The following is a 62,605-nucleotide window of genomic DNA, read 5'->3' as shown; positions in this document are numbered from 1 at the left end:
CTTTGTATCGACCTGTTGTGAGGACTCATTATGTTGAAGTGGGCTCAGGTCCAGCAGTTCTGCTGTGTCACAGCTTCCCTAAGAGCTGGTAATCCTAGAGGTACCAAGTAACGTCTCCATGGTTCATCTGCCCTGACAAAGAATACCACATAATTACATGAGTCAATATAGAGATACTCCTGGTTCAAATCTACTCAAATACAAGTTCAGTTCAGTTCAAGGAAGCAATTGGTAGGTAAAGTTGCGAGTAGTCTATGCGAAGCACTGATCTGTCCTTGAAGCAACAAGTATTGAAGTAAAAAGCACTAATTATAAAGAAAGGACTAGTTTAGTAGAATGAAATCCAGAGTCGGCAGTCAGAGGGAACCGTGTCCTAACAAGAAACCCAGCAATATGAGTACTTATGAAGCAAAAATCAGGTGTACCCAAAGCAACAAGTACTTGTTGCAAAGTAGTAATTCAGAAGAAGAAAAGCCTGTGGGGTTACTGTATCCTAACAGGAAACCCAGGACATGGTGGTTTCTCAAAGTAAAAGCCAGACAAAATAACTTCATCTTCTGCAAGCAACAATTACTCCAAGTAACGAGTTGTCGCTGCATATCTATTGTACTTTAGTTTACGACTAGTTTAGTAGAATAAAATCCTGACAGTTAATTGTCTGAACAAGAAACCCAGTAATACGAGTATTTGTTGCAAAGATTAGCTGTACGGGAAGCAGCAAGTATTCATTGTGAAGCAATGAGTAGTTTCACTGAATACACGCGGAGGTAATGGTCTTAACAGGAAAGCTAGTAGTAGAAGTACTATGATCAGTTGTACTTGAAGCAGACAGTACCTGTTGCTAAGCAGTGAGTAGTTTAATCAGATTTAATTCTTATGTATATGTATATATATGTGTGTGTGTATATATATATGTATATATGTGTATATGTATGTATATATGTGTGTGTATATATATGTATATATATATATGTTTGCATGTTCTCCCCGTGTCCTCCCTCTGGTCGGTCGGCGCCTGATGGGGGGAGAGGAACCGGTGGGAATAAAGTCATCCTCCCACGCGCTACGTCCCACCGGGGAATCTCCCCCTGTCAGGTGTCAAGAAGCGGCCTGCTAACTCCACATGTATCGGAGGAAGCATGTGGCAGTTCAGGGCTCTCCCGACAGGGACGAGGTAGCGCCCAGGATCATGAAATAGGACAAACTGGGTGGTAAATAAACTTTATCACCCAAATAAACCTTCAGACACTGTATGAGGATTAAAGGGATAGTTTGTGCATTATTATACAAAACTTGGTACAATTATTGTCAATGCCCTCCTGAGGATAACCCTTTAAGGTTTCATTGATCGGCCCCTAGGTGGCAGTATGCCCCGACACGCGTGTACTGTGAGGACCCGTTCAGTACTGCTTGCAGTCCTAGTTATATTAGTTTGTCTGAAGAAAAACTTTGCACACACTAAACAAAGGAATGCTCCAGTGTTCCCACCATATATCTTCAGAAAGAGCTTTTCACTTTTACATTAGTAATACATTTACAAAGACTGTAATATAGCACAATAATTTACAGCCTGAAATTATGACATTTAATAAGCAGAAAAGCATTTTCATCAGCATTCATTTTGATCTAGGATCAATTCAACATGATAATGCTCGAGCCAGTATTAGGACACCAAATTTTATACAAAATAGATACTTTTAAATGGTTAAAAAACATATAGTCTTTTAAATGTATAAAATATGTAAAATATCTCTTTAAATGTGTGAAACATGTTACGTCGTTTATGGGTTTTTTAATGTATGTTAAATGTAAAAAGTTTTTAAAGATGTATAAAATATACAATGTCTGCATTTTTTTTATTTTAAAAAATGGGAAAAAAACACCTTTTTAAATTTGTTTTTAAAAAAAGTGTGAAGAAATCTTTAGAAAGAAATGTGCATAAATGTGCTGGTTAATGTATTTATATTATTTAAATATTTCTGGGCAGCTTGAAGGCCTTATGGACTGTATTATATAATTTATTTTACTGATTACATTCTGTATTCTTAATCTTAATCAGATAAATGAAGTGAAGAAATACTTGTGGAGTAGAAGTATAAAGCAGACACATTCAAGTAAAGTACAAGTGGCTAACATGTGTACTAAAGTAGTATTTAGTAAATGTACTGAGTTACTTTCCCCCTCTTGATATGCAGAGGCTTCCTGAAGGTAGAACGAATGTCTGATGAGACTCTGATATCATTCCCAGTTACAGGATACAAAGCAGCACACATTGTACTGTTTAAACCTGCAGGGCCAACATCAGTTCAGCTCCTACACATGTAATCATATACACATAATATTTACTGTTAACATTACTAGTCCAAACCACACACAGAGCCGTGAGTAGAAATGGTCAGACTGGTTGTTGTTACTGGGAGGTTAACTGGGAAAAGATGGGTCTATTTAGTGCTGACTTGCATAAAAATGATGGCTGCAGTCTGGAGAGTTTTGATGGCAGCAACAGTGAACCTGGACTTGTACACGGTGTCCTCTGATCCACCACCACGCCTTCAGCTGCACCTTCCCTGAGCCTCTTCTCTGTGTTTATGCTCTGCTTTGGGTTACAGTGTGGTTCCTGTGTAGAGAAACACTGGAGACAAAAGACAGCAGCCGTTTCACAAGAACATCTGTTCTCACACACAGAAAATGACTGATGAGTCACTGTAAATGTCTCCATGATTCTGTATATATACTGAAATATGGACTGCTGTTTTTCACTTTACTGACATATAACTTCATTGTTTTTTTTGTACTACACAACTGTTTCCCAAGTTAAAAGTTAATCATTAATATCAACTTTCTAACATTTCATGTTATTACAGTGTTCCAAATATAAACCAGTAGGTTTCTGTTGTAAAACTGTAATTCAGACAAACTTCTAAAAATAATGCATTAAGTAAATAACTTTGACTCCAGGAGTCTTTTATGTCATTTGTTTATTGAATATATTTACAGCTGTAGATTTCACAACATTTTAGAATAGCTGAGTCTTAGAACGAGGTCTGTTTGTGACACAAAGTCACTCAGCTGGTAACTGGTTGACTCAGATTTTATTCTGTGAAACCAAAAGTCAAGAAAACGCTGATTACTGCAGTTTGCAGGAAAAGAGGTATTTTAATGAGGAAAGGAGAACGGAAAGAGGAAATGAACATTTTTTCCATTTAAAAAGTCAACTAAAAAATATACTCATATTTACACTTTTAAGATTATTCTTTTAAGATAATTTACTATAATCTCTGCTTTTTTTGCCTTGTTAATTTGAGCTAAACATTCATCCCAGAAAATCGTTATCACAATATTAAAAAACACAGTTGTCACTGAGGTAACAGTGTTGGCTTCTATTTGTTTTGCCTGAATAAAAAAATCAAAGTACTACAGGTAATACTTTCTTCCAAAGATCATTAGACTTGAAACAGTTAATAGCATCCCACTGATGACTGGTTCACCAGATTTCAAACCGCTTGTCTTTCTGAAAGGAGGTTCTGTCCACAATGTTGTTTCTGAAGAGTCTAAAAACAAAGCAGAGAGAGCAGGCGTCACTCAGGCAGACAGTGTTCATTGAACTGATGGAAGAGAATGAATGACTATGAGTAGAAATGTCTTAATAAATGAATGGAGCACTAATTAATGTCTGCTCACTGCACAGTTTGAATGGCGGGGTTGATGGAGACCAGTTGGAGTAACGTGTCAGTCGAAGCATCAGTGATGTTGTTGTGACTCAGACTGCGACAAACACAAACAGTTATTAGTGCACATTATTATATCAGCCCAAAGGTGCTGTTGAAGCAGACAGGATAATCACTGTAACATTATGTTTTGCTTTTTTTCTTCAGTCAATCAAACACCTCTGGTCATCAGCAGGCGTGTGCACCGAAGCAGCAGATACCCAGCTGGATATCTTCATTAATAACTGAAGCTTTCTGACACTGCACTATAACTAAACACAGAGATTTAAAGGTTACACAGCGAGATCATTTGCAGTCAAGTCATCCTGAAGATTCATCATGAACTCCACCAGAGATCTCACAACTATTTTACTTTAAACAAATCAGCAAAACTCCATTTTCTCTCGAAAGTTAGGAGAAAGGTCTCTTGTGTCAACAGCAGTGGTGGAAAAAGTATTTCAATCCTTTACTTCAGTAAAAGTACGAATACCACAATGTGAAGTTACTCCACTACAAGTAAAAGTCCTGCACTCAAAACTTACTGCAGTAAAAGTACAAAAGTATCAGCATGAAAATGTACTTAAAGTATCAAAAGACAAAGTAATCGTTATGCAGAATGGACACACTCAGAATATATTCTAAATATATTATTAGATTATCTATATTGATGCATTTATGTAAGCAGTGTTTTGGGTTCATTAGGGCTCATTTTAAAGACTAAATATACAGTTATGAGGTTTAATTAAAAAATCACTTTGAAGTATAAAGTTACATCAAATGGAAATCCTCAAGTAAAGTACATGTACCTTAAAGTTGTACTTTAGTACAGTACTTGAGTAAATGTACTTAGTTACATTCCAGCACTGGTCAACAGGATTAATATGAGTTTTCTCTTCTCAGCTTCAGTCAGACTACAGAGATGCACACTTGTGCACATTTATATTCTTTATTGACATGCTATTTAATCTGCATTGTATTAAGTAATTTCTATAAATTAATCTGCCCCTCTGGTTTTCTTAGTACCTCTACTTTGTTCAATGATTTTAAAGTTATTCTAATGACTAAATGAAAACTACTACACTTTAGATTAAGACAGTTCAATAGACGTAAAGCATGTTTATGGTCCTGCAGCTTTCTGTAGAAATAGCCCTGACTATACAGATATAATTGTCTTCTAAAGTAAGTTTGTCTGCATCATATAGACACTAACATGAACTCAAGTCTCTCATGAAATATAATCCAACCTCATCTGCATAGAAATCAACTCAATAATAATGTTAAGGGTGCAGCCCCCCGATAATAAGGGCCACGGTGCAATTGCACCGAGCACTGGCCCCTACTGCTATGCAATAGCTGTAGGGGCCAGGGTGTGGGTGTGTATTGCATGGAATGTTCATGTCAGAGTGTGTGACATCATTGCCAGAGTGTAGAGGGAGAAAAAAAATTGTCAAAAAATAAATTTGAAAACTGCGCTCCAGGCTGCAAATTCCACTCTACAGAAATAATTTATACATCGAAATGTAGGAAAATTTGTCTTCTCACTCACAATCCTCTGGTAAAGCTGTCAGAGTTATAGTTTGGGCGTAGGACGCACAGATGCGCCACCAACACGCACCAACAGCCTCACTGACTCCCATAATGAAAACGCGATGGAAGATTCCACAGCTGTTAATTTCCGTTGATTGCTCTGCTCTGATTGGCCGACCCCAAAGCCTTTCATCCTTTCATCCATCTCTCACAGAAAGAGAGAACCAGACACACACACATACACGCACGCACGCAGGCAGGCAGGCAGACAGACAGACAGACACATACACACACAGGTAACTTTATGTGATTACAGTTATAGATATACACACACACACACACACACACACACACACACACACACGCATGCGTATGCGCGAACACTCCTCCACACACACATTTTGAGGTTAAAGGGCATAGGTTGCTTATATAAATACATACTTGAAAAGGAATGCTTGTTGTAGGTGTGCTCCTTGTATATAATATAGTATCATAACATTACTAGTATTAATTGTTTGAAATCTCTGAAGAATCTCATCATAGTGTACACATACCGGTAGTAGCCCCCGTGGCCCTTTCAGAATTTCCCCAGAGGAAATTTTCTAGTTGGGATTTACTGTTTATCTTTTAAAGAACATTTTCTCTCGTCTCAGCTCATCAAACTGTGAACAGCTGACATTACCAGCTGCTTCTGATCCTCACACAGTCTACCTGCTGTAATCTTTCTTTTATAAATGGTTACCTCCACCTGGGCTCTAGCCCACACTGCCTTATAAACATTGTAGCCACATGAAGACATTTCCAGTGCACACTCACTCCAGGACTTGTACTTTGTGCAGCTGTGAGCAGAGTGAGAGCAGCTGCTGGTCTGTGAGCTGACAGTGACTGAAGTCCAGCATCAGGGCCAAGGCTTCACAGGTCCTCTGATCCAGGGAGCTGTGACTGAGGTCCAGCTCTGCATTCAGAGCTCTACAGAGGGACTCTGCCCGTCTCACCGAGTCCCTCTCACTGTTCACAGGGACCAGGGACACCAGCTGGAGGAGGACAGCTTTACTGGCTCTAAACAGGAGAAACAGAGTGTTATGATTCATAAACACGGAAGAAACAAAGCTTCTTATCTCCTTTCACTCAGTTTGTGTTTTTCCCACCTGAGGCAGACTCTGTCTAGGACAGAAAACAACAGGTCCAGTCCACTGTCCTCCACCTCACAGTCCTGCAGGATGAGCTGTGTGTCCCGGCTGCTGCTGTGTCTCAGGATGGTGGAGACGGCCCTGCAGTCATCAGCAGTCAGACTGACAGTGTCACTCTGATCCTGTTCTAACAGCTCCACACAGGAGGAGCAGGACAGATCCAGTGTGTGCTGCAGAGACCTGAGCAGGACGACCGCTGCCTCCTGCTGGACGTCAGAGGAAACACAACAGTGGACCAACCTCAGCAGCAGCTTCCTGTCAACACTGGCAGTCACATGTTTTCCAAAAGAAACACATACCATTAATTAAAATGATTGTCTTTTATCATAATTCTGACTGATATTGTGTCTCAGTATTTATAACATAGAGCCCTTCAGGTTAATAGCTAAACTACTGGAGCATGCAGCCATCACTTAGAAGCATTCTGACGGCTCAAGAAACAGAAGCAGTCACACCATCAGAAAGGTTCAAACAAACCTTCACATTACACAAACTAATTCAGAGGAGAAACGATGAAATGATGACCCAAACTAAAAGAAGTTTCAGTTTCAGTTTAAAGACCCACTTCCTGTTTCAACTTTGTCCCACTCCTTACTGAAATATATAGTTTTCCTGTGCAGTGAGAGATTATTACAGACATTAAAAGGTTCACTTTCAGTCTGACCTCAACAACAAGTGGAAAAACAGTTGTCTGCTGGTGTTTCCACACCCATCACACGTCTTTTCAGCCCCATGCTCACAACTCTCAGCTGTTAACTTGGTGAGAACAATGTGATTATTACTGACAGAATTAATTTGTCATATTTATACAAATTTTTCAGCTACAGGTGAATTATATCTTGTGTTGGAGAGTACTGATGCAGGTACAGCTTTGGGAAATGAGCAGTAATGTCTGACCTCAGTTGAGAAACTTTGTCCAGCATCAAGATGATGGACTTTACTTCCCCTGCTGGTATGGACGTCCACATGAGGTTCAGTTTAACTTTGTCACTGTGTCTGAGGGTGAAGATCAGTGCAGCACAGTCCACAGAGTCCATCTCTCTGCAGGTCAGGCTGATCACATGCATGATTCAGTGACCTCAGTAAACTGGGTATACTGGGAATGGCACCAGCATGATAGATCTCACTGATGGCAGTCAACACAAAGCTGGGACTGGGCCTGGAAGCACAAAGTTTATCACCAGTTTGTTTCGGGAAAACAAGCCACAATAACAAATATAGAATGTTTTCAACACAACCCTGTCCAGGAAGGGAAGCAGACGTGTGATGCTCTCCTCTAAGAAGCTGTTCTTCTTCAGGTTCACAGTGATGGTCTGAGCTGACGACTGCTGCAGCAGAAAGTGAAGAAGCTCCCAGTTCAGACAGCAGGAGCTCAGGTCTCCACCAACCTTGATCAAGAAGGACCGAGTCAAGTCCCCGTCCTGGTTTTCATGGAGGAGGAAGAGGAACTGCTGGACAGTGTCCTCACTCAGTCTGAGGATCGAAATATGTCAATATATGTTAGACTAGGAAATTATTTATACATTTTGCATTTTTGCTAATTGGTGTGTTTCTGAGGCTGAGAAAAGACGTGAACCTGATTGTTAGAGGGCCATCATGAAGCAGCAGTGGAATGAGACTCAGAGCAGGACCACAGGACTCAGTCAGGTTTAACCAGCTGATTTTCCAGTAGCTCAGCAGCGACGCCAAACCACTGACAACCTTCAACGACACTTTCTCAGATGGACGGGCTGTCAGAGGGGAGAGAGAAAGCTCTTCAATAGTCACTGAACAGGCCACTCTCCCTTTTCCTACCCATTCACACAGTAGCAAGGCGTTGTCATGGGAAAGCCTGAAGATCAAAGAGTGACAGACAGTCAGAACATAAATTATGGTCACCTCTGGTAAGACATTTAAACTGGAGAAGACGGTGCTATACGAACAAAAAACAGTAAAGATATAAACATTTACGTCAGACTGTGCAGTTGTATTGTAGAACTAAAGAGGAGGGAGGCTTCTCCGACAAACATCTGTCCTGGTTTGAGGATGAGATCCACATCAGAGCCACAGAGTCCCAGAACTGTCCCCACCGACTGGCAGTATCTGGTGCTTAACCCTCCTGTTAACAGCAGGGTGAACCCCAGCAGCTGCAGCAGAGAGACCAGCTGCTTAGCCTCTTCTCTGGATCTGACAGAGATGCATGAGCAGACATCCTGGAAGAACTTTGGGTCACAGCTGAAACACAATATGGAGGAAATGTAAAACAGCAAAGCTACAACATATTCTGCATTGAAAACCATCTCATGTAAAATATTTTTTATTAAGGATGAAAGTGAGAGAATGAATGCAGCAGGATGAAAGACTGTTTTATTAGCGGACATGATAAACTATAGATGTATTTCATATGTTTATTTGTAAACGACAGCAAACTTATTTAAAAAGAGTGGAGAATATGAGATTAAACTTTGAACAAATATACGGTATTAATCTGATTTACCTGAGCTGTGAGATATAAGGCAGACACTGTAGGAAACTCCTCACTTCGCTCTCTTCATCTGAGAAGTCTATCAGCTCCACTTGTTTCTTCTCTGGTGTTACGGCTGCTGCCGTCATTTCATTTGCACTGCAGGTGCATGTGTGTTTTTTTCTTCTATGCAGAGTGAGTGCTCCTGTCCTGATCCAAAGATCGTGTGGCTCCCGCGTCTCATTGGCTCTGCATCCCTGGCGTGGCAGCGAGTGATTGGCATTATCGAAGGCGGGGACTACAAAAGCCGGTGACTCCAGAGGACGGGTGGAACTGCTGTCACTTAGGCGCTACTTCGTTTGAGATTGTAAAGTTATTCTGTGAAAGATTGGTGTTAACATTGTTAGAGTGTGTTTGTTGGCCTGCGTGCTAGAGTGTTTGTGAGAGTGCTTGTGCTCTGGGTAACCAGAGCAAGAGTGCCTGTGTTTAAGGAAGCAGTAGGGGTGAGCTGCCTTTTTCTTTAATACTGTTTTCTCCTGTTTTGACTTAGGTTAGGGAGTTAGGATCAGTACTTGTATTTTTGTTTCTTTTCTTTTCAGTAGGGATTAGAAAGTTTCGGACCCTTGAGTTTAGATCGGTGTTTTGTTTGTTATTTTAGGCCTGGGCTCAACCTGAAGCCACGCTTCATCACTTGTAGATACCGCACCAATTCACTGTATATAATTGCACATTTTGGTTGTTGTTAAATAGAACTGTATTATTTTCTGAACTTATACCTTGTTTGGGTGTGGGTTATTTATGTTAGGTTCTGCTCCCTAGACGGAGTGTAACATCTGGTTGGAGTTTCAGCACTTCCAGGAGGATGGAGGTCTTTCTCTCTGAGAGGTCTATGGTCCAGACTGCAGGAGCTGACTGGAAAACTGACTGTAATGATGGAAGGACACTCAGGCCTGTTTTAGTCTCATAGTCCTTCAGGTGGGAGAACAGATCCAGCAGGAAATCACTCTGATAATACTCATAATCCAGGTGATGAAAAGGGAATGTTTCATATCTGCACAGTGATGACAACAGCTCCAGTATCTTCTCTCCTGTCTGCTGTTCTCTCTCTGCTGCTGCACACAACAGATTCCCAAATAGCTTTGCTTCACCTGAGCATATCAAGGACCAAGATAAACTGGAAGGAGAATTGAACATTTTGTTATTTTATGATGTCAACAGCTAAAAAAGAGCCATAGATCACTGATATGGATCCATCTGCTAACAGTCTACAAATACCCACTAATGAGCCAAATACAAACCTAAATCAAACCTAATCTCAAGCAGCAATGCCTTTAACATGGCTTTAAGTGGATTCTGGAAGACTTTTACTGAAGGAAATGATTCACAAAATGTTGAAGGAACCATCAAAGTCAGGTACAAAGTTGTATTGTCACCTCTGTATTAAAGATTGTATGTTAGACTGCAGTACCACTCCTGAGCCAACAGGAGGTTGATACAAGAAGGTTCCTACTGAACAGAGCTAGCTTTGGTTAGGTTTAGCCATGAGGACTGAAATTGGTTAAGGTCAAGGTTAAAATATCAATATCATGTTTTAAGACTCTATAAACTAGTGACAGTACTAGAGTAACATTATCATGAGTTCTAGAGGTGAACCTATCACATCCTAATGACATGAAGCTTCTTTTTAATATAGCTAATAAACCAAATTAAGTCAAATCCTCTCATTATCTCCCCTTAATTATTCATAATTCAAACATCTTGCTCACTAAAAGGCAATGTCCTGGCTGAAAATCTTTCTTTTCCACTTCATTTATGAATCAATGAGCTCCAAAGCCTAAAATCATAGACCTAAACTTAGTCCCTGCATAATTCTGTAAAAGTCTAAAACCTTAATAAAGTAGTAGTGAAGCATCATTAGGATCTTCAGAGGTAAACTAATACTTCAACATTATTTCAATGGTTCAAAAAAAGACACTTGTGAATAATCCTCTCATTCACTCCTTTGTGTAATTCACTGGTCAAACATCCTGCTCAGTCACCGCTCCTCATAATATCTTATATAGCAAAGAAATGCATCTTGCTGAACTGGAACCAGCAAAGACCCCCAACATTCAATCTGTTCAAACTAATTCTGAATGAAACATTACAGCTGTTACAGAGCTCTTATTTATATTTTAAAACAATGTGGGACAAAGAGCTAAAAACACGGCACCATTGGAAATGTGATCATCTGCCCGGCCAGATGTGCTTTGATTTTCTGCAGAAGAAATATATAAACTGTGACCGTAGCAGAATCTGTTTGTTTTTCTTCATTCATTAATTCATTCATTCATTCATATTCAATTTGTATTTTATTTTAACTGAGATGTTAATATTATTATCTCATCTGACTCTTGTTAATTCTGTACTCTGTTCACTAAATAGGTTTATTAGGTGATGAAAATCAATGAAGAAAATACACACATACACACATGCACACACATGCACACAAATACACACAGATGTACTTAGAGGGGAATCATTGTGTGCAGCTATTTTCAAGTGCAGGAAACTTCATGTTACTGTAAATCAGTAAGAAAGAACATCACTAGTCCTGAAAAGGAGAACTAAACTCCTCATCATTAACACACTGCTGATGGTCTCTGTTGTTACATTGCTGGAGCTTGTTGGATCACATCATTATACTGTAGCTAAGTCTGCTTTGACTTTTTACTGAGTCCATAGATGACTGATGAAATGTATGTATTTAGGAATGGAGAGTAATTAAGACAAAATATATTGGGTGCATGGAAAAAACAGCATGCCATCTATAGAAATATACACAGTGATTTAATATTTATGCTGACTGAACAACTGAACATTTCCCTATAACCTTAAAACAGTCAGCTGCTGTCCATGTACAAACACAACTCTACACACTGGCCACTTGCTCAGTCATTCTCTCCTTTTCTCTAAACACAACAAAAGTACAATCCATTTACCTGAGCTGTGAGATATAAGGCAGACACTGTAGGAAACTCCTCACTTCACTCTCTTCATCTGAGAAGCCTCTCAGCTCCACTTGTTTCTTCTCTGATTGGAGTTTCAGCACTTCCAGAAGGATGGAGGTCTTTCTCTCTGAGAGGTTTATGGTCCAGACTGCAGGAGCTGACTGGAACAGTTTCTTAGTTTTGGAATGACATCTGGAAAATCTTCCTTCTTGACATGTTGATAAAAATCAAGAAGGATGTTATGTAGCTCAGTGTTAACAGAAAACAATGAGAGGAGGATATTCACGACATCATGAATGTTTTCTTCTTTGTAAAGTGCTACTTTCAGGCAAAAATCTAGTAACAGCTGCCTTTCTTCCCTCTGCAGTGTTCCAAGGCATTGCTGCTGGTCCTGTAGTCCTGAACCTCTGCAGGGCATCCTGAAGCTGTTTGACAACAAACAAATGACTCAAAGTGCATGTTCTGTAGAACAATTCCAGAATCAAATAATATGTATAGGTGCTATTAGGTGCAACTGTTAGATTTATTTTTCCACACCTTTAGCAGACTTTCTGATAGTGTGCAATAGAGAAAGGGGTAAAGCATCTTGGTTGAAATGCAAATTCAGATCTATCTAACACAATGAGCTTACCTGAGGTCTGTCTCATTATGGCAAGTCTAATTATCAACGTCATTAGTAGTTTACCATTTCTGACTCTGTACTGTACCTGATCACTGAATAGCCATGCTGTTTTAACTGAGAACTAATATGAGATCTGAAATCTAAAGTCTGACATGATAACAAGAAGGCATGAAAATAAATTTAACTCTGAGATTGGTACTTTATTTTATTCATGCAGCTTTTTTTACACTATCTCAGCCGTCTGGTTTCTGGTGTCTGTTGGAAGGTGTGACATCACTTGCAGTACTTTCACGAAACCATACTTCATGTGAATGTGCTAGAGGTTAAAGAGTGGGTTGTGAGCGGTGACACCCTGAACAACTCCCAATCGAACACATACTTTCAAGTCAAGTCAATTTTAGGGAAAAACTCGTCAAAAAACCCTTTTAACAGGGGAAAAAGAAGAAGAAACCTCAGGGAGAGCGACAGAGGAGGGATCCATCTCCCAGGACGGACAGTCGGCAATAGATGTCGTTGTACAGATCAACAGAGTAGAATAGAGTAGATAGAGGTTGAAGGGGGAGAGGGAGGGAGGATAGAGAGACGGTTGAGAGGGAGAGAGACAGGGAGGAGCAGGAGTTCTGGGAGGGGCACAGCAGTGTGTCTTTAGATATACACACAAGGCACGACAGCGGGTCTCAGTTGATTATTTAAATCTCCAGTCATATTTGCGATTGGACAGGAACTAATATTATTTCATGTTCTGTGTTGTCTACACATCCAGAAGATAACACACAAACAGTCCAATTTCACACAGTGAGTGTATGTGAAGGCATCAACTGTGGACATCATGAGAGTCAGACTTATTCCTTAATATATTCTCATGTATTTTCAAAAATGACACGTAGGGGAGCTGAGAGGAGAGTCCTGCCACCGAATCCCAAAATAATAATAACTTAATTTACCGTCTCTGATGACACTAATAATTTCACTCTGTGTGTGGTATTAGCGATGGTGTCTGTGAATTGGATAGAAAGGAGACGATTTTGCACCAAATGTATACCCATTACGATGCAGTTTGCAAAACTTTTTTTTCCCACTGTGCAAAGTAGGAATGCACCATTATAAAATGTTCTTGCTCTTGGTGTCAGCTGATACCGAGTACTGATCTGATACCAGTGTTTCATTAATAAGCTTTATGCCTCACTGTGTGGAAATGACTAAGACAATTCTTTTTTGTGTAAAGCAACATCGGATTTGACTTTAACATTACTTCCCTTACTTTGTAAAACAAAATGTAAAACAAGGACATAGAAATTTACTGATTTGTTATTTATTAAAATAATAAATCCAGCAACATGGTGAAGAAAAATCCTCAAATTGAAAAGGAATTTAATTTTATTGTTTACCTTTTAACTGCAGCAACAAAACTTGTTCAAAACTTGGAATTCAAATTACAAAATATTAAACAAAATCAACGAAATAAAATTAAAACAAATGCAACTGTAAACGCTCAAATAGGGATTTAAACTACTATAAAGTATGGCAGTTTACAATTAGAAATTCACAAGTGACAGAGGTAATTACGACAGCCTCTTGGAATTAGTGTTTTACCCTTTTACATATTAAAAGAGAATCGCTAATCTGATTATTTTTGACTTTTTAATAAAACCAAACAAAGAGGTCAGCTTCAAATTGACTCTCTGACTCCAACGGCTGCCGTCTGGCTAAACTCGTCAAATTCTTCAATATGATTCTTCTGGAGGTGTTTGATTCAATTTGTTTTGCTATATTTTATGGAACAAGAGCTTTACAAGCATTACACTTAGTCGTAGAACTTGTTGCTGTTGCAAGAGTGAAATGCCTCAAACATGTTGCTGTTAGCTTCCTTTGCTAATGCTGTCGACGGGCTTGCTACTGAAGCGGCACACTGTTGATGTGATATGCACGTGCGTGACAATCAGCTGATTTTAATATTGGAACATACGCTCAAATTCACCACTAAGCAGACAGTTTAATTATGTTTTCTTTTTAATTTTAATAATTATTTGTAACATAAAGTATTAAAGGCAGTGATAACGGCATTAAGTTTCTTTCTGTCTCTGTCTGTAATCTCAACAACAACAGTTTTATAAAAGGATAAAATTGAAAGTATGTGGAGTCAGCATCACAGAAAAGCAACAGCTACATACCTGAGTGAGCGGATGTGTGGCAAAGCCTCAAAGAAGAACCTGCACAGACTCTGGCAGACTGGAGTTTTCCTTTCCCAGTGGAGGCAGACATTAACCTTTGTCGTTCTCTTCTGCATGAATGTTGCTGCTCTTTCAAACAGATGTCTTTTACCCTCAACTGGAAGGTGCAACTCATTTTCATCAAGGCCAGGTAAGCTGAGGTAGTCCATCTGGCCTTCATTGAGAAGGAAGATCTCCCACAGCTGCCGGGGCAGAGGGCCACTCCTGTAATTTAAAAAGTATTGTCATATCCTTATCATAGTAAATAAATTAGTAAAGTGTGATTTAAAAAGGCTGCTGGGGCAAAAGAAGCAGGGCTTGAAATTGCGTTCATTTCGGCCACATATGCACCTGAAATTTGCGACGACCTTTTGGTTTAATTTCTTTGCTAATTATAAGTGTGTCTGCCAGTAATAGCCTAGACTGTGGCAGGCTTCCACAGTCTAACTTGTCCCGCTAACATTACATTTTTACAAGGTGCTGAAAGTATTTTTTACACTATTCATAATATAATCATATCTAGCATTGTGTTGCAATTTCCCTGGCTCCCCATCTCTTCATCCTCCTCCATGACTTGAATCTACCAAGCTGCATCTACACCAAACACAACAAGGGATAGTCATCCATCCCTCTATGCCCAAGTCAAAAACAAAACAAAACAACTAACGCTATAAAGTTTCAAGTTCAAGTTTCGATCCAAAAGCTTTATTCGCTGTGTTTCCATTAAAGTTGAACCGATTCTTCAATCGACAGTTTTTGAATGTCACATAGACGAAAATGTGGATTAGGGATTTTTCCATCAACTGGTATAGAGAATCTATTGCTGCAAGCTAATTTGTCAGTAAACAGTAGCACAAATAGAGATTACACAAAAAAGAGAAAAGAACAACAAGAATGAGGTCACTAATTAAAACACTTTGGCCACCCAATTTGATTCAATTGGACAACTAATAATAGGTCTTTCATGTCAGCTCGGACGAGCGGAAACAGCTGATCGGTCATTTGAGTTAAATGTTTATGGAAGAATTATCCTATCTTTATTCAAGAGCGTAGATTTTCAGTTTGAGAGCATAATTTGTCTTTCTGGTGCTCAGATTTGTTCTCCTCATGCTCACATTTTGCGCTCGCACTCAGATTTCTGCTGCTTTCTTTCAAAATGTGTGCGTGCACTTAAAAATCACATGCTTGTGCTCACATTTCTTCTTCTTGGACACAAACATTTCGCTCGCACTCAAATATGTCCTGTGCGCGCTCAAATCTAAAGTCTACGCGCTCAGATCTCAACTCGCACCCAGAACACGCACGTCCTCTCAGGTTGAGGTGTCTGCTCAGACTGAACGATGTCCCGCCCTGCGCTTAAAATAGTGTGTTTCACCAGCCAATAGGGAGACAGCTAGATTGTGGCCCCGTCTTTGGTGCGTTCCCTCGCCTTTTTGAGCGCTTCGTAGGGGCGGGTATATGGTCTGTTTGTAGAACTGCTATAAATATATAGCGGGCCTTCATTGTAACATGTACAACGAAAGTACAATAATTGGCAACGTATGATCGTACCAGCGGCAGGTAGGCACACATAATGATGCGCGAGCTGAGGGGAATCCCCGCTGACGTCACTTCATTCATAATAAGTTGCTGTCCCTAGTGCCGACAAAGGCCCGCTATATATGTTGATAAGTACGAGTGTCAAAATGATTACTGTACTGTTATTGAAACTACTGTATATGATCGATGTGTTTTGAGTTGTAGCAACATTTAGCAATGAACTCACTTGAGGTCTTTGGCCATCCATCTCGTCTGCCATTCATTCGCTGCCGCGCTTCGAATCCTGCTCAAAGTCCTCTTCTTGTGAAAGCATTACCAACATTAGCCTAATTATGCGCCCCCTGGCTTTGACCGCGTAAATAGGACGGTGATACACTGCATTACACGCACCAATGTTATTCTCAAATAATTATCATCATCATAGCGTATTTTTCATTATACCTTTTTAATCACGTAGCCAAGTCTATTTACCCATCATCTCTTGTTAAACGTTTCAATAAGAGAATCAGCTGGTTACACGGATTGTATTACTGTTACATTAATTTATCAATTAAAATTTTAAATCATAATAAGACATGCAGCAAGAGTGCGGCGGACAGGATGCGAACCGGCGTCCCGTGGTTTAAAATGCAACAGATAGTAGTGTACTTCACCACTGGACTATCGTGACAACACTGGACTGATTAAAAATAAAAATATATAAAAATAATAACAATAATAATTAAAAAAAAAAAAAAAAATATATATATATATATATATATATATATATATATATATATATATATATATATATATATATAAAATCTAATATAACTCTTTTTAGGACTACTTAAGATTAATTCTACATTAATATGCTGCGTCTTAAATAGGTGACGATTCAAATAGCTGGCTAATATGGTAAATTGGTGTATTTTAAGAGAGAAGCAGTTTTACAAACAGACCATATACCCGCCCCTACGGAGCGCTCAAAAAGGCGAGGGAACGCACCAAAGACGGGGCCACAATCTAGCTGTCTCCCTATTGGCTGGTGAAACACACTATTTTAAGCGCAGGGCGGGACATCGTTCAGTCTGATCAGACACCTCAACCTGAGAGGACGTGCGTGTTCTGAGTGCGAGCACAAAAGTTTTGAGAGCGCAGAGTTGAGATCTGAGCGCGTAGACTTTAGATTGGAGCGCGCACAGGACATATTTGAGCACAAGCATGTGATTTTTAAGTGCACGCACACATTTTGAAAGAAAGCAGCAGAAATCTGAGTGCGAGAAAGACAAAATATGCTCTCAAACTGAAAATCTACGCTCTTGAATAAAGATAGGATAATTCTTCCATAAATGTTTGCTACGTAAGAACTTATTTGAAAAAAGCGTTTCCATCTCCTGTTTAGCGCATTAATTATTTTTCAGAAAAATGGCAAAAACATCAGTGATACCGATTGAATAAGCTGATTTCGAGCCTTGAAGAAGCCACAGCAAAAGCACCATTCGTTATTTTCTTCTAATATTTTTCATATATTTCTACACCCACTTAATCTTTTCAGGGTCACATGGGTCATTCTACTTTGTCACCCTTATTATGTCTTGGATTAAACTTTAAAAAATAAATAGCTGCACATAAAAAGGACCAATCTGTCCTACATGATTGAATATTTTGTTACCTTAGCAGTAATTTGACACTTTAAAAACATGCTCACCCGTACCATTGGGCATTTTTAAGGCATCCAAATAGTCGTCTCATTCCTTGTTCTGATACCATTACGTCCTCAAGGTTCAGATGTATTTTCCTCTCCTTTAACTGAATGACCACATAAGCCACAGCACAGCAAGGGTAAGGGTCGAGACTCTCTCCACTGAGATCCAGATGGTAGTCCAGTTTGTGCAGAAGGTCGAGGCATGCTTCAGGACACTGGGACTCATACAAGCACTGGCATAGAATGTCCACATCAAGCTCACTGTCCTCAGGATCAGCGTCATCTTTCTTACACAGATGAGGGGAAAGTGTGCTTATCATCTCCTCAAAGAACCAGTTGGAAGTATTCTTGAGCTCCTCGGCTGGAATCAGACACTTCATCAAACTAGGGCTCTTCTCATTCAACAGTCAACACATGAAAGGGATCAGATGTTTCATGTGTTTCTTCTCCTCAGTGAGGCACTGCTGAAAAACATCCTTGATCTTTTCTGGATTCTTCACAAGCCACAGTGCTGCAAAAAACTCCTGCACAGTGTAGTGGAGGAACACGTATGTGGTTATCGTCTCAGTCGGTCCAACTTTGATAAAAAGTGGTTTCAGGAAGGAAAGGAAACAGCTTTTTTCACAGGGACATTCTGTCAGGTTCACACTTTTACCTTCAGTTGCATGAAAAGCAACCTCAGCCAAAGACAGTAATTCCTTTCTCTTGCTGTTGATGAAGGAATTGAGATCTTTGTTGTTGTTTTTGTTGCTGTTCATTTGGAGGCAATGACGAACAATATTGATGTAGATCTCAGTCATGGTACATGGCTGTGGAGAGTCTTCTGGTGTCTCGTATGAAAAGCAGGCAGCCACCATCAGTGCATACATTGGGACATGACAAAGAGTTAACAACTCCACGTTCCTCAAAACCTTCTCCTGTTCTTCTCCGAGCATTGCAGAGAGGTATGTTTTTATGGTCTGCTCACTGAAGCCTTTTACTTCCACTCTGAGAAAGTCCTCAGAAGAGAACTCGTCTTCATCATCTGGTCTACATGTCACGATGATCTTGGCATCAGGTAGCAGGTTGTTCTCAACAAGTCTCTTCACCTCTGATGAAGACTGATCTGTGATTCCATCAAAAATGAGTGTAACATTGTCAGAGTTACTCTTTATGTCCTGTAAGACTTCTTCTTTGCTTTCGACCGGTTCATTGAACACACTGAAGAGAAGATCCTCCAAGCTCAAGTCATCTCTGATGTGGGCTGTTTCTCCCATGTCGAAGTAAAACATGTAATCAAGCTCCTTGTTCTCTCTTTCTGCCCAGAGTTTTAACATTTCATGAGCAAGTGCTGTTTTTCCGATTCCAGGCTTACCAACCAAGAGTATGTTTCCATTTCTTTTCAGCAGGTCACTGGGGGAAATTTCTGCTTTGACCTCTGGGATGTATTTCTTTAGCTTTTTGCGGCGACTCAGCTTGCTTTTCTTGCACTTTAATTTCTTGGTTTTAGATGGAGAAACACTTCCTTGTGTGTCTAATACAAGTGTCAGAATGTGATTATTATTCATTTGGCAAATAAACTGAATCCACCTTTTTATACCCACATTTGAGCCAGCTCACTGGGCTTCTCTGAGAAGTCAGAAATTATTCATTCAACCACTAAAACTAATTTTTCTGTTCAGGAATACAAGTAAAAAACCTAAAATTTGACACCTTAATCAAGAAATTACAATGTGCTTTACTATTTTTACAGTTCTTTTGTAAAACAGTAGGCTCCACCTGAAAATTCATGGATAACAATAGTTATTATTTTAGCATTAAAATATAATTTTGGTTAAAGAAATTCTACATACCGCTGTGTTAACCATTACAGAAACATAAAAAAAATATTTTAGTAATTACTAATGCTGGAAAGCTAGCTTATGAAACAGAAAAGCTAACAATTATAGCCGAATCAACTTTCAACACCTTGTACAAACCAAATATGTAAGAAATAAACAGTTAATGACACCAGACAGACAGAATAATAGACCGTGGCAGTATTTTATTTAAAAACAAATCTATGTTCCAGTCAATTAATGATAGCTGGCCTAATTAATCTATTGTTTCGTTCCTCAAAACGCATTTATACTAACATTCGAGTAATATAATATAGGGGTAATATAGGCTATAACAACAAAAATGTAAAGACGTTTTCACAACCCACGTCCGTTTGGTTTGTCCAAATCAGAGTGAAATGGATACGTTTGGTTCGTTTTGTATTTATTCTGGTTTCCTTTTACACTGCAGAAAAGTAAACGGACCACGAAATTAACCCAAAATAAATAATAGAGGACTAGAAATATACTCTCAGAATCACTCCTTATAGTTGGAAAGTCGGCGGTGGAACTTGTAAACACAGAAATAAACAAAGCAACATGGAGCAGAAAGCAGCTTGAGTACCTTTGGTTGTACAGTCTATGGTTATAACGGCGGTAATCCTGCTCTGGTGTTCCTACCTCACTACTTTAGGGAGAAATGCTGAGAACAAGAGAGCGCCTGTTGACGCTCCGGGTCGTCAATATTATAATGTGTTGGTCCATTATTTCCCAAGTGCTGCGGTTAGACACTCGTGAGGTCAGAGAAGGCGCCTCGATGCGCTTCCACCACGAAGATAAGTTGCACCTGTTGCTCTGTGTATGTCTCTTAAAATGCCCACAATCCTCTTGGGTTTGACTCATCTTCTGTTAATGATTCGGAAAACCAAACAACCGCACGAGGTATTTGGAAAAGGACACACATCTTTCATAAAACAATTATGTTGATCATTTTAAAGTTTTGAATGTGGGCTAATGATTTGCCATGCTGTCTGAACTATGAACTGTAATAAGAGAGAGAGAGAGAGAGAGAGAGAGAAAGAGAGAGAGAGAGAGAGAGAGGTGACTGACCTACAGCTAGAATTTACTCTGCTAAGGTTAAATGTATTTAATTTAAAACAAATCTTAAATACAGTGGAATCACTAAAGTAATGCTACACTGGAGTCACATTTATAATTTTAACATTTTTTACAAGCCTGAGTGTTTGAGCAAAGTGGAAACAAAGAGATAAGTCTGTATTGTTTCTACTTCTCTTCTTTATCCATTATAAAATGCTGTTCTGTTCTTCTTCTTGACACTTACCTGTTTGGCACAGTGATCATTTCTTATATCTCTGTGATGAGGTCTGAGTTTTTAGAAATCCAACTGAACAGCCCTGTGCAAAATGTCTTAATACTTCCCGTGTCTCTACCTTTACTATTACTGTTTTAGGACACACCTAGTATGATGAGGAAGTCTCAACTCTGGCCGTGTCCCCCAACATCCACAAGATGTCACTATTAGACCAGAAAACACAAACTGGGAGATGAAATCCAGACTCACAAAATGACTCCAAACTACAACATGCCCTCCCACAGTAAGGCTGTAAATGGGTGGCAAGTGAAAATATACTCAGCTGACACACCCAAAATGTATTGATATGAGCAGTCTGTGTGTAGAAACCATGAGTGTTGGAAAATTCAACTTTTCAAAACATATATTGCAAACATTAAAGAAAAAACTTGACCAAATCCTGACTTCCCTCCAAAAGTTGAACAATGAGGGCGCCACAAAGCATGATATGGGCCCAGAGACAGCAATTACAGCATTGAGAAACACTGTTAAGACACGGAGTGGCAGGTTTGTTTTGTGTGTGAGTCAATTTGTGGAATTTTCAACACTCACTTTATGTTTTTAACAAACATTTGATAACAGATCAGAAGTGTAATTAACTAATATAACTGAACGCACCTCTGTAGGCATAGTAGTGTGAATGCTAGAAGAGCTGAAAAATCGTATGTAGGTTTAGCACTTTTAATTCAAAGGGTAAGCTTTAACACTTTTGGCCGTCTTATACCTGGTGCATAGTGGCACACAGGGCAGTATGGCTGCTTGCTTGTTCAGAGTGACACAGCTGTTATTTTCACACACAGCACTCAAGCTGCTTAAGTAGCAAATATACTTGAGCTCATATGGACGTTGGTTGTTGTTCTTAACGAGGTGTGCCAGAAAAAATATTGCATACTAAAATATTTTGAAAATATAAAATATTTTAGTTAACACCATGCCATGGCTTTGTCTGAAACCATTCCAATGCACCCTGTCGACTATGCAGTGTTGTGTCGTGTCATTCATCCTTGAGTCCGAGTCAGTCTCCAGTTCCCAGTGTTTGAGTCCAAGTCACCAAAGAGCCAGAGTTGAGTCCGAGTCATCAATACCTGAGTCTAAGTCCAAGTCCTTAGTCCCCAGTGTTCAAGTCTGGGTCTGGGTCACCAAGAAGAGTCCAAGGGGGCTCATCATCACCTGAGTTTGAGTCTGAGTCACAAGTTTGAGTCATCAAGGTTGAGTAGAGTTCTCCATTATGGCACCTTCAAAGACCTGTTTCAGCAATGTGCAAGTCCGAGTCAAGACACAAGTCCCAAAAATCAGACTTCAGTTCGAGTCATCAGAGTATGAGCCTGCGTTGAGTCACAGATCATGAATATCAGGCTTTGAGTCTGAGTCGAGTCACAAGTCCCAAAAATTGGGTTACGTTGGGACTCGAGCACTCCATCATTGCCACTATGTAGCGTTTCTGATGACTAAATAGTGTTGTGAAATATGTATAAATATAATAATGAGTGATTTCGACAGGCCCAATGCTTTACCAAAGAGCACATATATTTAAGGATGGAAGAAGAAATCATACTCCTTTATTTAACTTCTTGTATTTTTTTGCTTTCCAGTGAGTTTTACCTCACCATACATTAAAGAGGACAACACTGAAGATGGTGATTTGGACCTGACACAGCAGGGATGTTGCAGTGCGACAGTGCTAACGTGTAAACAGACTATGACAGGTAGTGGTGCACGCTATAAAAACAAAATGCAGTTTGTACATTTGGAGGCAGCACCTGTCATCACTGATGATGAGGTTTCCATATCACCTTAATGAAACTATAATTCAGCTCAGCAGTGGAGGTTGTTACCAGATGGGAAAACTGTTGTGAGGGGTGTTTTTACTCCTCGTATCACAGTTTGTCCACCAACAGGAAGACATTGTATTCATTTAAAATTAAAATGTGTGTGTTTCACAGTTTGCTGAAGAGACATCACTTGAGTTGCGGAAGCTACATCTGAAAACAAACTACTGTAAATACAGTATGTTTTTCTTTTTTCTTTTTTTACAGATGGTGATGCAAAGTAATGCATTGAGAAATATATTTGCCTCGAGCTATAGATTCCACTGGAGGAATATTAAGTCAAGACTTGTCATTTTCCCCTGATATATCTGTGAGGGGATCAAAAGCACAAGGTTGGGAGCAGTGTGTGTGTGTGTGTGTGTGTTAAGGTTGGTGGTGATGGTGGAAAGAGGATGAAGAAAGAACTCTTTACAACCGTATTGGGGAAATACAGTATATACACATGTACATTTAGGAAAATATCTTCTTGCATAAGTCTGCCTCAGCCACAGCCTTTTCACAGCATTTTTTTTATATACAATATATTACACATAATGATTCTTCATACTATTCATGGGTTTTTATAAGAGAGAATCCTCTCCATCAGTCTGTCCACATTTCAGTAATACAATAGTCCTTCATTAGAGTTCACACAGTCTGCATATAATTAACCTTTTAAGCATTAAAAAGGTCATGTATAAAACCATGATGTCTGAACACAAATCCAGTCTTCAAAGCGTAGTTAACCTGTTTTCATTCCACCTCATGTCACATAGATATTTAGCCTGTAAGCCGGAGACATAATGAGTTCAGACACTGTTGTCTGAAGTTGTTCTCCTCCAGTTCGTCTATTATTAGGTGCAGAATTCTCTGCTGTGTGGAGGGTTTTTCTCACAGTACCACACCGTGCCGTGGGTGGAGCAGAGGTGCTAAATGTGGAACTTCAGGTGGAGGGGGAGGGAGAAGAGGGGGGGCAGGGTGCCGGGCTGGGGCTGGGAGAAGGACTTGATTTGGGTGATGGACTTGGATGACAGTTTCTAAGCTCTGTCTCATCCTCTTCTGTGCCTCCTCCTCTGCCTTTTCCTCCTCCTGCTCCTCCTTTGCCTCCCCCGGCTCCATGCCCCTCCAGTCCCTCTGAGTTTTCCAGCATTTCCTGGATGAGAGGGGGCATGGAGCCAGGTATCTCCATCTTCAGTGTGATCACTCGCTCTGCTCCTAAGATAAAGACATGGGTGGAGAGAGAGAGAGAAAAAGTTGAAGATAAAAAAACAAGTCATTATGTAGGAACCTGGTGTGGTAAGTATAACTGGACTTTAATTGTAGTGATGCTATTATTTTATTAAAAAAAGAAGACGTAGGGCTTTTCCATCACAGGAACTTGTACCCATATCCTGAACCTGCAAGAAGTTTTTGTAGTGGTTAATGGTAAATGTTGGATGTGGATTAAAAGCAAACGGCATTAAGAACAAATAAAACTGGAACCGATGACATAAAAGGGATGCTTCTTCAAGCGATAGTTTTGGACATTAAGTTGTGTGAAATTTGTGCATAGTAATATAACTACTCGCTGTCATTGTATTGACTGGTTCATTCATTCATTCATTCATTATTCTTAACCACTTATCCGCACTCGGGTCGCAGGGCTGGACAGGTTGCCAGATTATCACAGGTCTGACACATCGAGACAGACAACCACGCTCTTATTCACACCTTCGGGCAATTTAGAGTCACCAATTAAACCTAAGTGCATGTTTTAGTGAACAGTTTTGTGGAGTTAAACCTTGTAGTAGTAAAACTATCGATCTATCACTACTGGCAAGTGTTTCATACAACTTAACTATCCCTTTGACAAAATATGTTGAAAGAAAAAGGTGTGCTTTTGTTTTGCAAACTGTCTCTCTTTTTTGAGATACATTCTGCCTTTGTTAGATAGGACAGCTGAAGACAGAACAGGGAGGAGAGAGTGGACAAGATAGGTCGGAAATTACTTAAATTTTTTTTTCTTATCTGAATTGAAACATTTGGAAAACATAGATGAACTATAGATGAACCAGCAGTACTGGGTTGAATATAATCAACATAAATAATGAGGTTTAAGTTATGACATGTTGGATTCAGCGTGAATAATATTATTCATGTCCGAACACTGCAAAGTTATGAGAGAATCTCCACAGATTGTTATCACGTAATTTTGACCTGATCGGTTCTTCTCAATGACACTGATAAGAATATTATTGCATATCTGACGATATTAAGATAATGATTAAATATCATATCCAAATTTAAAAAAACAAAACAATGAAAAATATGTTTATCCTTAAAGCTACTATCGAACAGAAACCATTCCAAATTTGATCATGTTATATCTCTTTTTTGGACAGTATGTACAACATAAACTTGGACATAATATAATTTAATAGTTTTTTTAGTGTGTGCCTGTTAGCTCTGATAAACTGCCACACACGTGCAGTATTGATGGTCACTCTGGCTGTTTAAATGAAGTCACACAGTAGGCATGGTGAGGTTTCTGGGACTATCTCTTCAGTGGCTCAACTGTGGTTCTCAACTGGTCTGGCTTTGGGACCCACCATCACCCCTTAATGACAAATTGGGGAAATTTTTCCACTTCTTAAATGTATTTAATGAAAAGATGGTGCATTTTAAACCTGAGATGGTACAGAATATCACAGTATGCCAACACATAAAAACCAAGTTGAATGAAACCGAAGAGACAAGCATGTTTCGCCATGCTCAATTAAACAAACTTGGCGGGTGCTATTAGTATTAAAGGGCATTATTGCCACCTACTGTTGAGGAGTGTGAATTAGACAGTACTCCGCTGCTTAAAAAATCCCCTTCAAAATAAAACCACAGGATTCTTTTGCCCAGGCAAAGGCCAGCGACCCACTGAAAACTAGGCCTGTCACGATAACAATTTTTTTAGGACGATATATTTTCCCAGAAACTATCACGATAAACGACAGTATCATTGAGTACATCCTTTTCCACAGCAATTCATTTTTAAATCTCAAGAATATTAAACATTGGAACTGAAATGTGGAAAAGAAATATTAAAACATCCTAAATAAATAATATACGCATGTAAACAACAATTATCAAGTCCAGAAAAAATTATCGTGTCAATTTTATATATCGAACGATAAGTCAATATAGTAATTATCGTGACAGGCCTACTGACAACGGGTCCGCCCACCAGTTCAGAATCACCAACATTGCTCGTGTGTAAGCAGAAGGCCTCCGTGCTTGTGGCCCCACCCAAGTAAATTATCTCCAGCCGCCTCTTGAGTGTGTGTGTCTCACCCTTCACACTGATGCTCCTCAGGTCAGTAATCTTCATCAGTATCTTGGGGAACATACAAGGTTTATCAGGCCTCCTCCTCCTCACATAGAGCTATGTACATACAAAAACATGGGGAAAAGTATTACATTATATTTTTTTATTATTATAACAATGTTTTACCAATGATACATTTGTCTTCCTGCTTTGTATACCTTTGTACTTGTTTGGTACATTTCTATGTTTTTCTTTGGACAAGTTACAACAACATATTTTTTCTGCATACTGGAGTTCCTAAACAGTCTGAATTGCATGAATTAGGTATCACTGTGAGGCTGAGCCCATTTGTATTAATGTGAGAGCATTTATTGAAAGCTGACCTCATTGTATGACATGTGACCTCTAGGATAATCACAGCCTCATGGATGTATAAACTAGAGATGGTTGCAATTATTAAGTTTTTGATATTAAATCACAGCATGGATTTTTTTCTATAGTTTACTTTAAGGTTTTTTTTACTTTTTAAGGATTTTTACTATTTCTCAATTAAAAAAAGGGCAAAGATTAGCAAGCCTAATACACTAAAATAATTAAGTAATTCATATTAATTACAGATTTAAGACTAGAAAAACTTGGCACACAGTGCTGCAAAATATATGCAGAGTTACATTCAGTCATACTGCAATTTACGTGCAAAGACAATAATATTTCTCTAGAGCTGATAACCAAAACCAAATTAGCAGAGGTTTTTGGCACAGTTTTGTTTTGTCAACCATCGACCATCCTGTTTGTAGTCTTCATCATATGCCAGAGGATACTATACAACATTTTCAGAGACCATGTGTTTTTGCTGTTTTATGATTAAATGAAAGTTCATTCGGGTTTGTATGCTCTGGTTTTGAGTCTTGGCAGTCCAAAAACTATTAAAATATCCTAAATAATGAAACAAAAATAATAAAATCCCAAGACCTAAACAATAAATGGAATGGACTCTTGGGCTCTGCACTGTAAAAATAGCATTTGGAACAGAGGTATAGAGTCATTCATTCCTTAACACGCCACATACTGCCAATCTACTGTCATTACACAATGGTTATAACCTTTGTTGACCTCAGCATGCATTTTTTCTGTTTATTTGTCTTAGGTGCTGTGAAAAAATGTTTAGGTGCTGCAACAAGGCATTTCTTGGCTGGGAAGACCTGTTGTTTATTCTGACATCATGCTGGCTAAATGTTGGTTGCTTTCTTTTGTAAACTCAAATGTAAACAAGGCCATATCTTACGATACATGGAGAGGACCTCGATAAGTTTAGCTAAACTCGATAAGTCAATATTTTGCTGCAAGTAACAGTACAGAACTATAGTTACAACTGGATGTCAAACCTTCAAGGCTTCAAGCATCGGCTCCTGAAGAACATCCACTTTCTCTGACTCCTCCAGATCCTGACGGTCTGCGCGCACACGCACATACACACACACACACACACGCACACACACACACACACACACACACACACACACACACACACACAAAACAAATTGAACTACAACTAACTCTGCACTTTTGATTTCATGACTTTGATTCATGATTTTATTGATCATTTCAAGTGCAGTACCTCCACAGAGCAGGCAGATGGCGCTGAGTAATCCCGTCTCTGCATCATCCATCTCCAGTGGGAGCAGCTGGTTGGCGAAGGAGAACACCAGGTCTGTGAGAGGCCCGAACCCAGCATTATGCATCTGGGTGCGGTTCAGAGTCAAGCCGTCGGAGAAGGTCATGGTATCCTGGTCTGGAGTGTACCGAGTGCAGATCCTTAGAATCTTAAAAATAGGGAATGAAGTGGCCCAAAGCAGAAGGAGACAACGTGAGGTGAAATATTTAAAGCATTTACAAGGAGACTTTAACTGTTTATGAAACAATCTGAATTTAATACTAATGCCTCTATATGACCTAAATAAGCAAACAAGACCATCAGTGAGGAGTTTGGTTATTTCCATATAGGTATTATTAATGTGTGCTGTGACCAGCTCCAATTCCCTGTGAAATCAGACAATTTATGGCACGCAGACCGGAAGGGCCTAAATTGAGATTTTTCTTCAGAGAATAATATTTTTAGCATTACATTTTGTGCTTATGGTTGCACTGATAGAGCATGGGTGAAAACAAATATCTCTGGTTGTCATATGCCCTTCATGAAATACATTGTGAGAAATGGTTTTGCATTAATATTTAAATTAACGTTGATGGCTCAAACAAAGTTTACTTTGTTGTTTTAGAGATATTAATCAAATGAAAAAAATAAAATAAAGTAGTGTTTATTTAACTCCCTTTTACAAATAATTCACACCCAGTCAAACCAACAAGAGGTGGTGCTCATGGAAACACTACTGCTAAAATCAACAATTTAAAATTCTTGCAGTTGCTTTTAACGAGATATTTAATCACAACTTTCAGCTGTACTACAACTGTACTTCTCCCCATGTAGTGGATTTGTCTTTCTCTGACAGTTTGTTTACGTGTGAAAAATGTGATAAACTCACCAGTATGTCGAGGCAGGCAGCTTTGAGCAGGGTGATCTGATCAGCAATGGTTAACGTTGTGAAACCAGGGAGCTGCTTGGCGAACTCCACTGTTTTAATGATGCATTTTGTAGACAATTCACTGAACTTGTCCCAAAGACTGACATCCAGAGCGACGCGGTGCTCTGCGCTGTTGCTCTGCATGTTGGGGGTAAGGAATAGAAGCAGATAGACAAAGAAAACACCTTAAGATCTTTGGCTATGTCTGTATGTACGATTCGTTTAAGGCCATGAGCTGTTAATGATATTAATGAAATATGCTTATTGCTGTGTGTTTGTGTACCGTGGTGTATTTTCCAAGCTGGCAGAGGGAGGGAAATGTGCCCTGGTGGGCTCGGCGGACTCGCTCAATCATCTGCTCTGTGTCTGCTGACAGGACGTAGATCTCTGTCTCCCCCTGCCTCCTCTCCTCCTTCTTCTTCTTCATTCTGTCATTTCGGACCACTGATGGCAGAGTGAAGATTGTAAGATTTAGTTCAGAAGTTAAGTCATCTTATATCAAGAACAAGAAGCTTCTCTTTCAAAGTTGGTCAAAGTGCTTCTGTCACAGTGATTATGAAATCTTGTGAAGATTTACACTTGCCACAGACCTAGGTCAGACCTGAAAGACTCTGGAATCTACCAGGCATTCAGGGTCTAATGCAGGGGTAGGTAACCTGTGGCTCCAGAGCCACATGTGGCTCTTCAGGCCATCTGCAGTAGCTCCCTGTGGCTGTGACCAAAACATTTATATGAAATCAAATCTTTATAAAAATATTTGCTTAAATGTAAATTTTTATTTAACATTGGTGTAGACCCAAAGCAATTTGCATTCTTCGATTGTAAAAATGTGCAGCTTATATACGACATTACATTTTATTTTATTTTTTATTTTGGTCAACTTAAATGTTCATCATAGCTTACGAAAGTCTACGGCAAGGCGCCTTAATCTCTAAATTTTGCCATCTTCAAGTCTAGATTTAAGATTCACTAGGTAGGCTAATTTTCGATTTCAAATCTCCTGAGATATTTGTCAAGTGTCAAACCTCTCATTTGCACTTAGGTTCTCACTGCTTTCTGACAAACTCATATTGATAAATGCTCATTATGACCTATTATTAAAGCTAGGTTAGACTCAGTAGGCTGTTTTATCGTCATTGTAAGGCTTAAAATAAGGTTTGCGGCTCCATTCCTTTTTTCCGCCAACAATGGCTCTTTTGCCCATAAAGGTTGCTGACCCCAGGTCTAATGGAAAGAAGTGACTCCAACAAAGAATGCAGCCTTTTTAGAGCTGCACCAGGGACAGAAATTAAGACTGACGATGAAGATATATTAGTGCATTAATAAGTGTATGGAACTAAAACTCCCTAAGTATAGGAAAACATCCACTCGCTGGCCACTTTATTAGGCTTTATATCACATGGCCGCAACTCAATGGCTGTGAGTCTGATTATTTTCACAAACTGCTGATCTACTGGGATTTTCACACACAACCATCTCTAGGGTTTAGAGAGAATGGTCGAAAAAAGAGAAAATATCCAGTGAGCCTTTATGTCTTGTTGATGCCAGAGGTCAGAGAATGGTCCGACTGGTTCCAGATGATAGAAAGGCAACAATAACTCAAATAACCACTTGTTACAACCAAGGTTTACAGAAGAGCCTCTCTGAACGCACAACATGTCCAACCTTGAAGCAGATGGGCTGCAGCAGCAGAAGAACACACAGATACTTTATTAGGTACACACTTCACCTAATACAGTGGCCAGTGAGTGTTTACATTTCTGTACTTTAAGTTTTAAAAAGGAGATGATGTGGTGATGCCAGATGCTGGTTATTGTAAGATTACAATGGTTGGACATGTATCAACTGAAGGAGGCCACCAGAGGGAGACAAATACCAAGGATAAAACACTGTGCTGCCTGCGAAGACACCTGAGCTGTATTTCATCTCCTGATTGAAGCATTGAAGTCACTTAGTTCTGGTCCTATTATCACGGGAATACAAACCAATTTAAAACATTGACATGTCCTTTCCCACACTTTCCTCCACACACAGAATGGTGCAACATCTCTACCCTGTACTCACATTCCTTGGACATGCCAACTTCGAGGCATTTCTGTAGTCGACAGAACTGACACCGGTTCCTCGTCACCTTGTTTATGACACAGACTTTGTCTCTGTGACACGTGTACACCATGTTCTTCTGGATGCTCCTCCTGAAGAAACCCTGACACAGAATGAAAATGACAGAATAAGAAAATTACATAAAAACAGCAGTAGGGCAACAGAATACCACCGCATTGAAGCATTTGGAGGTGTTTTTTGAGTTAAAAAAAAAAAACCTCCAATAAAAAATATGATCCAACATGTGAGGAGCATACAATTTTGTTTATGTATTTATGTTAATGCGCAGCTGGTAGCAGGTCAGTGCCACAAGCACACAACAACCCACACACACACATATCAAACTAGATAGTAATTGCATGCACAGATTTGTGTGTTTGTGTGTGTAGGATTAGATGAAGCAAAGAGGCTTACAGATCCTAAGGGAGGTGCAAAGGTCGCGACCTCTCTGCTTACACATTATGCAAATACTCTCATGTAACTGCTTTTCATTCAGGTTTTTTTTAGCTCAGGCCTGTATCTGTTTACATACATGACCCAGTTACCCAGAATGAGTGGACTTCAGAGTAAGTTAGTGTCAGGGTAAGTTTAGCTTACTCATATGTTTAGCTGCCTACCTTGCAACCCTCACAGGCACTGACTCCATAGTGGTATCCTGAAGATTTGTCCTGACATACAAAGCACGGCTTGTAGATGCGGGGTGGAGGTGGTGGAGAGGGGGGGCTGGGGACAAGTAGGTCCTCTCCTGAACTCGTGCTCTCGGTCTCTATAGCTGCAGGAGGGGACGGAGGGAGGAAAAATATGCAGAGTTACATTCAGTCACATTCAGGTTTTTGGCACAGTTTTTTTTTGTCAACCATCGACCATCCTGTTTGTAGTCTTCATCATATGCCAGAGGATACTATATAACATTTTCAGAGAGCTTGACTGGAAAGTTTTTGGAAATTTACTGAAAATTTTCCACTCCATTTCAACCCTACTAATAAAGACATGTTATGGATGTCGTGCATGCTGTATTGGAGGCAAGGCTTGGAGAACTGGAAGCGCAGCTCTGCACCTGGGACGTTAGAACATATAACTCTAATACATATTAGATAAAATAAAATAGACAATAAACAAGGGTATGCTTTAGAACATGGCTAGCTTGTGCTTGACAAGTAGCTACCAGGGTGAGCTGCCAGTCATCGTGTCGTTTTTGTTGTGGAAGTTTTTAATTGTGAGGGGAGAGGACATAAAGCTCACAATAAAGTGTTGAGGAACACCCTTATAAAATTTGGAACAACTTACTGTTCAGGCACTTAACTTAACCTGGAGCATTTTATTTTGAGTTGTTTGAGTGAGGGGAGGTCCTGTAACTTGCTGCAGTTAATGTTTTATTTTTAACATAAAATTGGATTTCAATTACGCAAGTGTGTGTGTATGCTACCAATTATAGTTGAAAGAAAATCAGAATCTGCAAAAATCAGAATCAGCAGGTCAAACTACTGCGACTGCAGAGTGATTTTCACATCAAAATGTGATCACAGAAAAGCCTGAAGCAACCCTACTGTCCCAGTTTGTATTTGTAACTACAGTGGGACAAGCCAAAATAGGTGATTATGCTAAAATAATTTAGGTTGCACTTCATTTCTGCTGGGTCATTAATGGATTGAATATGTTGTTTATACTTCATAACATGTTGGCATTATGTTGTATCATACACTTTAATCCATCTAAACTCTAATCTCTTAATCACATATTTCTTTGTTGAGGTGAAAATCAAGGTTAAAGTTCAATCAAAATTAACTCCAGTGCTGGATTATACTTTTTCAAATTAGAATTCCTTTATGTTATGTAGTGTCTTTGTCCTGCTCCTCGTGTCAGTTTGAGCAACAGTGAAGATGCACATCTGACTTCATAAACATTATTTTTGTTCAGAGACTTGGCAAAGACATACTGTTACCCATTTTAAGGTCCTGACCCTTCAGATTAAGATACCAGGACCAGCCACAACTCCTCTGCTTCTCCCTGTTTCACTCTGCCTCTCCTAACCTCTAACCTAACACACTTCCCTACACACACACACACACACACACACACACACACACACACACACACACACACACACACACACTTCTCTCCCCTCCCCCTGCTGTAGAAGCCATACCAGACATTCCACTATGGAGGAGATTCAACTCCCCTCCAATGGTCTGCTCTGTTTACAGGGAGGGAGAGAGAGACACGGTGAAATAAAGAGAGGAGATCCTCCTCCTCCTCCTCAGCCATCACACCATCCCTCCATCTTCCCCTTTCTTCATCTCTCCTCTGTTTGTCTTTGCTCTCTTCTCATCGACATGCGAGCCAACAGTTCCCTTCGGCATCGTCTGACCTCTTTCAAACTTCTCTCTGTTCTTTGCCTAGTATTTTCAAGTGCCTTTTCCTCTGTTTTCATCTCTGTGTTTGTCAATCTCTTTCTATTGCTTCCCATTCCTGCTTGAGTGTGCAGGACAAACATGAGGTTGTAGCAACATGAGAGCTAATTTATTTTGGAAGAGAGGGATATTAATGGTGCAACTATAAGTCAAGACATTCATGAGACACATCTTGCTCTTAATAATCTTAGTTATAGTGCTCCAAGATCAAACAGAATATACTATGCAGTTACAATTAATGCATAATCAAATACTTCAGTATTATGTAAATTGTCACCATTTTTTTAGATTGAATGCCATTAGTTTTGGTGATCCCTTTACTTTTTCTTTAGTGCAACTTGAAGGTCACTTATCCAGTAGAATATCTAGCTACACCACTACACCAGACAATCATGGTTCCTGAATGATGGATCTTAGGTCTTGTTCAGACTGCCAGGAACTGGACAGCAACAAAAAAAACATATGAAATGTGATTTTTGCAAATGGACCCACACTACGTGTGAAGTTGGTTTGAAATTCAATTCAAATTGGATTTCCACAGATGCGACTTGGTCTTCAGACTTTGGCCCCTCAAATTGGATTTGACAACGGCCATATAGACTATCAGACATCCCAGTGCATTTTAAAATTGGCAAGGCACCTATCATTGTCAAATGTTCCCACTAGTCAATAATTTCACCACACCTCTCACTCCACAGTGAAGCTGGCCAGTTTACCATCTACCAGCAGTCCCCAGGGACTTCTGTGCTGCCGAACCCAGTCAGTGGCCTTGATGCAGTGTTGATGGCTGCTTGATAAATGTACTGTTTATCAGAGCACAAATAAAACAAGTTATTAAATGTCACTCATTGAGTGACACGCTGGTTAGCTAACTAGCTCATGCTTCTGTTGGAAAGCCACATCACTAGCAGAACCACGTAGTTACTGGCGCCAAAGTCCATTACGACAACCTATACAGATACAGTAGGTCGGTGATGTCTGGACACACAAATCAGATCTGATCATTTGCAAATAACAGAACGAACAGCTTGTCTGTGAGATCTGATTTGAGAAACAAATCATTTTCCCGCAGTCTGAATGAAGCCTTAATGGCTATGGTGATCATCTGACTCTTCATCTGGCACCACCACAAGGTTATAATTTTCTTCTATCTGATACAGCAAATAGCATGCAATAAGTAATTCATCAGCTTTAGTTGTATGGAAAACATGCTAAATATATCATATCACTTTTGATGAACTTTGATCGAGACCTATCTCTGTCTCAGCAACTCATTATCCCGGGGTCTGGCAACATAGAACATACTTTTCGTTTCCCAAAGTCTCGCAAAACTGTGTCAAAACATGTTTTTTGTGTAAGTATCTTGCAAAGAAAATATAAATTAATAAGTCTTGACGTTCAGAATACTTACAAATGAGTGGTGGGAGTGGCTGGCTATGCACGACCAGCTCTACAGTGAACAGTAAATGGAGTTTTAACTTATGAATCATTATTATTTCATCATCACTGACAGGTGTATTGTTGCATGATTGTAGCCTACTTTTTGCTTATACTGTATAAATGTGACACATTGAATTGCATGATTGCTGGCGATTTCTTTTTGTTGTTGGTATGTTTGAAGACACTACAGTGCATCAATTTCCCACCACAAATTCAGACAAATAAAATGACTGACACACAATATATTGCACTTTATAGTAAGTAGGGAATGATTTTCAACATAGTCTTAGTCCTGTTTGTCTCAAAATTAAAGTCGAGAGGAATAATTGAGTTTTGCTTCAAACAGACTGGGAATATTTCTGTCTATATTTCATATAGATTACAGCCCAGCTGTGTTATACTGATACTGAGGCAAACTGTTTAAATTACCAGAATGAAATTATGACTTGTATGATTGAAATGATTAGTCGCATATGTTTTATGGTTTGCCATGATTTAAGGAAAATGTTTTCATTAGGTGAAAGTCAGATTAGTCACAATGAAATAACATTGTAGCAGCATTACATTGTGTGCTTTCTATGTAAATGTTGTATATAATATGGACTATATTAAAACACAACACGGCACCTGCAGCTGCCTTACGTTTTTCAAGGCAAAGTCACTTAATGATTAAAAAATTATACTGTAAATATTAACAACAATTACATTAACACTAGGTTTGAGGCTGACCCTGGCCTGGGCAACAAACAATGCATGGTTAAACCTTTCAAAGTGTGGGCCAACTTTGTTCCTGGGCAGAGCAGCCAATCTGTGGCCTCAGGTCAGTTTAGTCAAAATTCAATAGTGACAATGTTAAATGTGAGCCCGCGCTGGGGTAAACTGTTCTCTAAATCTGATGTAAAATACTGTTAAATGGTCTACCCAGGCGGTCCTGGCTCTACGCCAGCAAACAGTTCCTGAATAGAGAGCGTGCTCTGTCAGCTTACAGACTGGCCTCTAATAACAATACTGCATTCTCCTCCCCAGACAGTAAGCAAGATATACAAGTTATTAAACAAGATTTGTGTGGACACACAATTACGTCTAACTGACATCCATTCTCACTCTGAGAATGTTTTTCTTCAGATGTGAATCCACAAGCAACCTAGATTTACCTAGGGGTACGCAATTTGGATATAATCCTTTATTGTGGTATTTGTAATTTTTTTCAATATCAACATTAATATATATCAAGATATAGCATGTAATAGTCAATGTGGGAGTATAGTGTCCTTTGTTTAGTGGAAGTACTATGGAGAGATCTTTTATGGATATAATTATCAGATGGGAATATCTGTTTTTGAGTAATCAAATTAAGTAATATCTGACAAATCAAGGAATTTCATCACACTGATGCAGTAATCCTGTAAGTCCAACATTGCCAAAAAGCCAGAACTGTCCACTGATTTGCTCACAATGGCTTAGTGTAAGCAATTTTTTTTTTTAGAGATAGCTACCATGGTATGAACAGTATTATAAAATCTTTGATGGTTGACTAATTTTGTCTTATGGTATATTTTATGCCCAACCTTCTTCTGTAAACTTTTTCAATATCCTGTGGAACCATCATGTGCAGGTGCAAAGGTGCATACCACAGACGAGTGGACATCGCTGGCTACACATGCTTATGTGACTGCATTTTAGACTACTACTTAGAGTTGACATGTTTGCCTGTCAGTTGAGAGATTTTCTGTCTATTATAAAAAAAATAAGTCAGGATGTTCAACTTGTCTTTTTGCTACATTTTTGGAGCAAACAAGACAGGGATTGTTTGGGATTCACATTTATTTGAAGATATAGCATGTCATTTAACATTCATTCAAACTTAATTAAAAAAAAAAAAGTCCCAGCCATGGTCAGTACTTTGCAGATGGCACCACACCTCTCGCTGTCTCATGTTAGATCTGTGCAGAGCACAAGAACATAAACACAGAGACATCACCAACAGTATGACTGTAACATCCAAAACAAAAGATTCACTCTCAGTGGTTTCTGTGTGGGGATGTCATGTGTTAATTTTACATCGAAAATCAATTGCATTGAGCTTTCAATTTCAATAATCAGAATATGCAATTTCACTGGTAGGTGCATACCACTAAGGCTTGGTGCTTGCAACGCATTGGGCCTGGGTTCAAATCAGGCTTGCAGCCCTTTCCTGCATGTCTTACCCCCTGTCTTTCACTTTTTTTCTCTACCACTATCTATAAAGCCGAAAGACTCCCCAAAAAATAACTTACAAAAAAATGTTTAAATCAAATCGAATCATGACCCTAAACTCTGAAGTTTAATAAACCCTTGAATTTAACGAGTTGTCTGCGACATGAGGAATACTTTCAAAATATACATGTTTAAAGATACAAAACGACCAAAATCCACAGAGTCAGGATGTAGCCTCGTCGAGAGGAAAAGTCACATCGCACCATACTGAGCACAACCTCTTGGAGGCCACAATGATACACCTTTTACATGCTTCTGTGTTGGAAAACCATTGTAGCTAAGTTGTTACTGACACCTACGTTGTTACCACAGCAACCCATACAGGTAGGTTGGAGACATGTCTGGAAACACAAATCTGACCAATTAGTCAGACTGATACGTCTTAAAAATCTGATAAAATAAACCTATTTGTTCTATTTCCTCTTTATCCTAAACACAAACATTGTGACATGAGAGAAGAAATTCCAACATGGTCGAATGCAGATAAGGACATGCCTTGCCAGAGGACTGTGACTAGAATTAATGAATTAATAACCAGGTTTCCACTGACACTCTTCTAGCAGCCTGCCATACTGAAATAAAGACATCTAGTAGATGCAAACACTCAACACACACAACTGTCCATCTCCTCCCCCTTTCACACACTCACACTGAGGTCAAACTTGGTCAGTATACCCTTACATTCCCAGACAAACTGTGAGTGTGTGTGTGCGTCACTTGTGTGTTGGTGTGTGTGTGTGTCCAACCGACAGAAAGAGAGGTCATTCAGTGTGCAGAAGTGATGACTGGGCAGCTGACACAGGAAAGAAAGAGGCAGATAGAAGGAGAAATAAAAACAGGGAGAGATGTAGGTCACTTCCCAATTGTCAGTGAGTCATTGCGCTGGATCACACCCAAACACACGCACACAGAGTGAAGCACTATCCCCAGGCCACGGCTTACATGTCGCTGGAGCACTCACTGAATGTGTGTGTGTGCATGCCTGAGTCTGTGTATGGCCTTTGACCTTTGAACCTGTTTGACGCTCTTCATTCCAGATATGCACAAAGACTAACACCCCCACCACACACACACTAAGGGCAATCCTCCCTGTCTTTACAGCTTGGATTTACGAGCGCCCCCCTCTCGCTTCTATGTCTCTCTATCCTTGTGTTTCTCACCAGCTGACCAGAGTCCACCTCGCACTCTCCGTCTTTATGACTTTAATTCGGTTGTGCAAGGAAGTGCATGTCACAGTGACATCACCATGTCATCACCCTTGGGTTACTGTCTCACTCTGAGGCACACTGACTCTAACATGTGACACTGGGGTGAGGCAGCACTGTCAACTTGCAGCAAGAAGGTACTGTGTTTGTGTTTATGTGTGTTATTCTTTCAATAGGTGGGCGTCCTTTTCCAGAGTGTGTTCCATTCAGCCAATGCATGCTGGTATTGGCAGCAGCCGTCCAAAAACTGCATATGTTAAGCAGTTATAGAAAATGGCTGGATGGAAAATATCTGTCTTATTTGCTAGGTTTCGATCACATTTTTCTTTTTTAAGGTCAGAAGGTCATGGTTCGATCCCTGACCATGGCAGCCTATAAATTGCTTCGTTCATTGGTGTGTGTGAATTAAGTCCTGATGGTGGCAGGTGCCACTTATTTCTCTTATCAGATATTTTCCAGATTTGAACCGTAATTTTGCAACTTTTAGGCTTTTATTTAATTTAGGTACATTTATTGTACAGCTTGCAATTAGCAGTTTTGATTTAAGAAGTTTGGCTTCTCTCATCAAATGAGGAAAACATTTATATTCTTCAAAATAAAATACAGTGAAACATATGGTGGACTTGGGGCCTTGGTTAGAGCACAACAGATATATCGGTTGGCAGATATTATTATATTGGCCTATCTGCCATTTTTTTACGCAATGTTTAATGCAGAAAATGTTACTTGGCGTGATTGAGAAATGGTGTTAGCTATTTATTTATTTTAATCCTTCTTTAAAAACACAGTCAGCGATTGACTGAAACTGAACAGTAATGATGTTTATTTAGTGATTTATTTTATTCTTATGTATGCTTTATTTTCTCAGTTATCATTTATAGAATAGGCTAACAATGAAATACATTGTTTGTATAATGTATAATGCTGTTAAATAGTATTCAATAAAGTTTAATGTTTGAGAAAGTAGCTCTCTGGGTACATTTGTACATTATTTATTTTCATTTCAGCTCAAAATATGACTATATTGGTCTCAAAAATCCCATATCAAAGAATCTGTAACATGTTAAAAAATTGCAGCTAACTTTCATATTATTATTGATTAAGCTGACAGTTATTTCTTAATTCATTGCTTAACTGTGCTACTAAAAATGTGAATATATATCATTAATGTACCATTTGTAGTACAAATCAAAACTGGCTAAAATCCATGAAGATTTCTTCAGAGTTGTTTTGTCTGACCAACAGTCCAAATCCCAAACACAATCAGGTTACCATCACAAAGGACAAAGAAAACAACAAAACCCTAACTGAAAGGTCTAATGACAGTAAATTTGACTTTGATGAGTACTTGATAATCCAAATAGTTGCAGATTATTGTTCCAACAACTATTTCAGCCTCAAATATGTATACATTAGAGCCTGTGTAGTTCATGTTGAAGAGCTGCAACGTTTCAAGTTAATTCTCACACAATTAGAAGCATTGCCTACTGAGGTCATTTGCATTGCTCCATAGAAAACATAAACAAAAGTTGCATAATAAACAGCAAAGACATTCATCTACATTAACAACCAGACAAAAATGGGCTTTTATTCTTATCAAAGGCAGCACATATTTAGCTTGGGTTCATGTTTATCTGTTCAATACAAATAAACAATTTTTAATGTAAAAATGTCAGCTGGATTTCAATAGCAGCAGTAGCTACCCCAGAACAAGCTCATGAATACTAATAAGGCTGGGCGATATATCAATATAAAAAATATATCGATACATTTTAAAATGTGATGTGGAATAACACCATATCACATTTATTGATAGAAATATATTTATTTCAGAAAAATATTGGCCTGTTTTATTTCATAGGCTATTTTTATTTAAGATATTTTTTTAATTTAAATGTGCACTTTATGGAGCTTTGATTTAAAAAAAGGTACTCCTGTTGTTATACAGTATTTATGTTACCTTAAATACATTTCAATAAAACTACTTGTGACATGTCATATTTGGCTTTGAGTTTGACTGAACATTTGCTCTCAATTGGCAATAAAAATATCGGGATATATCGTATATCTTTGACTTTTGGTGCATATCGCCCAGCCCTAAATACTAACCATCAGAGAGTGTTGGGAATGATATATACTGCACGCTAGTAGTGAAGCCTGACATACATTTTTTTCCATTAAAAAAAAGTGGTGTGGTCTTCTAGTTAATAGAGGACTAAAAAGGCTTTGGGGCACCCGATACTAGAAAAAAAGGGCTGGTATGTGACTCAGTTAGAACTGGTAAACTGACAACAAATTTCAAAGCTCAGGCAAGGGCTTAACCCGCCAGCACCCCCTTGTCATTTTTCAACAAATTAAATTATGTACACTGACTTGCCTTATTGTACACTGAAAAAAATTGGAGTGACATTTACTTAAAAAAGCTAGGCAAGTTTTTCCACACAGAAAGTGTTTGTAATCTTTACTAAGTAATATTTATTTAATAGAACCACTTATTTTTGTAAATGAAAATACACAAGTAAATTGCAGATTTGATGTCCCTCAATTACATTTTACGTGGAAATATGAACTAATTAAGCCAATGAACTGGTTTAGTTAATATTACTTGGAACGAAAGATTCAATTTACATACAAAACTGAGGACACATAATAACAAACACTCACTAAGTAATGCAATAAATGAAAAACTGCTATTTTAAAGTAAAATCACTGAATTCGTATTTCTTTGTAGACTTTATAGATGATTGAAATAATAATTACAGGGCCAAAAAATCTTTTTTTTTTTCAGTGTACCCTACAGTTATTTTTTTTAACAAGTCCAAAATGGCAAATTATTTTTGAATGAGACTCACAGTGGCTGGATCCGCTCCAGTGTCTGACGGTGACCAGGGACCCTCCGAAAGGACGCTGGAGCCCTCCTACACCAGACAGGAGTCCCTTCTCCGACCCGAGCCCCGGGGGTCTGTGGTAGTAGTCCATGCCCAGAAAAGAGCCGGGGCTGGGGCTGCTGGGGCTGGGGCTAAAACCCACAACATCCACGCTTTCGTACATCCCCGAGAGGCGAGAGTCGCCTTTGATCTCTTTGTACCGAACAGAGGAGAAAAAAAGATCAAAGCGTCCTGGACGGCGAAGAGAGAAAGAGGGAGGGAGGGAGGAAGAGTTCACATCTTCATAACAGACTGACAGGAGGAGGAGGAGGAGAGAAGGAGAGATGTCCGGTCCCGGTGACCTTTCAGTCCTTGGAGGAGCACAGACAGTTTACTGTCAAACTTTTCCGTCCCTTATGTCGTTCTGCAGACGACAAATTAAACGCTTCTTTATGTCCTACAAAATGCTACAAGTGCCACCAACTTAAGTGCTACCCTCGTTACTTACAACAAAGATTTTTAAAAAGCTATACCGCCACACACGTCGTATTTATTATGTTAAAATGTTTAAAATGACCCACAACCTGTGTCTCTATGTTTTCTTTACAGTACCCACGTCGCTGCCGTGAGCAGTCTTTACGCTGTTTTTTTAACAGCTAAAAATATATTATGTAATTGTCATATCGCTTGCTAATCCTTGTAGCCAGGCAGGCGAACAGTCTATTCTGGATAGAATACTCCTAATGTCACAAGCAGTACTGTTTGTCCTTAAATCCATGCATGTTGTTCGTGAATATAGGCTTTACCGAAAAGTAAAAAAAAAAAAAGGTCCGGTCGGAAACGCGCTGCTCCTTTCGCTCCGGTTCACAGACTCCAAGCGTTCACGACAGAAAAAACACAGCGTCCTGACACATTTACGCTAAATATGCGCTGTCATATTTCACTCTGAACTTGCCGCTTTGTGTCCAAGAAGAATAATATCCAAAGATAAAAAATTGGCGGCAGTGAGGTAGGCCGAGGAAGATATCCGAGGCTGTTTCGGTTTGTGCGCCTCTGTTGCTACAGTAGTTGTTGAGGTCCAGCAGCAGTTCACAGTGTCCTGTGGTACCCTCTGGACTGCACCCGACGGCCTCTCTCTCTCTCTCTCTCTCTCTCTCTCTCGTTTGATGAGTGACACCAGCTGCGCACGAGCTCCACCTATCTGCCCTGCGCGTGCCTCCGAAATGCTCTCTGCCTTTGTGCTGTGCACTACTAAAAATCACAAAACGACTGTGTGGATGTACTCAGTGGTGGTGATAGACCAATTAACTGTGGGGGCCAAGGAGGGGCCAGTGTTTAATCAGAGGGGTACATTAAAAAACGGCAAAGATTTTATTTAAGCATTCAAAAACTGTATTTTAGCTTATTTCAAAAATCTCATTTAAGTATATTTCATCACACTGTTTAAATAATCACATAAGTCATTTTTTGTCAAAATTGTTTTTTTTTTTGTCTAAATCATCTCCTTATGACGCCTGCCACCTATGGTAAAATCGCCTACATCCTCAGTTGATCAGATCATGTGATTTTACCCCTTTAAGATAATGGCCTATGTCAAGTGTGTGACTTAAGCGGATTTATTATGCCTAAGTCAAAATAAAATGTGACTTAAACAAATTTTTGAACATGCCTTTAAGCAAGATATGGTAACACTTTATTTTGAAGGTGTCTACATAAAGGTGACATGAGCGTGTCATAAACATAACATTAATGCTCATGATACTTGGCATGTCATGTTTCTGACAGGCTTGTGTGACTCTTATGTAGACACCTTCAAAATAAAGTGTTACCATATCTTGCTTAAGTCACAAAGGCATGTTCAAAAAATTGCCTAAGTCATTTATTTCTCTTAAGTTACATACTTTACACACAGTGTTATTACTATGCCAATAGCCATCCTTTGTTACATCCTTTTTGAGTGAAATGATCAATAAATGTCATATGTTACACTTTTGGTGAAGTTTTTTTTGTTTCCTGCAAAACTTGAAAAAATGAGTTAGGTGATTATTTTAACAGGGTGAAGATTTAGAAGATACAAAAACATTGATTGAAACAATGACACTTTACCAACAATAACAATTATTTTTGTACAACAATGACATTTCTCATTTTTGTGCACAATTACTTTTTATTTTATTTTAAAAGTGCAGTACAGCGAGAATGATCTTTTTATATATACACAAGCTTAAACTATTATACAATGTACACATTCTGGGTTCCTTTGAGTACAATTACATATTTTTTGAACAAAAAATAGGTACTGTTCCGTCGGTCATTGTTAATTTATTGATCATTTTACTATTAATTTGACACAGGGGCCGCAGCAGGGGCCAAGGGCTTCTTCACAGGGGCAGTGGCCCCTGTAGGCCCCTGTGAAGAACTGCCACTGGATGTACTATTACTCCTAGTAGTGTAAATTGTCACGATTAAGCTTTTAACTAGCACTGTTATTCAATAACCTAGTAATCTCTTTAGTATTGGATTATTACACATATAAGAATAGACATAAATAGAAAGCCTTTATTGTTATTGTATAAGAATATACAACGAAATGTGGAGCGCTGCTAAAGTTTAATGTTTGAGAAAGTAGCTCTCTGGGTACATTTGTACATTATTTATTTTCATTCCAGCTCACAAAATGACTATATCTGTCTCAAAAATCCCATAGCACAGAATCTGTAACATGTTAAAAAAAATTGCATCTAACTACCATATTATTATTGATTAAGCAGACAGTTATTTCTTAATTTATTGCTAAATGACTGTGTATATGTACTATTACTACTTGTAGTGTAAATTGTCACAATTAAGCTTTTAACTACCACTGTTATCTCAATACCCTAATCATCTCGGTAGTAGTCACTTATTACACATATTAGAATAGACAAATAAATAGAAAGCCTTTATTGCTATTGTATAACAATATACAACAAAAAATGGAGTGCTGCTCCTCATTTGGTACCTTTTAAGACGCAACACAAAATATCCTCAAAGGAGATAAGATACTAAAGGCAATATAACATGCTAAAAAGGCAAAATAAAAAAATAAAATAAAAAGTAAAGTAATTTCAAACATGTAAAGTGCTTTGTGGATTTGGAAAGAGTGAAAGTACACAAAGGTCTATACATTGCTTTATTCAAGTATGTGGATATTCAAGCTTATAGGAGAATAAATTAATAAATAGTCATTGCTATTGCACATAGTAGCAGCATTGTATGTGTAAGTAATATTCCTTGTTATTATTATTAAATAGGTCACATATAGTGCTGGCTTTTAACAGAATGCATTAACTCAAGTTCTGTACTTTAGTAGAGTTTTGAGGTGCATGTACATGAGTATTTCCATTTTATGGTACTTTATGCTTGTGCTGAACTACATTTCAGAAGAAATTATTGTGCTTTTTAAACAACTGAATGTTATTATTGGTTTACTACTGTAAACACCCTGCAATTGTATTAAAAATATTGCATATGTTAGCATGTATTTTTGCACTTGATGTAGAGTAACAATAGCGCCCCTTCATGCATGAATGCATAGATTCAAACATGTCTAGTACCCATCTGCACACACACACACACACACACACACACACTCACAGTTTAATCCTTTGCTATAAGTGATCCTACGTCCTTGCCGTGAGGCCTCCCTGTATTGATCAGCTACTGGTTTAAATATGAGCAGAGAAAGGAGAAACATCACATTCATTGCTGCCTGTTAATCGATGCAGGACATTAAATCTATGGAAACCAAGGAGTCAGGGCAGAGTGAAAATGGGTTTTGGGGGGAGGTGGGGGGCAAGTAACAACAAAGAGCAAGATGAGGATGAGGATGGAAATGAGGTTGAGGGTTAGTAGGTTAAATGTGAAAGCAGCGGGGGGGAAAAGACTTAGGTACACTATAAGACGTGATTATACATAACAAGGAGCACAATGAGATAATATTCAGATACATGAGTGTAGACTGTATAAAACATGAACATAGTCTCCATGACGTCACCTATAGAATTTTGAAGAGCCATTATTAAACTCAATGTGGTGGCTCTGACCATCATCATCTTGGCAGTGCCTGCCTTCAAAAACCAAAAACCAAAAAATGTATTATTTTTTTTAACCGGGCTGTAAACAATTTTTATTTCTGCATCCCTTTTGTTTTCAAGTAGCTATTCAAGGAACTGCAGGTTTTTGCACTCGTTCATTTTACAGGTCCAGAGGTTGCTGCTTGACCGTGAGCAAGAAAAGGTGAAAAATGGCATATCAATCATATCATACAAACATATGCATGTACAAAAAGAAATGTGACACAAAGCTCTCTTATAATCTGAAATGGCACTATATAAAACCCCTAACAGCACACACACACACACACACACACACACACACACACACACTATTATGGTAGACATACTGGTTTATATCTATAGCCCAAACAAACAGTTTAACATTGGAAACGAGCGAAGAATCACTGAGCTCAGCAGCCCTCTGACAGGCTTGACACACTGTCTGCTCTCTCTCTCTCTCTCTCTCTCTCTCTCTCTCTCTCACTGACACAATTACACAGCTCTAACTGAAACAGATATGGCCTGCTATTCCTTCCATGTCAAACCACCTTTAATTTGAGGTCTTTTCCTCTTTTTTTGTTGCTTTTATCCACTATTGTAGCTCAGCAGCTAAAGGATAAACATGTTGACAGGCAGGTTAGCACCGACCAATAGATAAAAATATAAAGAGTAGGGATGTACAATGTGGATTTCTTTTAGCCACTTCGAAAACCTTCTTTCAACGACCAATAGCCAATAATAACCAGGTAATAATTTAAAAAAAAGAGGGTAAAAAGAGCAAAAAATAAGTGAACAAATGATGATGTGACCTGACATCAATCTAATTCTAATCTAACTGACATCACTAGTTGACAACAAATTAACTATGTCGACTCTTTGAATGTGATTTGATTTTTCTAGTGAGTACATTAAACAAAAATTTCACAGACATGCTTTACATTTTCTAGAGCATTTTTTCAAGTATTTCAATGAAATGTTTTGACATAATATTTCAAATCAGACAATGTTTAAAATTCTCATTAAAAAGCTTTTTATAGAATTGAAAGTATAACCGCTTGCTTGGTCTGCAGATAAAACACAATGACGAAATGCCTAGAATAGTTAAGTTTAATTTTAAAAATGGAAAGGGAATTGGGGAGCTATAAGTCAATAAAAGCAATTTGGCTTCCTATTATTGGCTCCATTTATCGGCCACACTTTCATTATCGGAAATACATAATAATAAATAAATATCACATTATCAGCACAATATATTTTGTGCATCTCTAATCAGGAAGCAGTAGAGATGGCACTTGGTGTGGTTAATGTGTGAGGCTGTGGTTGATTTTAGCTCAGTAAGCAGAGGTACAGCTCAGTGATGCTGATGACATCTGTTTTCAGTGTTATCACATGATTGAATGGGTATTATCATCGGTTTATTCACATAAGTATGGTCCGCAATAGGTTGGCATCAGTTCCTTCAATCAAGCTTATGCTACAAATAATAATAATACATTTTATTTATGGGCGGCTTTCACATCACTCAAGGTCACCTTACAAACACAGCAAAAAACATTAGATAAAAACAAACAACTACATAAAAACAACAAACAGAGCAGAAGTGAGGATGGCAAGGTCAAATAGAAAAGGCTAAACTAAACAAGAGAGTTTTGAGAGAGCTGTGATTTGGGGAGGGGATCAGAAAGGTACGGTGGTGCGAGGTTATGAAGAGCCTTGAAAGTGAGAAGAAGTATTTTGTAATCGATGCGGTATTTGATAGGTAGCCAGCGCAGTTGTTGGAGGACGGGAGTGATATGATAAGGGTTTCGTAGTCATTTCTGCACAGCGCTTGACTTACACAACAAGGGATTTCTGCTACCTTGTGGGAACTACAGCTAAAACACAAGTTTTACCCAAGACCAAACTGATAAACAACTAATCAGTGACAAAACAAGCTTATAAAAAGGAAATGCAATAATAAAAAAGATAAACCTAAATAGCAATAGAAGACATTTTGGGCTCTCTGAGATAATACCCACATAAATCAGCTAGCCTAATAGCCAGTTCCAGCTGGAGACCACCTATAATGGGAAGGGATGACACTTATGATGACTAATGTTTGCAAACTTTACAAAGATATTTCAGTACAACTGTCTATACTGAGCCTGTGATTTACTTTACTCTGCTTGTGCAACAGTTAGCATTCTATGTTCCTAAAGCAAGGAACATAGCATGCTAATTATCCATTATCGTTAACCCATTATCCGCACTTGGGTTGTGGGGGCTGGAGCCGATCCCAGGGCGAGAGGCGGGGTACACCCTGGATACAGACAATCACGCTCTCATTCACACCTACGAGCAATTTAGAGTCACCAATTAAACCTAAACCGGAAGCCGGAGTATCTGGGGAGACGTGGAGAACGACGCGGAGGCGAACCAGCAACTCTCTTGCTGTGAGGCTAGAGTGCTAACCACTACACCACCATGTAGTAAACCTGGTACAAGAATGTACACTGTAAAAAAAATCTGTTAAATTTACGGTCAGATACCAGCAGCCATGGTTGCCAGAACTTCACGGTAAAAAATGCAGTGAGTGGGTTTTCTACTGTAAATTTAAATGAAAATGTACATGTAAATTAAATGTAAATGTCAGCAAAAACTGTAATTTAGACAGAATCATCTTATTATTTTTAGGGTAATTGTGTCCTTGTGACATTATGGTATTTCTCCATTCATTTTACATAAATGTTTTTTTAATATATTTTGACAGTTTAAGTTTTATTCTATTCCCTGATTTACGGTAATTAAGTGTCTACTACGGTGACATACAATGTTTTATTTTACGCCCTATTTCTGATCCAATTTTACAGTGTTTTACTGTAATTTGTACAACATTTTTTTTACAGTGTACAGTGGCGTATTAGTAGGTTAAAACATTTTTTTTAAATGTTTAAAGGAGATGGGGGAGGGAAGGGCAATATTCCAAGAAAAAAACTATCAAATTTACAAGAAAGACTTCTCTGAGATAATAAAGTGACCAGATTGACTTTGCAACGTTGCATTGACCACATCACACCATAAATGCACATATTAGTTGCAACAGTATGGACCATGACTGCATGGCCCATTTGAACTGCCCGTAGATGAAACCAGCGATATCTTTACATCTGTCCACTGTGTTTTAGTTCCTGATGCACAAAAGCTATCACCTCATCCAAATCAGAGAGGTGTTTTCTCCTGAATAGGCACAATTCACTGCAATGTCTCTTCAAAGTCCAGATGCTTACATGCTTATACATGGTGATTCAGAGCTAAAATTGCAAGTGTTTCCTTATAATTAAATGTTATGAGGTTTTTTTTTTCTCGCAAATGTTTAACTTTAAAATCTAAGAGAATATTCAAGTTTTATCTGATACATTAGTGAGTTTTTTCTGGTATATTTGTGAGGTTTTTTTTCTAATAAATTTCCAATTTAAATTCAGGGTTTTCTTCTTCTAATCCTCCCCTGGCTAGTCATAGAGAATGACCTTTTAATATGTGACGTTTGTAATGAATGTGGGGTAATGTATAGATATTTTTAAAGCCACAATGCTTATTAAGGTTAAATATAAGAATACTGTATTTCCCAATTGGCCAGTTAAGCCAAAATCACAAAAAAACACATTAGGAGGTTTGTCTGAAAATGTATTCTGCTGTGAGGAAGAAAAAATGAGGAGAGAAGTTGAAAGGAGAAAAGATGCGAGGAGAAACTTAGGAGTTGCGAGGAAGGACAGGAGGCAAGGGGAGAGGAGAGGAGATCAAAGGCGGGATCCTGCTGATGGAGATGCTGATAGTAACTGTCTCTCCTCCATTATTCATCAGACAGCTGTGCTGTAAGTGGGTTACACTTTTCATAGAGAAAGAGAGAGAGATGAGGAACGGGAGACAGGGATATAGACATGCTGGAAGAGAAGGATAATGAGAGAAGTAAAGAGGAAGTGAATTAGGATTGACAGACAAGAAAATCACACAAAGTGACATAGACAGGATTGAGGTGTGTGTGTGTGTGTGTGTGTGTGTGTGTGGGGGGGGGGGGGGGGGGGGGGGGGGGGGCAGGAAAGAGGGGGGCAGAGGAAGTGTAAAAGAGAGAAGAGAGAGAAGTGTAAAAATAGACAAAAAAATGAAACAGACAGAGCGATATTTGTGATTTGACAACAGTGTGATTCTGTGTGCCTGGGGTAAAATGCATGAACACACACACACACACACACACACACACACGCATGCATATAGGGGCCTTTATGGTTGACATCACACATAATAAAACATAAATGATCACGCAATGTTGGAAGGAGGCAGAGCATTCATGGGTCACGCAGAACACATGCAGTGTACTGTACATGCCATGTGAAGCAGGGCGTGTTGGTACACTTACAGCTTTTTGTTCCATTTGGGTCCGCTGTCTCCTGAGCCTTGTGTTAAATGAACCCTACAGAGTCAGAAAGGTACAGAATGTTGTTCAGAAATAGTAGATGCCAGTGTGTGTGTGTGTGTGTGAATGTAAAGGCCTATTCATACAGTAGCATTTCAAATTCTCACAGCAAATTAAATGCTGCTATCATTAGTGGATCACTCACAGAGACAATATTGTTGCCGGTTCGACTCCAGTCTGCAGCTCTTCTGTGAGGAGTTTCAAATTCTTGTTCATTTTAACGCCTAGTACAACTAAGGTAGGTACATTTGTTTGGATGGTTTTCTTGATAATAACCAAAATCATTATCAAGAAAACCATGGAAAATGTCTAGATATCAGCTCTTAAATTAAAATCTTATGAGCTATTTTTGTTGTTATCATTACATTTGTCCAAACAGATGAACAATAAAGTGAAGAAAACAAGGGTGGTCTAATCATTTTTCCATGACTGTATTTCATTGACCATTGACAGGTGAATTTGAATCCATTGACCAACAACAAGTTGAATGGTTTACAGGCAGTAAAGCAAGAACAATATATCTGGCCAATATAACTTATTTTCCTCTTTGCGAATGGGCAGTAAGATATGGGACAACTTCTCTAAAATTGTGATGTCCTCTAGTTGGCAATAAAATACATGGTATGCACAATATACAATAATGTATAAGTATGTTAAATTTTCTGTGAGATAGTTATTTGTTTAAGAAAGTAGCCATCTGAGTGCATTTGCACAGTCATATCATTTCAAAATCTACAAAGAAAAGGTCTATTTTCTTTCCAGCTCAAAAAATCTATTATATCAGCCACTATTTCAATAATCCGTCATTTTTCTCCTCTTAAAATCTGTATCTGCCTCAAAAAATCCCATATAAGTCATTCTCTTATCATGAGACAGAAGTTGATGGCACAAATGCATCATTTGAACAAGCTTGTGGGCCAACTGCCACTCAACCAACCAAGCTAATGCCGATGACTGCTTGCTGACTTGTTAGCATGCTTGTTAGCTCACTGAGCTGTTTTTGCTCTTCAGTAAGTTTTTATTGGATGAAGTGATGCACAATCTCAAGAACAAATAACATGCCTGGTAAACAGCACAATACAAAAAAATACAATGAATCACAGAGTGTGTTATTGATGTCAGGATGCACTTTTTGGTGTGAATAAAAAAATGCAAAAGTGGCATTGCGTCCTCACTTTTTATTCCGTGTTTTGACGAGCGTCTTTAGGGGAAATCTGCTAAATACAGTGATGCACAAGTCTGTGAAATTCGATGCAGTGTACACGCCAGGTGGCTAGGTGGTACTGTGAAGCACTGCCACACAACACCACCAAGACCACATAAAGTTACTGTGTGTGTGTGTGTGTGTGTGTGTGCGTGCGTGCGCTTGCGTGCGTGTGTTTGAAGCATGTGTATGCATGTGTGAGGAGTGTGCGTGCTTACGCGCATGTGTGTGTGTGTGTGTATCTGTAACTGTAATCACATCAAAGATCAAAGGCAATCAGATCAAAGCAATCAACAGAATTAACTGACACCTGTTAATGAAAGAGTGACAGCAGCCAGAGGTGGACTGGAATTTCTGGCCTCGAACAGAAAGCATTTTTGGCAAAACCATAATACCTATCATTGATTGCTTTGTTAGAGCGATCTAAAAAAACTGTTCCATCTTCCTTTTTTCCGAAATCTTCCTGCGTTTTTAATATGGGAGCCAATGAGGCTGTTGGTGGTGTTGGTGGTGCATCTATGCGTCGTACGCCCAAACTATAACTCTGACAGCTTTACCAGAGGATTGTGAGTGAGAAGACAAATTTTCCTACATTTCTATGTATAAAATATTTCTGTAGAGTGGAATTTGCGGCCTGGAACGCAGTTTTCAAATTTATTTTTTGACAATTTTTTCTCTCCCTCTACACTCTGGCGATGATGTCACTTTCCGAACATTCCGTGCAATACACACCCATTATAATCTCAGAATTTCTCCAAAAATGATCATGGTCATTGAACAGGAATTGATAAAAAAACTATATGACCTATCGAAACGTGGATTGATACACCAATGCACAAGACTTGTGTCTACTGTTTAAAGTTTAAATGGAGTCTCTAGGTGAAATTATGCCGGAGAAGTAGACGTTTAAAAATCTCCAATTATTGTTCTTTTTCGCTCAATTTTTGTCGGCCGTCCCATTCATTTCAATGCAAAATTTTGGGCAGTTTTTCGCGAAAAATTCGTATTCTGTAGAGAAAAGTAATAGCACACCGATCCCGATCAAACCGCACGTTTTGATATATAATTTGTCCTGCAACTCTTCAAGTTGTAGGACAAGTAGTGGGACGAAATTGCATCCGGAAGAGGAAGAAGAAAAAATCCACAGTATAACAGTAGTGCCTCGAGCACTGGTCCCTACAGCTATTGCTGTATGGGACCAGTGCTCGGTGCGATTGCCCCGAGGCCCTAATTAATGGAAAAACGTTTTTTTGAAACAATGTTGGTTTAAATAAAGAAAACATTTTAAGTTGTCGTTGACTAAAACTAGACTAAAACTATGAAGGATAAACATTTGTAACATGTGACTAAATTAAATAAACATTTTCATATAGACAAAAAAAACATCTCGAATAGCTGCCAAAGTCAACACTGTAGTTGTGCATTCCAGTGTGCACAGTTGTTTGACACTGTTGACTGCTGGGCCAGATAGGGATCACGTCCTTGCAGCCAGTTGCATTGGGCACCTCGATGCCGATGGTTGATTACTTCTGATATGCCTTTTAGACAAATAAGTGGCAGAATAGCTTTGCACTGCCACAAACATGGTTCGGCGTGCAAAGACGCTGATCCCTGAGACAGGGGCCTTCAGATGTCATGCCTCAAGGCTGTTGTCAAAGTTGAATCATTTTGAATGTTGACCTTGTTTGCTTTGACCCTTGTTGCCCCTGATGTTGTGGGACGGACCTTGCAGTGGGCATTCTGGGCATACAAGCTGGTCACAGGCGATTTGCAGCAGCAGCTCACAATCACAGCACTTACTCAGAATGCTGCTTTGTCACTTTTTGACTTGCCTGCCCAAACCCGTGATATTTTCTAGTGAGCCTATCCAAACATGCCCAAACTGCAGGACAGAACTGCACCTGAATCTGCTTCTTTCATTTATAAAACACCATTGTCCAAATGAATAAAACATAAAAATCAAATCAAATCTCTAATCCTCCTGGTTATTTATACACCCTTCAGGTCTGAAAGGTTTTATTATGGAGTCACTTTATGTGAAAATGACTGCTCTACTGTAACTGTACTACTGCAAACAACAAGAGGGCACACAGTTCAGGGCATCGCGTGTGCACTAAGAAGGTTTGTGTACGTGCATTTGTGTGCTTGTGTGTTGGCTGCATCATATATATATATATATATTCATAACATTGCGTGTTATGTGCATGTCATGACCAGCAGGGGGGTGGGGATTTGTGTGTATATGGGCCTTTATTTATATATAGCACATGATGATGCTCCTCTGGTCTCTCTCTCTCTCTGTGTGTGTGTGTGTGTGTGTGTTCTGCCCTGCTGGTGGATATCCCTCTGTTTCCATTATTTATGGGTCAGTGAGAAACAAATCCCAGATGCAAAAAGTGAAACATGTAACATAGGCCCAGCATTAACATTGTATTTTGAACAAAGATTGCATCTTTTCACACAGAGCACAACAATGTTTGATTACAGATTTGTAAAGCCTGCATGTACACCTCATCTTGTTTTTATAAATCTCAAACATTGTGGAGAGGAGCAAATATGAAAAAGCCTAATTTCGTTATGTCTTATTGTTTATGGCCATTAAGTTATTGTTATGGAAATAACAACATTGTCCTAGCTCCTTAACTGTTAAAACAAATATCATAAGTAAAATATTGGCCTTCCTCATCCTCAGCATCACAGACTGTCTATGGACACATAACAAAAAAACTATACCCAATAATAGCAATACTGAAATTAAACAATAGTCTACTACAGGCCGAAATAGAGACAGAGACACATCATACTCTGAAAACCACGCTCACAGAAGGGAAAACTATTGTTGCCACAATACACAACCAACCATGGGCTGAAATGATAACAAAATGCCTGTAGCTAGCTAGAACTATTCAGTTCAAGCATATCATATGATTATTTTAGCACTATTTGTCAGAGAGGACAAATCCACTGTTAGCAAGCTAAGGCACTTAATGCTGTATAGCTTTCTGAATGATCCACATTTCACTACAACATAGCTGTACCTCATCAACACCAGGCTTTTGTCTGAGGCCACAGGACTGGCAGCCAAGAGCTAAGACACTGCATCTGCACTAAATCTCACTTTTATATCGTCAGCCACCGTAAAGCTGTCAATGCCACTATCCAACTTAGGAGTTTATATATTATGCTACCTCTTTTGAAATCATGTCAACTGCTGCTGATTTGATCCGTTGGGTTCATTATTTATTTAATTTGTTTTTTGTCAAATGATGCAAACAATTAGATTTTTAATTCCCTTTTTATGTCGAGTTTGTGAACGCATCCTTTCCACGATGCCATCTGAAGAGCGAGATCTGCGATCGACAACAGCAGCTGTGAGACGATGATAGGGACAGGTCTTTGAGGTTCTGGATGTGGGTCAGCAGCGAGTCTCGCAGTGCGTTGTGGGTCTCCGGTGGAAGCTCGTAGAAGGACGTTTTAGAGTTACATAGTGTCAAATGCTTTATCTTAACTTACAGCAATGTAGTTAGCTTAAAACTGACTTTGGATATATGACTTCGATGGAAAATACATTGCATACATAAGTTAAGATTAAATATACTGAGTTTCAGAATTGCACAGTTTTCCCCATTGTAACTGCTGATGTTTCACGTCTATATACGGCTGTGTCCACTTTTGTTCTCTACAGTTACATTTTTCATTCATTTTCTCTTCAGCTTGTATAAACTTTGTTTTGGATTCTTCACTCTGTTTGTAGTGCATTTCACTGCACTGCAGCTTTTAGACATTTTTCAGATTTTTCCCTCATAATTGTCAAAAAGGCTCCTTCATTCAATACAAAGTCGATGGAGAGCATGAATTGTTTAACCCTCCATTTAACCCATGACATACAGAAAAACAAGGGCCTGTCTAAATGAGTGGGCTCAGTACCCCGGGGAGACCCAGCCCCAGCTCTGAGGATGCAACTTGGCATAGATGTGAGATCTTATTACACATCATTGGGTGGGATGTACAACACGGAAAGTCCATTAGAGTCTTTGAAAAAGTAATTTCATTAGCCTAAGAAATAATGAAAAATTAAATGTACAGTATATGATTTGTATTTTGTTATAATTGTGCTGAGTGTGCCAGTTTGAGACAGGCACATCTGGGCACACTCGTTGCTACACACACACACACACACACACACAGTGATTTTTTTTCTCTACAACGCTGTAGGATTCCTGGGCTCGCCTGTAATTTGTGTGTGTGTGTGTGTGTGTGTGTGTGTTTGTGATGGGCTGGCTGAGCACAGCAGGGGACAGCACAGCTTACTGTATAGAACATAATGGGGTTGTCTGATGTCAGACGAGGGTCTGCTGGGGTTATGCAGGATACTGTCTGCTGTACAGCCAGGAGCTCTTGAATTAGAACATGTAGCCACACATGTACATGCTTACCTACAGAGCGATCTGAGTGGAGTGATATGGAGACCAAAAGCCTTCCCCTAATAACTACATGAAATTTCTACATAATTTTCATAAATGTTTGGCTTTTTTACGTTCTTGATATGTCATTTTGTTGTGCCCTCTCCTTCTGCAGTGTTTTAATGGCAACCTATTAGAGCATGAGTGCCAACACTTAAACAACAACTCTTAATATTCACAATAATAGTGCATGACAATGTGCATTCATGTGCATGGAAATCCTGTTACAACATGACTACTGAGTACCACTTTAAACTAAAGAAAAAACCTAAAGCTGGCTAGGCTAGGGTGGTATATAAAAAAGGATACGTAGATGGAAAAACCAATCAAATGGAAGGCCATAGTCAGAGAAATAGGCTGACACCTGAGGCTAAATAAAGAGGAAAAGAGACTATTGGCATGAAGGCAAACAAAGGAGAATGGCAGAGCTCTCAGATAGCTCTCTGTGACCCCATTACTACAGTGGGAGTACTGTGGCTGGAAACATGCCTGAATGTGTGTGTGTGTGTGTGTGTGTGGAAATATTTGGGTCTGTTGTGTAAGGCCAGGCAGCTCTGCACTGCGCAACTAGTTACACAATGTGTTCATAACTGCAGTCGCTCATCACATCAGCAATTACGTGTTCCCAATCTGTTCAAAACCATCTTTAATCCAGCAGATAATGCTATGGTATGCTTTTTTTGCAAGGAGATTTTTTATTTTTATGTTACTTATTCATATAGACGTCATGTCACAATAAACCTTCTGTGTATAGACACAAACATGTGTGCCCTGTGGATCTCATTCTTGCACATGACAAGCAGCCGATGCTGTCACTGCTGGCCTCTCAGCCAAACAAGGGAATGTAGGGGAATCCCATCATGCCACAGCTCCCCCATTGTTTTATTCCCCATCTGCTTCAGGCATCATGCTTCCCCTCCCTCCCTCACTGCCTCCATCGCTACCTCCCTGCTCACTCCCTTCACTTCCTGTGCCTCCTCCCTTGCTTCCTACCTTCTGTTTCTTCAACTGTCTTGACGAGAATAACGATCAGTGTTGTTTTAACAACTTTTACAGATAACCCTAACTGCCAAAATGCTCAATTATTGCTGCTTGAAATTATTGTTCCTTTCATTTTATAATTTATTATATATATATATATATATATATATATATATATATATATACGGAGGCACTGAAGCACTGAAGACCATTTTACTGCCAGACATTTCAATACAGGGCAGAGGTGTAATTATTAACTGCAAAAGGAATAGTTTAATATTGTCTTGTCTTCTAGAGAGTGAAATAAGGAGATTGATACCACTATATATTTAAATACGAATCTGTCTTATTTCTTTAAGCATGAAGACAAAAAGGATTGAAACATACAGCTCATTTTTGTTCAAATTGATAGTGATACAGATGCTTTCCCTGCTATGCCTGTCAAAATGTCATGTAATAACTCCGGCTTCCCCATCAGGTGTAAAATTTAAAAAAGAAAAATTGAGGATGGTTTTCAAAAGTAATTCAACATCAAATATCCCTTAATACCAACCAAACTATTTTGTTTTAAATTAGAGAATGAGCTACAGGTCCAGAACATAAGAAAATTAAAGATGTGTGTGTCTATAATAATAATAATAACAATAATAATAATAATCTTTATTTATAGAGCACTTTTCAAAACACATGTTACAAAGTGAAAGTCAAGCCTTGGGGGCTCTGGGACAAAATGCAAATAAATCAGAATGCAATAATGTGCTATATATATATAATCCAAGACCTTGATATGATAAAAGGTAAATATATGTGTGTGTGTGTCCATATATATATATATATATATATATATATATATATATATATATATGCTTATTCAAAATTTTGGGACAGGGGAGACAAAACAGTGGGAAAGTTGTGGAATGACGCAAAGTGGAAAAATGTGCTGTGGTCTGACGAGTCCACATTTAAAATTGTTTTAGGAAATCAATTGAAAACTGTAAACTATCGTGTCCTCCAGGATAAAGAGGGAAAAGACCATCTATATTGTTACCAGTGCAAAGTTTAAAAGCCAGCATCTGTGAAAGCACATTAATGCTGAAAGGTACTTACAGGGTTTTGGAGCAACATATGCTGCCATCCAGACAATGTCTTTTTCAGGGACGTCCCGGCTCTTTTCCGTAAGACAACAACATGGCTTCAAAGGAAATGAATGCAGGTACTAAACAGGCCCGCCTGCAGTCCAGACCTATCTGCCATTGAAAATGTGCATTATGAAACACGAAATACGACAGTGGAGACCACTGACTGTTGAGCTACTGAACTCGTTTATCAAGCAAGAGTGGAAAAGAATTTCGCTTACTAAACTTCAACAATTACTGTCCTCAGTTCTAACACAAAATATATTGTCTTTGTACAGTTTTCAATTGAATATACAAAAAATTATTTAGAAAATTGTTGGGCTCCATTTTATTTGTTTTTATTTGGAATCATGGTTGAAGCTTCAGACTATACCAAATGCATAAAAAGGTCTTGTAGTGGCCATTTGTCTTAAAAATAACAATTAAATATCATATAATAATACATAATATCAATTGATAACATTAAATCAAACCTAATCAAAGTGCAACTGGTGTGTTGTATGCAGGCAAAAGAAGCTTATTGTCTGTGCAAAGTTGTGAGTTTCTGATGGTTTATTTGTCCAAAATGAGCAAGCAACAAAAGAAGAAAGAGAACATGGCTCCTGATGCCTCTCTTGCGCTGATAAAAAAACAAAAATAGGCCCACCCAGGTGCATGCTGGTCCTCTGCCTACCTACCTGTAACCCCAGGTGCCCACAATGTTACCCCAATTTCCATAGAAAATAAAAATGCTATTTAAAACATTGCGCTAATCACTAATGACGATAAAACTGAACAAATAACTAGCAAAATAAACAAATTAGTAGAATAATCAAACAATATTACTTATTAGTAATAAACTAAATACACAACTAAATACTAACAAGAAATAAATAGCTCCAACTGGTCTTTAAACCCATTCAGAATATGTTTACTAAGATGACAAATCCAAGAGGTATTATTTTCTCATTGACTTTCATTTGACTTCTTTTTGCAACGAATGGAGTCGCCTCCTGCTGGCCATTCAAATGAATGCAGGTTAAAGGCACTTTGGCAATGGCTTCACTTTTCAAGACCCGGAGATTGCAGCTTGACTGAATCTTCTCTCCCATCAGCTTATGCACTTTGCACTTCCTCTTCTTCCCTGGGCTGACGCCTACAGCAGGATATCCTGTATCACCAGCATGTGCGTTTGTGTGAGGCCATCGAAGTGTGTACTACGGGTGTAGACGTCAATCATTCTGCTGTACCACCCTTGTCTTGTGGGTTCCTCTTTTTCTCTCTCTGGTATCTTTCTCACATGACGTTACTGCAGATATCGTCATGTGATAACATCAAGTATTAGCACGCAATGTTGTTCCTCAAAGGCTGAAACTGTGCACACTTCCACAGAGAAAATATCAAGTTAGAAATGGAGAATTTTGAACAAGTTATTTGTATTTTGAGACACTGGTGATGACAGCAGCTTCAGAAAAGCACACTGAGGTGATTATCTGCGCTAAAGGCTCCCTGAGGGCAAATAAACTCTGCAGCTTGATGTGCGGTTGACTGTCTATCTCTTCTTCTGCCCTGCCTGTATCCTCACGTCTGTGTCAGTGTCAGAGAGGCAGAGAAAGCAAAAGGATTGATTAATTATTGAGGATCCTGACACATGGCTTCTCTATCCTTTTATTCTCCCTCTGACCTACATAGTGAACCACCTGATCCTGGCTCCAAAACAAACCTATTGACATCAAGCTTGCTGTCTGTCTGCTTTTGTGTGTGTGCAAGTGCAGGGTTGCGTTCACATGTCATTTCATCTCTACACGCGCGGAGAGAGAGAGAGAGAGAGAGAGTAAAAAGACAGAAGAAGAACAAAAAGTACAAAGAGGTAGAGATGAGAGCTAACGGTTTTGAGCCATGATCTTTCCGCTAATGAAATCAACCACCACCATCAGAGTTCAGCAGCAGGAGTGTGAGTGTGTTCACAAGCTAATGTACATTCATGTGCATCCATGTGAGGTATTGAGCGTATGTCAGGGGGCCCCAAAGTCTTCTGGGTTTAGAATGGAACGTTGGGTCAAAGGGTAAACTCACCTCCCTCATTTTTCTCTCTTCCACTGCTCTCCCTTTTTGTCCTCCTTGTTTTTTTCCTCACTTCTGTGCATCCCTCTCTTAGACTACTTTCCTTACTCACCACAGCTTTATCAAAAAGCAGCTTTATTTAAAAAATTATTTTTCTGTCATTTAACAGTAACAGAAACGCTTAAGGTAAACAAACCGCCATGATAACTGTACACAAATGTGCTCGTGTGGTTCACAGTTGGTTCAACTTGCAAACCAGCTATGAACCTGTTTGTTTGTCCACAGGCTCTAGAGCCACATCATTACATCACTGTTGACGTCTGTATATGTCTCCACCCTCTTGGCAAGTATAATAACAGGCAGACTACATGTCTCATTTATGTGTGCTGCTCATCTTGATCACTATGGATGCCGAATACATTCTTATTAACAATGAAAATAAGATGTTAATGGTGGACTTACGATAGCCCGATAACATTAGCACACTATCAATCGCCCGCTAATGTTAGCACCCAAGCTCTCCCGTATCAATCACATTGCAGTTAAACAATTTAAATAAATGAATGATACATGTTTTAGTTGATCTCTCTCAATGGCATCGAGTTGGTCTTGTTAGTCAGATAATCCTGGCCCCAGCCCCTGATGTGAGCGGTTCGCCGTTCAAGACCAGCAAAGAGTTGGTGCCGCTGTAGAACCAGTTTTCCGTTCGCAATTGAAAAGCCCTAAAAGTGTCCGTTGCTGATCGCAAACAAACCGGCATGCTAACTGTGCACAGAGTATCCGGTGCTTGTTGTAAACAAATGGAGGTGGCTACCTGAACACATAGCAGCACATACATGCTCTACTGCTACAGAGCTAACTGTGCAGCCTATTAGAACATAGCGGGACATTTGCGGTTACAACCATGAAAGGGCGTTAAGAAGACATAACATTTGGGTAACCATATTTTCAAACCCCCAAACTGGGAAATAATGGACGTAGTCACCGTGACGTCACCCATTGGTTTGTGGACTGCCCGTTGGAAGCCTCGAGTTCAGCGTTATACTCGTCGCCATCTTGCGTCGCCATCTTGTTTCCGATACGCGGAGCAGACCATAATTGGACGACACTGACTACACGCCTCTCTACACCGGCAACCCGACTGAGAGAAGCCGCTGCTAATTCATGTTAGCATTAACTGGAGCATTAACTGGGATGTTAGTTTTGGCTAGCAAAAAAACAAAAACAAAATGTATCTTTCTTACCTCAGAAAACTGAGCAGCGTCTGTTAGTCCAGCCAAACACTGAACAAGACATTTTTACTGAACAAAACGTTCAAATAAACTGTCATTAAGTGAAAATACAGTGTGAAAGGGTCAAGGTTATGAGACCAAATCGGTAAACATCCTCTTTTCTATCTATATAACGTTATATATAACTTTATTGACACGTTTCCATGGATACTCATTGCTCTGCTTCTCTCCTGATGACGGCTCGCCTTGTTAGTGACCTGTCAATCAAAGCTAGAAACGCCCCAAATCATACGATTCTTTATCTTCTATTTTCTTCTAAATGGGGCCATTATTAGAACTATTGACATCAAATTGTCTTGAAGAAGATTTTTTACTAGCGATTGAGACCATAATGTTGTCCCTGAAATTTTTTTCTGAGGTAATAAATCAAGTGAGAAGTTTTCAAATTTAGCACTGAAATGAATGGGCAGATTTCTTTTGCAGCCAAACTTAGCACCCCCTACTGGAATTTTTGGTGAATTGCAGGCTTTATGCACTTCCTGGTGGCCTTCATGCTCAGGCACGGAGATTGCCGCCTGTCCTTGGGCAACATTCAGACTGCAGTTATTAATGCTCAATTCGGATGTTTTGCTCAGATCCGATTTTTTTGTTTCGCTGTTCCCATTATTTTTTAAATGGCCTATATCCTGAACTGACCCACATGCTCAGAAGAACAAAAACACAGATGTCACACGTAGCACGCTGTGTACAGAAGTAAACACGGCTGATGAAGTCAGAGTTTACAATTGAAGCCAGTGAAGTTATGAACAGATGATAACAAGAAGGATAACAAGAAAGACAGCAACATTTTTATCAATGGCTGTTTGTAGAGCAATGGCTACTTCGTCTGTACAGAGGTGTGTGTGAATGACGAGTCAGTGGCAAGATAGTAATATTCGATTTTGTAATCGGCGAGTCTGATTGACTTCCACCTCTGCCATCAAGGAATTGTGACGGTTTGTCGATCTAGAGTGAAATAAAAGTCGCATGAATTGTGACATCAGAAAACATCGGACATCAGATTTGTGCTGTTCACACTTATCAGATCTGAGTCACATATGAGCAAAACTCTCTCACTCTTGCCTGCAGTATGAACGTAGCCTGAAGTGTGCACACGGCCATACACACAGGTAAATGTTTGCATCAGGACAGTAGGGTTGTCAATAGGGTGGACATGTTAGTGTAGGCCTAAGTATATGGTACCAACGTACTATATTTCTATGAGCATTAATCTCAGTGTGAAAGCCCAGGTTAAACTGCTACTTAACAGGTTTTCAGTATTTTCCTGTTTCTCTCTATTGTGACAGACGTCGGCTCCTAACGGATAGCTAATGTTGGGGAAGCTGTGGCTCCTTTCATGGTCATTTTCATGAAAAACTCTGTGCCACAATATTGTTGTAACATTACTCTCTCCCATTTTATTTGTACACTGTATTACCACACAGGATCGAACCATGGCTAGGGTGCTGAATTTGTATTTTCTGTCAGGTTCAAATAGAATCATCGCTACTGCTTGTGTTTCATCCGCTAGCAACTACATACATGTGGCTACTCTGTCATTTCATCTCGGCCACTGATAAAAAAGGAGAAATATAAGATTTCTTTCTTCCTGAAGGTGAAGCTCTCGATTTACCAGCCCATCTATGTTCCAACCCTCATAATAGTCATAAGCTCTGGGTAGTGACTGAAAGATTGACATCAGGAATACAAGCAGCCAAAATGAGTAAAGAGATAGGGTGAGGCGCTCAGACATCTTGGAGTAGAAAACGCTGCTCCTTGGCATCAAAGGAGCCGGTTGAGGTGTTTCAGACATCTCATCAGGATGCCTCCTGGGCTCCTCCTGTTAGAGGTGTTTTCTAGGTATGAACCAACTGGTAAGAGACCCTGGGGAAGATCCAGAACACACTGGA

The 62,605-nt window shown here is 39.1% G+C and overlaps 2 protein-coding genes across 8 annotated transcripts; both read right to left on the bottom strand.

Annotated features, from left to right (window-relative positions):
- Nucleotides 1-3,010: 3,010 nt before the first annotated feature.
- Nucleotides 3,011-21,153, bottom strand: LOC131984176 (uncharacterized). Of its 7 annotated transcripts, XM_059349075.1 has the most exons (11): nt 20,393-20,627; nt 14,651-14,914; nt 11,849-12,282; nt 8,901-10,041; nt 8,375-8,638; nt 8,001-8,255; nt 7,322-7,897; nt 6,383-6,688; nt 6,051-6,293; nt 3,682-3,765; nt 3,011-3,551 (listed from the first exon to the last, which is right to left on the bottom strand). In XM_059349075.1, the coding sequence occupies exons 7-11, from the start codon at nt 7,489-7,491 to the stop codon at nt 3,485-3,487; spliced, it is 870 nt and encodes a 289-aa protein (XP_059205058.1). In that variant the 5' UTR covers nt 7,492-7,897; nt 8,001-8,255; nt 8,375-8,638; nt 8,901-10,041; nt 11,849-12,282; nt 14,651-14,914; nt 20,393-20,627; the 3' UTR covers nt 3,011-3,484. The 7 variants fall into 7 exon arrangements, with proteins under 7 accessions (XP_059205058.1, XP_059205053.1, XP_059205051.1 ...); XM_059349070.1 differs by lacking the exons at nt 3,011-3,551; nt 3,682-3,765; nt 6,051-6,293; nt 6,383-6,688 and having other exon boundaries at nt 7,494-7,897; nt 8,901-9,245; nt 9,644-10,041; nt 20,393-20,632; XM_059349068.1 differs by lacking the exons at nt 3,011-3,551; nt 3,682-3,765; nt 6,051-6,293; nt 6,383-6,688; nt 20,393-20,627 and adding an exon at nt 21,054-21,153 and having other exon boundaries at nt 7,494-7,897.
- Nucleotides 21,154-22,612: 1,459 nt separating this feature from the next.
- rarab (retinoic acid receptor, alpha b) lies at nt 22,613-42,184 on the bottom strand. Its single transcript, XM_059348618.1, has 9 exons — nt 41,036-42,184; nt 31,489-31,643; nt 30,833-30,974; nt 29,052-29,212; nt 28,730-28,906; nt 27,805-28,009; nt 27,572-27,639; nt 26,213-26,303; nt 22,613-24,106 (listed from the first exon to the last, which is right to left on the bottom strand). The coding sequence occupies exons 1-9, from the start codon at nt 41,232-41,234 to the stop codon at nt 23,835-23,837; spliced, it is 1,470 nt and encodes a 489-aa protein (XP_059204601.1). The 5' UTR covers nt 41,235-42,184; the 3' UTR covers nt 22,613-23,834.
- Nucleotides 42,185-62,605: the final 20,421 nt, after the last annotated feature.

The sequence above is a fragment of the Centropristis striata genome, chromosome 13 (assembly GCF_030273125.1).
Source record: "Centropristis striata isolate RG_2023a ecotype Rhode Island chromosome 13, C.striata_1.0, whole genome shotgun sequence".
NCBI classification, from domain to species: domain Eukaryota; kingdom Metazoa; phylum Chordata; class Actinopteri; order Perciformes; family Serranidae; genus Centropristis; species Centropristis striata.
This window is presented reverse-complemented; position numbering and strand designations above follow the sequence as displayed.

What these genes read in the sequence shown, in the direction of transcription:
- LOC131984176 (XM_059349068.1), bottom strand. Translation starts at nt 9,016, where the DNA reads ATGACGGCAGCAGCCGTAACACCAGAGAAGAAACAAGTGGAGCTGATA. An exon ending in CCTTATATCTCACAGCTCAG is followed by an intron (nt 8,639 to 8,900) that starts GTAAATCAGATT and finishes ATTGTGTTTCAG; the next exon opens with CTGTGACCCAAAGTTCTTCC. An exon ending in GATGGCCCTCTAACAATCAG is followed by an intron (nt 7,898 to 8,000) that starts GTTCACGTCTTT and finishes TTCGATCCTCAG; the next exon opens with ACTGAGTGAGGACACTGTCC.
- rarab (XM_059348618.1), bottom strand. Translation starts at nt 41,234, where the DNA reads ATGTACGAAAGCGTGGATGTTGTGGGTTTTAGCCCCAGCCCCAGCAGC. An exon ending in CTGCCTGCCTCGACATACTG is followed by an intron (nt 28,010 to 28,729) that starts GTGAGTTTATCA and finishes CCTATTTTTAAG; the next exon opens with ATTCTAAGGATCTGCACTCG. An exon ending in CATCTGCCTGCTCTGTGGAG is followed by an intron (nt 27,640 to 27,804) that starts GTACTGCACTTG and finishes GTGTGCGCGCAG; the next exon opens with ACCGTCAGGATCTGGAGGAG.